Genomic DNA, 71,705 nt, shown 5'->3' on the forward strand with positions numbered 1-71,705 from the left:
AGAGAAAGTTTTATTTATATATGAATATGATATTAGAATATTTTATTTTTGTTTTCCAGTTATCCTTTCAAAGTCAGTATGAAATACTTAACTGTAAATTTAAGTCTCAAATTTGAGAGCAGTGCAAGGTGGTGTATACCTGATATCCAAGGACATCTAGAGTCCTGTGTCATTCTCTGTGGTGGTGTGGTTTCAAAGCCAACTTGAACTGCATGAAACTCTGTCTCAGTAAACAAGGGAGGAGACCTTGGGAAATAGTTCCATGTGTGAAGTCGTTGCTTTTACAAGCATGATGACTTAAGTCAGGAAACCAAGCACATGTGTTAAATGTCTGGCATGGTGGCATGAATCTATCACTAAGGAGCAGAGAAGAAAGAAGTAGACAGATCCCTGGGGTTTGTTAGCCAGCCAGCAGGTTTAATAAGAGACTATGTCTCAAAACATAAGATGACACCTGAAGACATCAGCTTCTGACCTTCACACATGCCGGCATACCACCGCATACATACACACACACACACACACTCACACACACATGCACACTGAATGGTACTCTACAATAGTAAAAATGCTTATTTCTAAATGACTAAGCCATGATTTATGTTTCCTTTTATGTGCTTCTCTGCACTTTTCTAATTTACCATGATAATTATTAATTATTTTTGGAAAGTTAAGCTGCTTGATTCAAGTCTTTGCAAAAGCAAAGACTTGAGGAATTAAAATTTGAATGCAGACCTGCTAAATTTATGGGATATCTAGATGATTTATAGTACTGATTCACAAACTATTACAAGATGCTCTACATTTAAAATTGAGTAATAGTGGCCTTTTCCTATTTGAAAGTTTCATTTATTTTGTTTAATGACTTAGAACAAAATGTAAAACACCAAGTTATCAGCCTGTACACATGCCAATGAATTATTAACATGCCAAACAGGGCCTGGCAGCAATAAAACTTAAGGAGGAAGTTTGAGCCATGAGTTGGACAAGAACATCAAGAAAAATCCCTGCTTTCAGTCCCATCAGAATTCTTATTAATGTAGCATCTTCTAAACTGAAAGAATCATTATATCCATCTAATACAAATTAAAAGTCATAGGTTTCTCATCTATTTAATAATTAACAATACTAGCCAAATAACAACTGTTCTCAAAAGAATGGAGCATTAAGAAAACTTATAAGTGTGATGCTTGACTTAAAAGAATTTGGAGACTTTGGACTGCTATAGTTTGGGTACCTGTTGTCCCCTAACTCAATCTTTAATGTAACAGTATTGGAAAGTGATGAGACCTTTCAGGCAGAGAGCCTGGGGTATTAATCTTGTCTCCCAGGAGTGAGGCATGTATTGGGGGACTGAGTTAGCTTCCTCCAGAATGGGTTGTGTTAAAGTGAATTCATGTGAACACTCACAGCTGGAGCCAGCCCTCCTTGCTCCAAGGTTGTGGGTATGTGTTCTTTCAGTTTCACCTGATAGAATCAGGTAATTTTTAAGTTCTCTCCCTAGTTACTTCAAGGATGCTCTGATCACTCCGTGGCAGATGTTTCTGTGGCAGATGGTTCTGTGTGGATGGTTTGTGGTAGAAGGATGGTTCTGTGGTGGATGGGTCATGTGGATGGTTCTGTGGTGAATGGTTCTGTGGCAGATGGTTCTGTGTGGATGGTTCTGTGGTGGATGGTTCCATGTGGATGATTCTGTGGTGAATGGTTCTGTGTGGATGGTTCTGTGTGATGGTTCTGTGGTGGATGGTTCTGTGTGATGGTTCTGTGGTGAATGGTTCTGTGTGATGGTTCTGTGGTGAATGGTTCTGTGGTGAATGGTTCCATGTGGATGGTTCTGTGGTGAATGGTTCCATGTGGATGGTTCTGTGGTAGATGGCTCCATGTCCTTGTGTTTGTATAGGTTCTGAGTTCTGCTATTGATTTCAATTTCATTCCATTTTTATCTGATAAGGCACAAGAAGTTGTGTAGGGGATGCTGTAGCCAGGGTGGTCAGGGTGATGTAGGGAAGGTTTAAGAGTGAGGGACACTCATGAGGACCCTTCTTTCGCTTTCATCTTTGGCTTGCTGTACTTACTGATGCCCCACCAGCTGGCAAGGTGGCTCTGTAAGTAAGGTTTTTCCCTGTTAAATTCCCTTGTATTTTTACCTGGCTCTGTATTGGTAATTTCCCACATTATCTGGTTGTCCGAAGCAGGATATTGTAAACCTAGGTCCCGTGGGATACGCCTGGGATAAGGTTCTCAAGCCAGGAGAACACCTAGAAGCTTATACCAGAATAGAACAGGGACCTACAGAACAGTCCCAGGACTTCTTACAAAGGTTAACTAGGGCAGTAGAATTACAGGTAACAGTCTGGAAATAAGACAATCAATTATACATACAATAGCTTATGAAAATGCAAACCCAATATGCAAAAGAATACTTTTACCTTTAAAGATTAGATCAGCTACGATAGAAGAATGGGATTTGCGTGCAGCCAACATTGACCATAATGTCAAGATACTGAAGCTTGGGTAGGAGAAGCCATCTCATAAGATTTAAAAGGCAACAGGAGATTAAAAGTTCTAGAGGTGAGGATGCAAGGGCTTGGGAAGGAGAAGCATCTTACAGAGGTCAACATAGGTACCAAGAGGCCAGAGTTTATCATTACTATGAATCAGAACCTCGGGTAGGAAGAGCCTTCCCCAGGAGACCACGAAGGCACCAGGAACCTAGATGTTTCAGCTGTGGTAGAATGGGACATATTAAGAGAAATTGTAGACAAACAAATTGTAAAACTGCCTCATATGGAAGGCCACTGCCTTCTGGATTGTGTATAAGATGTGGTAAGGGCAGACACTGGACCAATGAATGGAGATCGACCAGCGACATGAAAGGAAAGGAACCCTGAGGGGAGACTCAAGAAGGCCCCCACATCGAGAAAGGTCTGGCCATTCCCAGTAGCAGTGGAAGACAATCTCTCACAGGACGAATAGATAGTTCTTTGCCTACTGTGAAAAATAATACTGCTGTAGATGGTATTTTGGCTGTCGACAAAGAGTCAAATGTGACTGGACAAAATGAGAAATGCATATTTTGGCAAACTTTTATTAATGATAAAAGGCCTCAGTTGAAAGTGAGTATTAATAATAAAGTTATTATTGGCTTAGTGGACACTGGGGCAGATGTGACTATTATTACCCAAAAGTCGTGGCCTCAAAAAATGGCGTCTTAGAGAGGATTTTTTTAGGAATTGGAACTCTATCTAGAGTTCGACAGAGTGTTCACTCGGTGGTCTGCATTGGACCAGAAGGACAGAAAGGGAAACTGAAACCATATGTGGCAGATTTAGCTATAAATCACTGGGGTCATGATCTCTTACAGCAATGGAATACTCAGATTAATATTCCTCCAGTGTCGGATACAAATCATGTACAATCTTTAGATAGTAGAAAGGATCTGGTAAGACGCTATGGAAAATGGTTACAAACCATCCAGCCTGTAAAGAAACTAGGTACAAATGATAGACCTTTAGAGGAGCCAAAGGCCCTGCCATTGAAGTGGCTTATGGATGAAACTGTTTGGGTAGGACAATGGCCTATGACCTCTGAGGAGCTAGAGACTTTAGAAAAGTTAGTACAAGAACAGCTTGAGGCTGGACACATAAAGGAATCTACCAGCCCTTGGAATTCTCCTGTATTTGTTATCAAAAAGAAGTCAAGTAAGTGGAGAATGCTGACAGACCTGAGAGCCATCAATAAGGTAATTCAACCAATGGGATCTCTGCAGCCTGAAATGCTGTTGCCTTCCTTGAGATCTAAAGGATGGCCGATCATAGTCATTGATCTGAAAGACTGTTGTTGTTGTTGTTGTTTTTTCACAATACCATTAAAGGAAAATGATAGAAAAAATTGCATTTACTGTACCAACTCTTAATAATTCACAGCCAGTTAGGAAATATCAGTGGAGGATTTTGCCACAAGGAATGCTAAATAGTCCTACTTTGTGTCAGCACTTTGTACAGCAACCTTTGGAAATAATTTGTAAGAAATTTTCACAATCTCTTGTTTATCATTACATGGATGACATTGTTTTATCAGATTCTAATAAACAGACTTTGGAACATATGTTTGAAATGGTGAAGGAAGTTCTGCCTCATTGGGAGTTACAAATTGCCCCAGAAAAGATACAAAGAGGAGATTCTATTAACTATTTAGGTTACAAGATAAACTTACAAGAATCAGACCTCAAAAGGTACAAATTAGTAAGGATTGTTATCAAACTCTTAATAGTCTTCAGACGCTGCTAGGGGAAATTTCTCAATAACAGACAATTATTGGTGTAGAAAGACATGACTTAAAGCATTTAAAAATGGCCCTTAAAGGTGATAAGGACCTAAACAGTCCCAGAATATTATCCACTGAGGCGGAAAAAGAATTACAATGGGTAGAAAACAGAATATTGGATGCACATGTAGATCGGATAAACTTTTACTTAAACTGTATTCTGGTTATCTTGCCATCCAGAGAATACCCTTCTAGGATTCAGATTCAGAGGGAAGACACCATATTGGAGTGGGTATTTCTGCCACATAAACAGAATAAAAAGTTAAAGACATATATAGAAAAGATTTCTGATTTGATTCTAAAGAGCTAATTAAGACTCCATCAACTGACTGGAAAAAGTCCAGAAGAAATTATAGTACCTTTAACTAATGAGGAAATTTCCTTCTTATGGAAGGATAATGAATATTGGCAAATAGCTCTTACTGACTTTTTGGCAATGATTTTTGTATTGTATCAAGAAGCCAATTGATGTAATACAGAATAAGAGAAATTGGGGACTATCTTTGTTTTTTCTTGGCTCTTTCTTTCAAGGTGTACACCCTCTCATAATTGTTCTCCCATGGTTGCCTTTTCTAGTATACATACTTACACAAGCAAACATTTCTCTACTAACATTTATGTTTGAGTCCCACACAGCTAATGAAGACCTGCCTGACAGCAATCCCTGGACACCCCGGAAAGAAAATGGGCCACACCTCCTCAACTGCACTGGATCCAACTTGCTCTGTTTCAACTGACACTCTAACCAGAGCTTTCATCTTCAGCTTGCTGTACTTACTGCTGCCCCACCGGCTGACAGTTTACTCTGTAAGTAAGGCTTTTCCCTATTAAATTCCCTTGTATTTTTACCTGCCTCCATATTGGTAATTTCCCACATTAAAGTTGTTTCAATTTTCTTGTTCTTATTGAGACTTGGTAGACCCTACAAAATGTGAGCTACTTAGAGGAAGTTCATAGGCTGCAGAGAGAAATGTGCATTCCCCAGATGTCAAGTGGAATACTGTACACATGTCTGCTAAGTTCATTTGCTATGAGGTGCCATTTAACTCTGAAGTTTCTTTGTTGCTATTTTAAAAATCTTCTTCATGGATTGTTCTCCTTATTCCTAAGAGTTGCTTTCACTGTATCCAATGGTTAATTTTGGTTTGATGTCCACTCTATTAGACATTCATATAGCCACCCTTTGTTCTCCAATTCTATTCACTTTCTGTATTGAGTTCCATCCTCACATTAAACATATGTAGGTCTTTCATTCATCCATAAAGAAGAATCAAATTCATATTCATTCAAATTAATTCACAGGAAAATGGATAGAACTGAAGGTCAGTAATTAAACAAAATAAGCCAGACTATGAAAGACAAATATCTCATAATTGATCATATATCTAGACTTAAAGGTGTGTGTGTGTGTGTGTGTGTGTGTGTGTGTGTGTGTGTGTGATCACTTACATATGACATATCACCTTCTACAAGGTAGAAGGGGGACAATTTAAGGGAAGAAAAGGAACCTGCAGTAGAGTAGAGGGACCACAGAGGAAAATGGGGAGTCGAACAGAGGAAAATGGGGAGTCGAACATATACAAATTATACTGACACAGAAGTTTGAAATGCCATAATCAAGCCTGGCCTGATAGTTTGCATTGTATTTAAGCAAATTAATTTTTTAAATGACTTCAACCTTCTCAGCTTGTTCTCATGTCACTCCATATAAGGCAATCTCGTCTGCATGCTCTGGCACAGGTTTCACTATGCAGTGTCATTGGCTACACTACATAAACATGCATCACAGTGTCATATGCTGCACTGTGGTACAGAAACAGACCCAGGCCAGAGACAAGCATCATGCTGTTTGGCTAAGACAGCATGACAAGCTGGTAGCATCTACATCCTGCAGAACCCAGATTGACCTTCGCCAGCAGAACCAAAGCTAACAGCGGTATGAGCCCACAGGTCCACACAGTGTGGCTACCTTCCACGGCATCTCTATTAAGCTCAACAAGGCTCCAGGTAATATGCTGGAGTGAAATCATACATTAATCAGTGTGTCTGAGCCTGAAATCAGTAAATGACACAATCTACACACAGTTATGGCAAAATCAGCAAGAAGGGATTACCTAAACAGGTTATTTGCTGGTTGGTTGATCTCGGGGTAAGTATGGCCTCATCTGGGGAGAGGAGCTGATTTTGTGAGATCTAGGCTGTTGGAAAAGTCTAGAAGAGGCTTCTGTGGCCCTTCACAAAATCTTCTCCATAAGGTAGAATGAAGAGACAGACAACCCACATTATAGAAACTGGGATGCTCCTAATCAATTTGAAAGATTAGATCTCCAGGCTGACTAAAAGTTGAACTAAGGCACTGGCTACAGTATGTCTGTAATCTGAACCACTGATAAATGTTAATAAATGGGTGCTGGCAATAAGCAAACAGATGATAGACAGACAGACAGACAGACAGACAGGTAGGCAGTCAGGCAGACAGACAGATAGTTGACATAGAAAAAGAAGTCTGACACAAAAGAACATAAATTTTGTGTATTTTTCCTCATTATGAGGAGTCTTCTGAGCACTTAGTACTGCAACAGAAGCACTGTAAAGCAAGATGAGGGTCTCTTGTTGCACAGGGTAGGCTCATACATGCAGTGTAGCTGGAGATTGTGCTGAATTCCTGATCCTCTCGCCTCTGCCTCTGGAATACTGAGATTATAGGTGTGCACTCTGTGTGCCTGGCTTTAGATGGTTCTGGGGTTGAACCCAGGGCTTTGTGCTCTCTAGGTAACTATCAACTGTGCTTCATACCTGGATCAAAACAATTTTTTTGAGACAGGGTTTCTCTGTGTAGCTTTGGAGCCTATCCTGGTACTCGCTCTGGAGACTAGGCTGGCCTCGAACTCACAGAGATCCGCCTGCCTCTGCCTCCCGAGTGCTGGGATTAAAGGCGTGTGCAGCCAACGCCTGGCCAGATCAAAACAATTTTATCTAAATATACTATACACTTTTACCTTTAGCATTATAGCAAATTAATAATTGTAAGGAAATCTCAAAGCTTTTAAATTTTTCCCCAATGTGAGTCTATACCTAGATTTCACTTATGTATGAAACTATACCTTCTTATGTCCTTGAATAACCTAGAAAATAACATAAAGAAGTCCTTGAAATATTATTAAAAATTCATTTCTTGTTGACTCTTGATGATCCTAAATTCCACACGGTGACTTGCTGTCAGTTCTCATAAATGTTAAATTAATTTTGATACTGAATATTTAGGACAAACTGTAGCAGAATTGCAAGACTAAATACCTTAGGGTGTCAAGGAAAGTGTCAGTGTGAGGCCAGCCAGCAGAATCTGTCTGGGTTTTAAGTATTGTGAAACTCTTGGGTTGCTTCAAATGCTTGCAACTTCCAGGAGAGTAGTCAGTAAATTACTGGTAACTGATAAATTTCAGGCTAGTGCTATAGAGAAATTATGAAGAGTCCCACCCTCCAGCCCTGTGGCAAGCAACCATATATAGTGTCCCTTAAATCACTCAGAGGAGTCAGAGTACTTGATAAAGACTTTTTTTCCAAATGGCAGGTCTGAACACTGTCAAGAGCTCCACAGAAGGGCAGGTAGAGGCTGGAAGCCGTGGTTGTGACTCTCACCACCCTGATTTCATTGCTTAAAGCCCTTCTACCTTTAGCTGGGGATTTTAAGAGACTTTTGAAAAGCTCAATGGCAATGCATGTAGATCAAGATCTAACTTATATGGGATTCCAGGAGTTGGCAACATTTCATTGTGCAGGAAAGAATGAGTGTTTCCATTAGCTTAGCAGAGGGAGCTGATTTCACGGCTTCATAGGCTGAAAGGGTCCCAATAAAGGAGAAATGCAGAATGGGAAACAGATTGCTTCTTTCAGTCATTCACCTTAGAGAACAAAGATGTTTTCTTATACCACTTTTATGGTAATTGACCCTCTTACCATATTTCTCTTCTGTACTTTTGATTGTTTGATTTTAGAGAATTTAAAATATAGTTACATCATTTTCCCCTTTCCATTTCTTCCCTCCAACCCTCCTACCTTCTGTTATCTTCAATTCATGGCCTCTTTTTCTTTGTCAATCTCTCTCTCTCTCTCTCTCTCTCTCTCTCTCTCTCTCTCTCTCTCTCTCTCTGTGTGTGTGTGTGTGTGTGTGTGTCTCCCTCCCTCTCTCTCTCTCTCTCTCTCTCTCTCTCTCTCTCTCTCTCTCACACACACACACACAGAGAGAGAGAGAGAGAGAGAGAGAGAAAGAGAGAGAGAGAGAGAGAACTCCAAATATATAAACACAAGCTGCTGAATGTATATAGTGTTGTTTGTCTGTGTATGATTTTAGGGGCAACTACTTGGAATTGGATAAACAGTTACTGGATCATCCCTAGACTAGACCATTTCTCTTTTTTATCACTTTCTAGTTGCCTGTAGTTTTTTGTCTATGAGGGGAATCATCCCACGTTACCATGTCTGCAGGTGTTGTAAATTTCACAGGCTGTAGCCCAAATTCCAAGTGTTTCTGTAGCCCAGGCTGGACTCAAACTTTCTAAGTACAAGAAGATGACCTTGAGCTCCTGATCCTACTGTTCCACCTTATGTGCTGATATTATAGGCATGTGCCATCAAACCAAACTTGTTTTCTTGTTTGGGTTTTTTGTTGTTGTTGTTTTAAAATGAAAATCATGAAGTTTAATGACCAAATCAGACATGTTTATCATTTGGAAAATTTACATAACACTTCATATATTAAATCAAAAAAATAAGAAGGTGGTTAAGCTAGCAATATGCTTTTATGACAGTCTTAGGATTTCTATTGCTGTGAAGAGACACTATGACCACAGCAACTCTTATAAAGGAAAACATTTAACTGTAGTAGTGGCTTACAGTTTCAGAGGTTCAGCCCACTATTATCAAGGCAGGAAGCATGGTGACTGGGAGTATGGTGGTATGCAGGCAGACACATAGATGGAGAATTCTACATCTTGCAGGCAACTGGAAGTGAACTGGGACACTGGGCACAGCTTAAGCATATATGAGACCTGAAAGCCTGCAGTAATACCACACCTACTCCAATAAGGCCATATCTCCTAATAGGGACACTCCCTTAGGGCCATTTTCTTTCAAACTACCACAATGACTCACACTTTTTAAGAAAAAAAATTATCCTGATCAGTTTAAATTCAATTTTCTAAGGTCCAGAAATTGGTTGAAAAATACATGTGTAAATAAGCAAAAACAGTATTCTGTCTGTAAGTAGTCAAATACATTCAGTTGCTATGGAGTAATCTTGTTGTTCACTGTAATTGTGTATTACTCTAATTGGTTAATAAAAAGCTGATTGGCCTATGTCTAGGCAGGATTTGGGGGGCAGAGAGAATGCTAGGGAAAAGAAGGGTGGGGCCTGAGGAGGCACCATGAGATGTAGAGGGAGCAGGATCGGAAGTCTATGGATGAGGTAAATGAGCCTCAGCCAGCACATAGATTACTCAAAATGGGTTAATTTAAATTTAAGATCTAGCTAAAAGCAAACATAAGCTATTGGCCAAGCATTTATAATTATTATTACGTCTCTGTGTGATTATTTGGGAATGGGCTGGTGGAACAGAAGTCTGCCTATGATTTGAACCATAGGGAAAGCAAACGTGCCTAGAAACAGATGTGTTTCTGGAACCCTTGGTTCCGCCCTGGACGAAAGTCCAAGGGTTGTTTGTAATTTTGGTTTGGGGCACCATTCCTCTGCCTCGAGGTTTGTCCTGTCTGATGTCTGTCTTTATTTGCTGTTTGTAGCTGTCTCCATACTAACCACCCTATCCCTGGATTCCACCTCAACTGTGATTGGCAGATGTGCTCAGAGGATCACAGACTGCTGCTCTGAGGACACCCAGGAGGTACGAACAGAGGTCAATGACACTTGGACCCTTCTCAGTTAGCGTCGATGGTAGCCACCTGGTTCTGCTGCCCATCTTCCTGGCGCCATTGCCTTATAAGCAGGGCAGACACATTGGGTTGGCGTCTGTTATGCCTGGAGGGTTGGAACGGGCTGGGTGACTGAGCAGGTTTGTTATCTGATCTGTTGCAGTCCACGCCCTCACTGCTTGCTTGTGTGTCAGTTTTACTATTTCTGTTAATTTTGTAAATGTAAAGGTCCTATATTAGGATTTACAAGAATTGTTTAGGGTGGAGGTTCAGGCAACAGCCTTCCGAAATCAGTAGGGGAGACTTAGTTTCAGACCAAGTTAATCTCCATGGGGCTAGCCATCTGAAATTCTGAATAGGACCCTAGTCTGTGTTAAACATCTCTTTCTGTCCCTACTTCCCACGCACATGGCATACATGGGTCAGGGGTCTTTTCTTGATGCTCTGAGCACGTGGTGCAGGACAGGACTTTCTCTGCCATGCACCATGGGCTAGGGTTAGAGTGTGCTGCGGCGGAGTCCTCTGAGGCTGCTGCTCTGAACTCTAACCATTGCTGCGGCACTCATAGCTGAGCCTGGCTGACGTAGGTGAGTTTTTCTATCCCCACCTGTGGGGCTGTGAGGCATATAATAGGGAGTCCCTGGCACCTGGCTCTGTAGTGAGGGGCCAGTATTCCTGTAATAGCAACAGATCACAAGTCGGGTTAAAAATCTTTTGAATTTGGCTGGGTGGTAGTGGTGCTCAGCTTTAATCCCAGCACTTGGGAAGAAGGTACATCTCTGTGAGTTCAAGGCCAGCCTGGTCTACAGAGCCAGTTCTAGGAATAGCTAGGGCTGTTACACATAGAAACCCTGCCCCAGCTGCTGTCCTGCCATGGGTCCTGGCTTGCCTCGGGAGTTTCCCTGCTCTGAGGGGAAACCTCGGGGGTCTTTTTCCCACCCCTGCATTGGCTGAGGGTCTGGGGTTACCAGCAGCACTCCCATCCCAGATCTCTTCCCTGTGCACGTGGAGCTCAGGCAGGTGAGCTATCTGGTCTGATTTGGATGTTCAAAAAAAAAAAAAAAAGCCTTAAAGTTATTAAAAACTATGGGGGGGACTTTGCTAAAAAAATTTTATGTTGACTGAGAAATGAGAGAAAATACACTAAACTGATAGAGAGAAAAGAAAAGAAAAATTTGTCTAAGAATGTCTAAAAAAAAAATCAGAGGAGTAAACCAAGGGTATATAGAAAGTTATAGAGGGTTAAAGCAAGTCATCGAAGGTCAGAGAAAAGGTTGTTGAAAGAGAAAAATGTAAACTGTTTGTTATGGTTTCTCATGCCTACAAATAATAAATTTTAAAAAATGATAATATAAGTTAAAATTTTAACCATATTAAGCTAATTCTGTTTAAAAAGTCCTGTTTATTTCTCAAGTAATTTATGTATACTTGTTTTAAAATGTTCTGTTTCCTGGACTAACCTAAGTTCTGTTACAAGCATGTAGCTAAAACAAATGGTGGGGGTCACCGCCATTTTGTAGCTAGCCACATGGCACAAAATGACTGGTAGCCATTTTGCTAAAGTTAAAAAAAGATACTTAAACCGCCATCTTGACTAAATATGACCGCATGGAAATTAGAGGTACCATCTTAGAAACAAGTTTTTCAGTTAAGATTTAAAATGTTAATGCTTCTATATATTACAGAAAGATAAGGGACTTTAAATTTCTTTTTAAAACCAGTTTTTTTAAAATGTTTGTTTTTATTAATGTTTGTACTTAAAGAGTTAAAATTTAGAATTATTTTTAAGCAAAGCCTGACAATGTAAAGTTCTTGTTTTATAAAAGCTGCTAATCTATTATTGTTAGACCCCCGAAAACTCAAGTATCCGGGGTCTCAGGCCAGGTTCGCGGTCACCCCAATCACCAGGCGGATTCGAGAGCTTGCTGCAAACTGCACGAGGCTTTATTGTAATTTAACGAACTAACCCCATGTTAGCTCGGGTCTTTCACCCACCCGCCATGGCTGACGGCTAGAAAAAGACGGCTCCTTGGGTCTCCCAAAAGATCTTATAGGGCAGCGTAAGGGGAGTGTCTAGGGGTACGCACAGGCTCATGATTGGTGTGCCTCCAGGCTTGGAGGGCTTGCCCTGTGTTGATTGGTCAACTGGTTGTTATGGCCCATAGGCCCTCCCAGGGTGGTTGCTATGCTCTCTACGTCATTGTCGTGCGCTTGTCCGTAAAGCACACCCAGGGTCGTAAAGCATAGCGCCACCAGCTAACTTCTGATTGGTTCCTTGTCACAAGACAGGCATCTGACCTCTAAGTGACTAAGGTTCCTTGTCACAAGACAGGCATCTGACCTCTAAGTGACCAAGGCAGGTTTATGGCAAGCACGTGTTCGGCTGTTATGGCTGCCAAAAGGAAGCCGGTTCCTTCATTATAAGATGTTACAGCTTATGTTTTCAGAAGTTAAGTTTAGGGAGTTGGTGGCACACACCTTTAAATTTAGAGTGTTGGTGGCACATGCTTTTAATCCCACCACTTGGAGGCAGAGGCAGGTGGATCTTTGTGAGTTCAAGGCCAGCCTGGTCGGCAGAGCAAATTCCAGGACAGGCTCCAAAGCCACAGAAAAACCCTGTCTCAGAAAGAAGTTTAAACAAAGCAGCTAAAATGTGTACATGTAGCTACTGTTTAAGGACTATAAGGTAACTCTATGCAATTTTAAATTCTGCTGTGCTAAGTTTCAAATATTTTACTAAGTTATAACCAATTACAGTCAGGCTGAAAATTAATTACAGACATAAGACCTTACCTAGCCACCTGTATGCTGCTTGTATGCTTAAGGCAAGTAACTAAGACAGACAGACAGACCTCTAATGCTTCAGAGACCTGCAGAATATGGCATTTAAATTGTTATCTTTAAAGTTTATAATATCAGACAGACTGCCAGATCCTGACAGTGACCCAAAGTCTCCAAAAAAGATTATGAGGCACCCCAGTTCCTGCACCTGGACCAGTGAGGGAGATGCTCAAATGTGATACCTGCCAGGAGCTGGCCGAGACTGTGGACAAAGCTGCTGGACACTGGAAAATTGATTGCACCCCCTTTGCCTAGACAAAACAGGGTCAGTCTTTTCCATGTCCCTCTTCCACAGAGAGGAAAAAAAAACCTCTCACCTTATAGGCCTGGCGAAGATTGCTGTTCTTTAAGACATCTGCCTCCAGCAGTAATGGAGAAACTTGGGTGTGGCTAACTGAATATGGACTGGCTTCTAACTGGCTTCTGTCACTTTTTAGTAGATTCGGATAGAATATACTCTTCTCAGATCTCTTAAGTATTAATGGTTGTCAACTTGGCAGCATCAGACAGTCAGATCCACTATAGATTACAGTCAGCATGTTAGCTGATAAAATAGTGACTATCTACTGTTCAGGCACAAGCTCAAGGTTTTTAGGTTTATTTTGGTTGAAATCTAAGTACAAACTTAAAGGGCTTTTCATCAGGCCAAAGGCACCTCTGTCCAATCCATACCTGGCTCTCTGGACAGAAGAAAAATGTACATGCTTATAGCCCAAATCTGTAGTTTTTGCTAGGACTCAAAGTTATAAATATGTTCCTGCTCTTTGAACAGATATCCAGATATCTGCTTTTTCTGCACTGTGGGCTTCAGTAAATAAGTTCTAACCTCTGTTCCTAGTTTAAACATGTTTTAAACAGGTTTCTGCTTCTGGCAGACATCTGAGTATCAGTTGCTGACTACAGGCTGTTCTAAGTAGACTGTGAGCCCTGGACTTGCTGTGGATATGAACCAGTCCAGCTGATGTGGATACCCCCTGTCTCTGCAACAGAGTCTGCCAAAAGCCCCTGATGGATTCCCCATTGCCTAAATTCCTTTTTTTTTTTTTTTTTTGCTTTTGACTAGCATTTCAACGTTCTGGGGTCCCTAACTTCGCCCCCAAAGTCAGCAGGAAGTAGCATGGGAAAGAATTCGCCACCCAAATTCCCTGGTTAAAATGCTAAGTCAGAAGGAACTCCCTTGCATGTGGATGCTGATATCTCTCACTCCCTGATGGCGCTAGAGAGACAGCAATTACATGATTAGAATTTCCAAAAAAAAAAAAAAAAAAAAAAAATGGGGGAATGAAGGGACCAACCCCCCATTTTGGCAGCCATGACATGTGCTCACTATAACCTTGCCTTGGTCACTAAGAGGTCAGATGCCTGCCTCATGGCAAGGAGCCAATCAGAAGTTAGATGGTGATGCTATGCTTTATGGCTCTGGGTGTGCTTTACGGACAAGTGCACAGCAATGATGCACAGAGCATAGCAACCACCCTGGGAGGGCCTATGGGCCATAACAACCAGTTGACCAATCAACACAGGGCAACCCTCCAAGCCTGGAGGCACACCAATCCTGAGCCTGTGCGTACCCCTAGACACTCCCCTTATGCTGCCCTACAAGATTGCTCAGCAGCCGGTTCAAGGTGTCTTTGCTAGCCATCCGCCATGGCAGGTGGGTGAAAGACCCAAGCTAACATGGGGTTAGGTCGTTAAAAAAACAGTAAAGCCTCATGCAGTTTGCATCAAGCTCTCGAATCTGCCTGGTGATTGGGGTGACCGCAGTCATGGGCTGAGACCCCGGAGGCCTGAGTTTTTCTGGGAGTCTAACAGGCTTGAGACAGTTTCCTTCACTGTTTCAGCTTTTCTTTAATTCCATTTCACAAGTTAGAAGCTCAGCTGAGTATAGTCTTGCCCTGAGGTCACCACTCCCATTATTCCATTTAGCATCAGGCTTTTCTTTAAACTTTTTATCTCCTTGAACACTGGACTTAGCTCCACTATAGTTTCCCATGCTCCTTCTCTCATCAGACTGCACATTTTGTATTTTTTCCTTTGCTTAGCTTGCTCCTTTTCATTATAAATCTGCATAAGAGTTACCTCTAATAACCAGACAATACTAAGGTGTCTTGAACTCTCCTCTGCCAATGCCATTTATCCAAAACTCTTCAATTTAGCCTAGATAGATTTTTGTTTTCAGACAAGGGCAGAAAGCAGCTACATTCTCATTAACAGTCTCTGGGCCACTTACTAGTATTGTTCTCCCCCGAAACCTCTAGAGCCAGCCATCATAATCTGCATCACTCTCCTCTTCCTCACTGTCTTCCCTGCTCTTACTAGTAGGGCTCATTAAGACCAGCTTAGTGTTCAACTTTTCTAGTCTTAAGTCCAAAAGTCCATATTCCATCAACAAGCAGCATGGTCAGTCAGGTACCAGCAATATCCTACTCCTGGTACCAACTTCTGTCTTAGTCAGTGTTCTACTGCTTTGTTAAAAAACATTGGTTATTTGTCCAATGGAAAAATAGCCGCAGTATAAATCAGTGCTACATTACTGAAACTCTGACTCTGTTTTGCATTTGAGTCAAAGGAAAAAATAAGTCTCTTTGACCTGCATTTTTTGAATTAGCACACTAATTCACCACAAATTTTGATTCCTTGTTTATATATTATTCATTAGCAAGCCTGCATCTTTTCACATTTCTATAAATAATACTGACATAAAACAATAAAGTAACATAAAAGAAAGTTTATTCCAAGTTTATTGTGAGTGAGGTGTCTGTGGCCAGGGGCAGGAATTCACCTTGCCTTGAATGACATGTCCACCATAGAGGAGACACCACAGAACAAGGGTTACAGATCAGTCCATTACCATCTACACTGTGGGGGCCTCAGGGACCTGGGCTACAATATGGCTGGGAAACTCCTTCCCTGATTTCCAGATGTTGTATCATTCTTAGCATTAAGATTAGTGGAACCTTGAGTCTTTGGGGCTTAATAGTCTCATCTAAAAAGATTATCTGCTAGAAGATAGTTAGGCCAGATGTCCATCAAAGGCCTCAAATGATTTTGATTCTCAACTTATGTTCCATCTCTCCACAATGCTCTAATCATCCAATGCTATGCTGTTTGCAGAATCTTTAATGTAAACAAAGTTTCATCCAAGAACTGTAGTTCACAGTTGTAATGTATATGTTCATATACATTCACTTTAAATATTCATATTTTTCACTTATATAAGTATATGCCAATTTATTTTGTTTTAAAAAAATTAAGACACATATCCAGCACTTGGAAGATGGAAACTGAGGATCAGTAGTTCAAAGTCATCCTCACATACAAAGTTTAAGGCCAATTTGGGCTATGAGAGAATGTGTCTCAGAGGAAAAACAGAGAAGAAACCATTTAGTAAGCTTTGGATCTTTTATCTCCTTGTTTTAAGTGGCAAAAGGTGACAACAGCTGATAGAACAATTACACAATTAAATTGAAAATTAACTCTGAAAACTCACTTTTGGGACACTCTTCCAATTCGGCAAATAAATATTGCCTTGTCAACACAAGAGGGAGACAATTTTTAATTTTGGCCCAAACGCAAAACAAAGCCGGAGTCTCGTTAAAGTGTCACCGATTTATATGGGAGCTTTTTTCCGTTGGTCAAATGACCAAAGATTTTAACACTTGCTGAGCGATTCAGACACACAGCTGAGTATTTTTCTCAGTGCTAATCGTCCAGTATTGGAGAAAAATAATAAATGCAAGCGAAACAAACACAGAGCGGAGACGAAGGCGGGGCGGCTAGCAAAGCTCAAGAGCAACAGGCGAGCCTGGGTCTTCCGTGTGCAGAGATGGAACGGCCCAGCACGGTACAGCCCAGCACTTGGCGGCATTTTCTCTCCAATTGCACCCCAGGCTTGCGAGCACCCAGGGACCACAGCCAGGCATCTGCGTGACCCCGCATCGGTAGATCCTCGCTTAGGGTCCAGGGAGAACGATAGGACCTGGAGCCAAGGATTGCATGCTCCGGCGTACGGATGGCAATCCGAGGGCCGGAAATCCACTTCTCCGCAGTTTGCAGAGGACTCCGCAGAGACGCTGCGCTGCGCTGCGCCGCTTGGTTGGCTGATCTCCGGGCGTGCGCAGTGGCCGCCCGCGGGGCACACGGGTGTTGGCGGCGCCTGAAGAGGCCCCGGCCGAAAGGGCTCATCACCAGGGTCATGTCGGCCCAGGGCGACTGTGAGTTCCTGGTGCAGCGAGCCCGAGAGCTGGTGCCGCAGGACCTGTGGGCAGCTAAGGCGTGGCTTATCACGGCCCGCAGCCTCTACCCCGCCGACTTCAACATCCAGGTGAGTCAGAGCCGGCGCGTCCCTGTCCCTGTCCCCGTCCCGGTCACCGCGCGCCGAACGGAGCTATGGGCTAAGCTGGGCGGCCCTGGGCGCTGTGCACGGCCGCTCTTGCCTCCCCAAGTCACTCCTATGCTGCTCCGCCTGGCACCGTTGACCAGCCTTCTCCCCAACGGCGGAGACCACACGCTGGTTGAGGCCCAGGCCACTCATTCATTGATCGTGGTGGTAGCCGGCTGCTCAGCGCCTGCTGCTCTGAAACATACTCTCAGTTGATCCCAGAAGCCCCCGGGATGCAGTGAGCCCAGAATCCCACTCCTGAGCTCCTGGCCACCAGGGGATGCTTTGTGCTCAGGCTCTCCTTTCCCTTGCGGGTGTTTTGGGTAAAGACCCAACTCTGAGCGGTGCTGCAGGTGGGCTGGAGCTGGACCAGCAACCACGGTGGAAGGTGGTGTGACCCTGTCTGCCTTGTTTCAGTATGAAATGTACACCATCGAACGGAATGCAGAGAGGACTTCCACAGCGGGGCGGTTGCTGTATGACATGTGAGTTAACTGTTTGGGATCCTCCTGGGACCTTTTGTCGACATCCTAAGAGGGCTCCTCAGATACCGACAATTGACAGGAGTTGGGACTCTGCATCCCTGGTACACACATTCTACAGAGTCAGCTTGTGCTTGTATTTTAAACCCAAAATTGTATCCCGTGGTTTATTTAAGAAACAGTCCTTCTTTACAAGCATTCAGACAGTAATTGGTAGAATAAAGTGTGAAATCCCTTCCAAACCAGACTTAAGTTCTGTATGTTTCTGTGTGTCTCTGTGTAAACACGTGAATACATTGGGGAGCTGACAATGTGAGGGCTTCTACTCCTACTCTGAAGCTTACTTTCATCACCCACTGTGATGGACCCTGCGATGTCTACTTTATAGAGATGGGTGGTGTTCTTCATCCCCATGTAGCGCACTGCTCAGCCTCTCCGTTCTTTGGTTTCCAGTTATTTTAAGTTGTAATGTCAGTAATTCTGTATCCATATTTTGGTGTCTCTGCTTTGTGGTTAAAGGGTATGTACATTTCATCATCTATCAAATTATTCTCTAAAAGGGATAACCTAAATATCCATTTCCACAAATGATATATAAGAATGCCAGTTTTCCACACTCTCACCAACCTTTATATGATCATCTCTATCCTTTTCTTTCTTCCTTTCTCACCCCCCCCTTTTTTTCTCTTTCTCTTGAGCCAAAGGAATCTCATTTTATTGGCCAGGGTGGCTTTGAACCCAAAAGACTCCACCTGCTAGCCTCCTTTGCAGCTGGGACACAGGCTATACCATCACACCAGGCCTGTGTCACGGGGGAGAATCATATCCTACTATGTTGTTTCTTACGTTTGTGCTCTTGGAGCTACCAACAATGTTGAGCATCACTATAACTGTTCTGTTTGGTAGAGTATTACTTACTTTTCCTATTGCTGTGACCTGTAGAAAGCAACTTAGAAAGGAAGGGTGTGTTCTGACTCAGGGTTTAAGGGTACAGTCCATCTCGGTGGGGAAAGCTTAGCGAGGGGGGCTGATGATCGCAATACGCACGGAAAAGATGAATGATGGCTCCCAGCTTGCTCTTGTTTTCTTTTTTTTTTTTTTCTCATGTATCCCAGATTGCTGTGGGCTCAAATTTGTCAAAATAGCTAAAGATGACCTTGAACTTCTGATCCTCTTGCCTTTACCTCCCAAATGACAAGCATTCACTACCACGTGTTGTTTATGGGTCACAGGGATAGAAGCCAGGGCTTTGTATATGACAAGAAAGCACTCTACCCACTGAGCTACAGCCCTAGCTCCTCGTTTATACAAACTTCTAAAGACTTTGAGTATTCCCAATTGTTTTAACTAATAGATTGTTTTTGTATATCTATTTTTGTTTATTCTGAGGTATATAACCATTCATGTAAAGTGATTGTCTCCTAAATGCTGGTATTCTTACTTTTTGGAGTGTGACATCTTACTTTAATACATTCGTTTTAAAAATAGGTTTGTGAATTTCCCAGACCAGCCCGTGGTATGGAGAGAAATCAGTATCATAACATCAGCACTGAGGAACGATTCGCAGGATAAGCAAACCCAGTTTTTAAGGAGTGAGTACAGTAACTAACAGTCGAATAGTTTATAAATGACCACTTCTGGAATGTCATGTCTGTCACAGACATCTCAGCCACACCTGTCATAGTGGTGGGTACCCATTGTGTTTTATTCTAGGAAATGAAAGTCCACTTGGTCCCTTCAGAATTTATTTAGAATACGTGAAGTGTCCTAATGAGATGATTGTCAGTTTGATCATGAGATTGTATTTTGGGCACATTTTACAATGACCAGAAAACATCTATAGAAAAACCAGATCTTTACAAAATAGAAAAATGTCAAACTTTAGCCAGTCAAAGACCTCCAATTCCTAGATAATTAGCAAGCAGATGGTTTTGGTCATTTCAACGTAAGCAAGTTCACACCTTTATCTTAGTATAGCTAGCTCTGTGGTGATGAATCCCACAGGTTATCCTTGGCCTCTGGATCATCAGGCCTCCAAATGTTTCACGATTATTCAGCAAACAGCTTATGCCAAGCAAGTACTCTGAAGTTCAGAAGTCTACTAGTATGCAGGTGAATTCTGATGTTTACGGTTTCATGAATGGGAAATTTCTTATATATTTCTTTGAGGTTAGCATTTTCTTCGTGAAAAAATATTTATGGGTGAAATGTTGTTCACAGGCTTATTTGAAACTCTCCCGGGCCGGGTCCAGTGTGAAATGCTACTGAAGGTGACGGAACAATGCTTCAACACGTTGGAACGATCAGAGATGTTGCTGTTGCTTCTGAGACGCTTCCCTGAGACAGTGGTTCAACATGGGGTAGGAGAGATACTGTCCTTTTCTTTAAGAAAAGACTATAATTGCTTATCAGTTATTCCTTGGCACGCATTACACATTTCTAGAAGTTGTCTTATCAACCTAAAGTTATAGTTCCCGAAATTTTGACAGTGGTATTCAGTAGAAAGTCACCTATTTCCATTGTGTTTGGCAATGTGTTTGGATTTAAGTGAGAGTCAGAGGGCTGGCCAGATGGCTTAGTGGGAAAAAGTATCTGCCACCAAGACCGACAACCTGAACCCCATCCCTGGGTCCCACATAATGGAAGAAGGAATCGGATTACAGCAAGTTGTCCTCTGGCCTCCCCTTGAGTGCCGTGGCATATACTTCTCCCCTCCATGCATAGATAAATTGAAAATAAGTAAGAGTCCTAGTTTATGGTCTTCAAGTGTTCCTGCCCTGCACACCCTGTTGTGCCAACTAATCTGTCAGTTCTCTAAGTGTATGATGACTAGTGAGTGCTGTTGGCAAGTGTTGGTGGGTTGGTATTAGGTACCTAGAGAAACTGAGTTCTCAATGTTTGGTAACTTACTGTGGCCAGCAGGTAGTCGAGATTCAAGTGATTGGCTCTTTTTACTTAAAGTCTATTGCTTACTTCTTCATGTCCTTTTTCTGGTGTCTGGCCTACCTAACTTTTTTCGTACTTTTATTAGTTTTCTATGTCTATCATTACAGAGCACCAGAAGTGGGGTATCTTCCCACAATTTTGAAAACTACAATTCCAAAGTAAGGTGTAGGTATTGGTCTAGGACACATTCCTTTCAGCGGGTATCAGCTAATTGCTGCTTCATTCCAGTTGTTAGCTCTGATGTCACATGGCCCTTTCCTCTGTGTGTCTCTGTCTGTACTTGACATTCTTTATGGACGCCAGTCTCTGCATCTGGCCTACTCTAAAATGACCTCATGTTTTTATCTGCATAGACAAACTCTTCTTTAAAAGGAGAGCTATGCAGTCATGCAGCCCTTAAAGAGATTTTGGTTAATAATGGACTCTGTACATGATAGTAGTCCTATGAGGTTATACTGTCCAGTGACAACATGGCCATCTGGTTTGTGGTCTATACTCTGTGATGAAATTGCCATGTACAGACACATCCAGGTTTTCGGTGGATATGAATTTGGGGGGGCACAATTCAGACCTTACATTTTTTGATTGTTGCAGTGTCTTCTTGTGTGTCATGTGATCTTTTGCACTGTTCCAACGAGACTACGGTGTTGCAGAGACAATAAAGTGAACATGTGGGTGGATTTTGTGCTCTGTCATGACACCAGTGAGGGGAAGGTGGCAAGGAAACTCATACATTTTTGTCCAGTGCTTCCCAAACTGTATGATTGTCTACTGGGGTCTCTTGAGAGTAGGTGTTATCATTCTGTGTCTCTTGACAGTGTAGTGTAGGTTCCCAATTTCTTAGACAGTCTCTCCGACTACCATCATTTGTGTTGTCCCTCCTCTGTCATACTGGAGTTTCTGTAGACATTTTGTTAGCCCTTTAACTTTGCTAGTTCCTAGGAGAATGGGACCAGAGTGGACAGGTAGTCAGTGAACTTGATCTTCCGGGCAATGTCACTGAGGTATTCTGATGTTTCTAGTCTTTAAAGTAGATTTGCTTATTTCTTTAAGAAATCTCTGTGACAAGTAGAAAGAATACTGTTTCTTCCTGTGATTCTTATACTGTGCACGTTAAGTGATTTTTATCTTTAAACAGGTTGGCCTTGGGGAAGCGCTGCTAGAAGCTGAAACCATTGAAGAGCAGGAGTCTCCTGTAAACTGCTTCCGAAAACTATTTGGTAAGAAACACTGTGTTTTGTATTATTTCTTGGGGGTAAGGGAAATATCTGGCAGTGTCATATCAGAGGTAAGGTCATTTGTACACAGCATAGGAACTTTTTATGTTGTGAAATTTAATCATGCTTTTAGCTGTAAAACATCTAAAAAACTCTTAACTGTGTGTTATTTAATGTTTGTTCCCTCTGATAGAACGTGTATATATAGGATGTGTGTACGGATGAAATAATCATGGACACTCCAGCCTCCTCCCAGGCCAGCAGATCTCTAGCCATGGTGTCAGATCCACAGGCGTATTTCCTCTCTGCCTGCCTCCACTGATGTTGTCCTCTTGTACAGCTGGTTTAAACAGTTGTGCCAGAATGATTTCCCCCTAGATATTTTAGATGCTACATTCAGTAAACTGGAAAATGAATTAGTTTCTGTCAGAACCCAAGTGCAAATGGATGAACAGTTTGTTTTCTCCTTTCAACAGTTTGCGATGTCCTTCCTCTAATAATTAACAACCATGATGTTCGATTGCCTGCCAATTTGTTATATAAATACTTGAACAAAGCAGCTGAATTTTACATCAACTATGTCACTCGATCCACACAGTTGGAAAATCAGCATCAAGGTGAGTGGGAGCATCCCACACCTGCTCAGACTGGCTTTGTCCTTTTCTGTATCGATTGTCCTTCTCTGGATGTGTACTAGTTTGATAAGTTTTTGTAAAAGATGCCTGTAGGAGGGGAAAAAAAGTATATAATTAGGAGTTGATATTTTTCTGTAATAAGTTCTACCCCTTGATTGAAATAGTCCAGTTCCTAAACATCATACGGTTATTACCACACAGGTGCCATAGCTCAGATGCCACTTTGAACAGCCAATCATGAATCCTTGGGCAAAGTCAGAACAGTCATCTCGCACATGTGCTGTTAGCGATTTTACTGTATGAATATCATAGGTATACCAAGCTCAATGGTATAGCCCACTTCTTAATGGTATTGCTTAGTACCCACAGGTGTAGCAAGCTTCCTGGATCACCAGCCCCCAAATCATGACACAGAAACTTATTTTTAATTATGAAAGCTCTGCCTTAGCTTAGGCTTTTTTCTAACTAGCTCTTATAACTTAAATAAACCCATTTCTATTAATCTATGTGCTTCTACAACGGCTCGTGGCTTTTACCTCTCCTCCTGCATATCCTGCTTCCTCTCCATCTCAGGTGTCTCTTTAGCACCAAGATACACCTTCTTTTCTCTCTGCCTGGAAATCACGCCTAACCTCTTCCTGCATAACTATTGGCCATTCAGCTCTTTATTAAACCAGCTGGAAATAACCTTGGCAAAGACACATCTTCACAGTGTAAAGGAATATTCCGTATTTCCCCCTTTTTGTCTAAATAAAAAGGATAGGGTTTAACAGTAAAACTGTATACAATAAGAACAATTATCAAAGGTGGGCATTGGTGGCGCATGCTTTTAATCCCAGCCCTTGGGAGACAGTGGCAGGCGGATTTCTGTGAGTTCGAGACCAGCTAAAAAAAGAAAGAAGAAGAAAGAAAGAAAGAAAGAAAGAAAGAAAGAAAGAAAGAAAGAAAGAAAGAAAGAAAAGTTATCAGGTATGGTCCAAATAAAAAGGGAAGGTTTAACTTTAACAAAGTAAAACTGTATACAATAAAAACAATTTTCAAGTAAGAATTACATTAACCGTGTCCAGTCCATATGTAGTTGTAAAATTTTGAGAAATATCATTTTAGACCTTAAAACATTTTCTTAGATATACAATTTAAGCCTTTATGTCTCCCAACCTTTTACAATATCTCTTATGTAAGTTTCTTTTCTGAATTTGGTAACAAAGAAAACTGTAATTATAACTGTGTCATCTTCAATTCTATCAGGGACCCAAAAAAGATAAAATATTCCTAGAGTAAACAGGAAGTACAGAGCAAACAGCTTCCAAAACTAAGAAACGACAGATTTCTGGCTGCCTGGACAGTCACTCCGAGGTTCCTCTGTAACAATGGGGAGTCCATCTTTGGCCTGCAGGTCTAAAATATATGACAGACTTTTCTATGAAGCAGGAATTTTGAAGGACTTTCCTACCTTATCTTGGCAAAGTTTGGCAATGGCTTTCTTTTGTGTCCTGCTTGTCCAGTTTGGACAGCATTCTGTCAGCAGTTGAGGCAAGGGCAGTTTCTTTATCCAGTGGGTAACCTTGCCAGAAATGAAAGTGAACTCTATATGGAGGTTCTTAAATGCCCATCATTCTTTTATGAAGTAGATTGGTGCTGCCAGGAACAAACTTGTCTCACTGTCAGGAAAAGCCTTAGGTTATTAAAGCAACTTAAATATCATATTCTGTAGGTCTCTGAAGTGTTTGAAGACCAACTATCTATCTAAAATATATCTCTGTTTCAACTTGGAAGCATACCTAACATGACTATAAGTTTAATTGTTATAGATGACTACTAACCTGTTTTTATTATTCTGAATAGCTTTAAGAACTAAAACTTTGGGGCTGGAGAGATGGCTCAGAGGTTAAGAGCATTGTCTGCTCTTCCAGAGGTCCTGAGTTCAATTCCCAGCAACCACATGGTGGCTCACAACCATCTGTTATGAGATCTGGTGCCCTCTTCTGGTGTGCAGATATACATGGAAGCAGAATACTGTATGCATAATAAATAAATAAAATCTTTTTTTTAAAAAAAAAGAACTAAAACTTTACATTGCCTTTTTGAATGAGCTGCATAGGCACAATACCTTAAGCAAGAATAGAAACATATATACAGTATAACAAAAATAACCTTAAATTTGTATCAATATACAAAAATCCATGACAATGGAAAATATTTGAGACTAGTGGTTGTTCAAAAGTAGACTCAACAATCCACCCTTTATCCCATCATTTCTATACCAGATCTCCCTCTTTCCCTTCAGAAAGAGATCCCTGAACCTAATCTCCTTTGTTTACCTTTCTCCCTGACCATGACCAGTAACAATTTGTAACCAACACTCCCCACCCCAATGATGACAAACATCCATAACCCATCAAATGACCAAGACCACACACCCCACCTCTTGGGAATATGGGTGGCATATTCTCTAGACTGCTTCCTGTTGTCTGGGGATGATGGCATCTTTAGGAAACCCTGAGGAAAACTGAGATAGTCAAGTCCTGGGAAAACTAGCCATTACATTTTTGGTTTTTTGAGACAGGGTTTCTCAGTGTAGCTTTGGAGCCTGTCCTGGAACTAGCTCTTGTAGTCCAGACTGGCTTTGAACTCACAGAGAATCCGCCTGCCTCTGCCTCCAAAGTGCTGGGATTAAAGGTGTGTGCCACCAACACCCACCATTTTTTTTGTTCAGTCTCTGTATAATGGGAAAGTATAATTTGCTACACTTATGACTAGACTAGACTGTGAGGCTAGACCATCTCAGCCAGCAGCCTTGAAGCTGTTCTGGATGCAGAACTCTGAGGAAACAGATATTCTGTATTGACATGGTTGGGAGTGTTCAGGGGCGGTGGAAGGCTCCATTGTGGACTTACAATTACTGTAGACTCAGCCCACATAAAATTTATTAAAAATTTCTTTCTTTACTAATAAATTACTACTGTAACTTTGAACTTTTTGATATTTTTGAAAACCTTTTTGATTCTTTTTACTTAAAACATGTTGCTTAGCTGGAAAAATAGTTTGTGTCTTTATAATATGTTCTCTAGGAATTTTTTTTTTCATGTTTTAAACTTTAGTTGGAGTGGGGGTTAGGGAAGGAATGTGAAGGGGGAAATGATGTAATTATATTTTAATTAAAATTTTATGAATTATGGAAAATAAAGCCTTCTAACACCAAAAAGAAAAAAGAAAGAGAACCACCCAAAACTATGTCCCTCATTAACCAGCTCTTCTTTAAAAGACAACAAAGGCAGAAATGTACCATGATCTGCACCTGAACTGTCCTGCACCCCCAGGTCCTGTCCTCTTGGGTCTTTACCCCCGGTACCACTGGCCAGATCCTGCCTGAAGGGCCTGCCTGGTGCTTGGGGGACTGTCTCCTTCTCAGGACTGTGCCCTTGGTGCTTTGCTGGGTTATTTTTTTAATCTCTGATTTACCTCTAAACATTTCTTGAACTCTGTTCTAATGAGGGAAACTCTGTTTCCAAACTTTGTGGGGGGCCGTTGAGGCTTCTACGGCCTTCACTGTGAACTGTCCTGGGGTTCTTTACAGTTTCATCTTTTTCTGTAGCTCTTTGTTCCTGGGTGATAGGAGCTTTGCAGTTCCCACGTGACCTTATAGGCCCCAGTTGTGTGAGCAGTTGCATCACTGAGGGGACCCCTTTGAGGGCTCTGTGTAACTAATGTGCCAGTCAGTACTTGGTCTCTTGAGTGAGGATTTAGATGTTTGTTTCCTCTATCTAGTGCCACAGATATAAGTAGTAAAAATTGTAGCTTGAAGCATTGTTTTGGGTTTATTTATTTATTTATTTATTTTAAGATATACTCCTATGAGCTTTTTTTCTCCTATTGTGATGTATTAGGTCAGTACTTTTGTCTTTTGAATGAAGTTTTTTTTCCTCTGTCAAGTACCATATAAATAAGTAGTGATATTAATGGTAGGTTCCTTTTTCTCACATCTCAGGTGCACAAGATACATCTGATTTAATGTCGCCCAGCAAACGTAACTCTCAGAAGTACATAATAGAAGGACTGACTGAGAAATCATCCCAGATTGTAGACCCTTGGGAAAGGTTGTTTAAGATTCTCAATGTTGTTGGAATGAGATGCGAATGGCAGGTGGATAAAGGGAGACGGTAATGAATAGTTTATTTCCAGAATTGCTTATGAAATCCTTGGTTGTGTCATCTCAGAATCCCTGTAGAAAACAAACCATTTAAAAAAAGAAAATCAGTATCATGCACAGATTCACTTCTTTGGGGAATGGGGATTTTGTTATAGTCACCGTTCATGCAAGAGAAGAAGGTACTTTTTCATCTTAGGCAAAGATTCCTAGTGAAGGGTAAACTCCTAAAATGGTATTGAGTGGGGCTAGGGAGAGTGCTCAGGGATAAAGTGTGAGGGACAAGACTAAAGCTGAGCAGTTGTGACAGCTGCCCATGATCCCAGCACTGGGAGGCAGAGATGGGATTCTTGGGGCAAGCTTGTCACGTAGACAAGCTTGAATCGACTTGTTCTGGGTTCATTGAGAGCTCTTTTCTCAATAAGTAATGGTGAAAGTGATCAAGATTGGCTTCATATGCACATACACTTACATGATTCTAGTACCACCCAGATACTGTACCACACCTCAGCAAACACAAGTGTACATATCCATGCTCCCCAAATAAGTATCTGGTATTCCTTTATTTGGGCATCCATGGACTTCCCTAATCCACCCTCATTTTGTACCCAACAGGAAGTCCACGAATACCTGAATAAAGAATAACAGGTATTTATTTGGGGAACACTCATACAAGAAAGGTAAATAGGATAGTGCAATGCAGGATGCTCAGACCACCACCCAAGAGAGAGAGAGAGCCAGACTCCTCCTCTTCCTTGTAGGGGATCATGTCTGCACACCGAAGTCTGCTGGCAGAACAAGTTGCCACTACAAATCACACACACACACATTCAAATAAGTCAGACAGTGCTGAGTGTGGTGGTGCACACGTTTAATCCCAGCACTGGGGAAACAGAGACAAGTGGATCTCTGAGTTCAATAGCCAGGGCTTTACAGAGTACTTTTGTCTTCAAAAACAAAACAAAAAATCAAACAAGCAAAAAACCCAAAACAGTAAAAAATAAATAAAATCAAATGATGTTGAGAGCATGATCCTATCTTGTTTGTGCAAAGAAAAGAGAAGTTAACTTGACATGCTTCTGTCATGAGGTTGTCTTTGTTCATAGCTCCAGGTCAGAAGGGGAAATTTACCAATCGTGCAAACAACAAAGAATAACTTTAATATGAATAAACATGTCTCAGAAGAACTTAAGTGGCTAGCACAATGAAGAAAAGATGAGAAGCAATAAATCCTTGGGATGGAGAAAAACTAACACTGAACTGTTGATAGGAGTGTAAATTAGTTCAGCTATTATGCAAAATAGTGTGTAGGTTCCACAAAATCTGACAGTAGATCCACCTTATAATCCATCATATCCAAGAGACGTCTGTATGTTTATGTTGGTTAATATGCTGTCTGCAGTAGCTGTGATCCAGAATCAATCTAGATGCCCACGAATGGATAATGGAACTGTGGGTGATATGGATAACAATACTATTCAGCCACAAAGTATCGTATTACATCATTTTTGGCAAAATTGATGGGCCTAGAAGACATCAGTCAAGTTAGCCACACACAGGCAAGTTCACCATGGTGCCTCTCACATGGAGGTTAATAATGCCATTTACAGTGTAGAATGGTGACTGATTGTGCCTGTGAGTGGTGGTGGGGAGGGAAGTAGCATTAACCAACATACTCCAATACAACTGTTAAAGAAAAATAACTCCTGATGTTCTGTAGATTGGAAGGTGGTCCACAATAACTTACCTTGTGTGTGGTGCTTCGGCTTGACCGCACATTGTTGCTTACGCCAGGCAAATTCTCTAATGCTAAACAGCAGCCACAGCCCTATAATAGCTTATTGTATACTTAATTTACATAATTTGAACTCAAGGAGGTTGAAGTTTCCAGACTAATGGTGTGAAGGCAGAAGATTACCTAAGGGCCAGGCCTGGTGGCACACACCTGTAATCCTAGCACCCAGAACACGTAGATCTCTGTGAGTTCAAGGCCAAGTTGGTCTACATAGTGTATTCCAGACCAGCCAGGGCTATAATAGTAAACCCTGCCTCAAAAAGAAACCTAATTGCCTGATTTGATCTGCATATGGCACACCTGTATTAAAACGTTGCACTGAGCGTTTGTGAATTTATGTCATTTTTAATGTGTAAAGAGCTAGAAATGTTAATATACCAATTTTATAATATACTGTATTAGATTGCCACAACACACATGAATTTGTGCATTCAAAATAATTTTTAAGGGGCTGGAGAGATGGCCCAGCAGTTAAGAGCACTGGCTGATCTTCCAGAGGACCTGAGTTCAATTCCCAGCATCCACACGAGAGCTCACATGTCTATAATGCCAGCTCTGGGGGATTCGACCCCTTCACACACATACATGTAGGCAAAACACCAATGCACATAAAATAATTTTTTAAAGCTTCCTTCTTTCTTAAAACCACAGAAGTTTACATGCCCAGACACCTACAGGTGCCTGGTGAGTGCAGCGTTCCTCCCAGGGCTTGTCTTTCACCCTCCCACTGACGGGCAGTAAGGAGTTCTGTTCCCTCCCCATCAGAAGCTGCAGTGACATACTGCACCGGATGAAGGAGCTCTGCAGGTACATGAGCAGCTTCGACAGTGAGGCTCACGCCAACTATAAAAACCAAGTGCTGTACTCCACGATGCTGGTCTTCTTCAAGAGTGCGTTCCAGTACATCAGCAGCATACAGCCATCTCTCTTCCAAGGTTAGCTCACACGTTCCTGTGTCAAACCCAAAATACTAGCTGAGCGCAGATAAGAAGGAGATGAAAGTAGTTTACAATAGTCTACTTTCACCGTTGCTGTGGGAGTATAAATGTGTAGAGTACAGTGCTCTTTGTCATCAATAATTTGGTTTGGATTAAGCTTTTATGTAAATATTGCTCACTAGGAATTCCTGTATTAAAACCTGTTGTGGTCATATAAAACTAAATAGGGTTACTGAATGCCTCTGTTTGAAAAGGAAATCAACACTTTTGGAGGATGAGGAGTTCAAGGGCAGCCTTGGCTACCAAGTTTGAGGCCAGGCCTGGGATATACCTAAGACCCTCTCTCAAAAAATCAAAAACACAAAATCAAGAAAAAAAAACCTTAAAATGTAGATTTTTATGAAGACAATACAGTAGCCAAAAGATTTAAGTAAGCTATTTGACCTAAGGCTTTTCATATGTTGTGTTTTTATTTGAAGCATGTAGTTATGATATACTGTAGTGTTCATGATCGTCTTATACTTCATGGTCATTGTTTAAACATAGATGCGGAAGAACAAATGCAAAGCAGGAACAGTCATTCATTTTCAACACTTACAAACGATTTGGTATAAATTCACGTGCCCTTTCTTGCCATGTATGTATATATTCTTGTTGACCTAGTCAGGGTCACACTGGGTGTGTTTTTTATGAGCTTATTTTCATGTGGCACTTGACTTACTTGCTGCTCATATTCACTACTCTTTCTTACTTCTTTTCTAATGTCTGTGTGTCCTCCTTTGTGTAGGTCCTAACGCCCCGAGCCAGGTCCCACTGGTTCTTCTGGAAGATGTGGCCAATGTGTATGGTGATGTAGAAGTTGATCGCAGTAAGCACATACACAAGAAGAGGAAACTAGCTGAGGGGAGAGAAAAAACCATGGTAACCCTTTCACTTAATTACTAACAGATTGTGTGTCATTTGCCAGAGAGAAGCTTTGTAAAATGTGGTTTTGGAGCTAAAATGGTAAAACTTATTAAATGATGTTATAATTAAGTGTAAGTTAGTTGCCTTCAGAGCAGGGACTTTTGCGCCCCTTCTCTTGCTGGTTCATTTGACAATGGTTGGAGACAGTTTTGATTGTCAAAGCCGTGGTTCTGTGAGGAGAGATTGATAGTTGCCCTCTGGTGAGTAGAGGCCAGGGATAGGGCCAAACATCTTAAACCAGAAAGAATAGCCCAGCGGCCCGAGAGTGTCTAGGTCTACAAACCCTGTTTTGAGTTACTTAACTTTGTTTTGGCTGATGAGTATTGAATAAATTTACAAAACCACCTGGGAACTGTTGGCTGGAGTAGGATGCTGTGATGGATGTTGGCCTCAGGGTGGGAAGGGCAGCCTGCTCAGCCCCATAAGATACAGGAAGGGGTCTCCACTCAGCCTCACTGTTGAGCTCCTATCGTGTGCCTGGGAACTCTCCCTCTGGGCACACACCTGTGTGTTCCCTTCAGTTCTGACTGTTGCATCAGAGCCCCCTGTCTGAGCTTCAATGGCCACATGTATTTCAAGATGGACCCCTCAAACTTTTGCAAGCTGTTTGGAATGCCATACTGTCTTCCCCCAAAATTGAGGTTCTTCAATAAGTGTCTGACCTAATTAGGAAGCAGAACTGTCTTTCATAGGTTGAAACACTACTGAACCCACTGTTTACAATAGTAAACAGGTTCCTAGTTCACTACTGCTTGGTATGGAACAGAACTCTGATGAAACAGGATGTCCAGTGGATTGCGCGTGCGCCATTCCTGAGGCGGACGTGTATGGTAGGGTAGATTCTCCAGGTACAAGAGGCAGCAGGAGGACACTGCAGTCTGAAGGCAGGCAGGCAGGCAGGAAGGCTGTTAGAAGGGAGGTGACTGAAGAGACAGCTCAGTGGTTAAGAGCACTTCCAGAGGACCCGAGATCAGTTCCCACCACCCACATCAGGCCAGTCATCACTGCCTCACCGTAGCCATCTGAGAGCACCTGCACGCACTAGCACATACTCACATGCAGAATGCACTCACACAGAATCAAAAAAAAATGAAAATCAATCTTGATGAAAGGTGGCAGCCAAGGCAGAATGTCTTCTGTGAGGTAAGCTGGGGGATGAAGTGCTTCACTGAAACCTCTGTCTATACTGTGAGGACTTCAATGTGCTGAAAGCAAGGGCCAATTTACCTGGGCCTGTGGAATGGCAAAGTGAGTTGGGTAGAATAACTGACTGAAGAGATTTTTGACAGTATGAAGCTCAGTGACCTGTTTCACCTTGACTCTTTTGGCAGCATCTCTAGACATGCCCAGTGACATTTATGGCATTGGCCTTTTCTGCATCTCTCTTGCTTCTTTGACTTTGTATGACATGAAATGAAGAGTAGAAGTCTTTACTGTATAACACAGAGGGCATCCCAGACTCACACCCACCTCAGCAGCAGAGCTGACAGTGGTATGAGTGTGGCTGTGGGCACTCATGGACTGCTGCTTCTGTGTCTTAGGGAACCCAGACTTCTGTTTATTCTACTGTGTGGCAGTAACATATTAAGGCAATGAGAAACTAAAGTGAGTGCCACTCACACATCTCTCAGTGTAAGAATCTGTTTTAGTTTTCTTTGATTAAAACGTTGTGTTTTGAACTTGCAAGAAATCAACCAACTTCATTTTAAAGATACAACTTGACAGCATGAGAACGTCAAGATGAAAATCATATATCGATCCTTGGAGCTCAGTGTTAAATCAGAAAAGCTGTGCACATGTAATGTTGTTTGACACAAAAGCCATAGAGGGCAGCGTGCAGGGCAATGACTAAATATTGTTTCAGCCTGTGATGGCATTCATGACTGTCAGTGAACCATGCTCTTCCCGTCTCACAAGCAGAGCTCAGATGATGAAGACTGTTCAGCAAAAGGAAGAAACCGGCACATTATTGTCAGTAAAGCTGAGCTCAGCAACTCCATCGAAGTGCTGGAGAGCTTCAAACTGGCCAGGGAGAGCTGGGAGCTGCTCTACTCCCTGGAATTCCTCGACAAAGGTGAGCGTGTGCTTGTCATTGACACCATTTATTCATATAAAATCAACTCTAAAAGATCATTGTGGCATTTGAAATGTCAGCTCTCAGAGCTTATTGAAGCAGGTCTAGGCATTCACTCGTTTTATAGGATTCTTTTTTTTTTTTTTTTTGATCAGGAAATCTGTTCAATTAACCATTCATCTCTGAGTTCCTCCTAGACCATCAGGGCTGGACAGAGTGGGAAGGACAGCATTTGGTGTTTGTCCCTGTGTTTGTATCACTCCTTCTTGTTCATGATCTATTCCTCTTCTGCCTCAAGCTGCCTGTGTTCTGCAGTACAGAAGGCAATGTGGCCTTTGTCTGCCATCAGCTTGGAAATGGAGAAAGTCTGTTTTCTTTTTTGAAACAGGATCTCAATATGTAGCTCTGGCTGGCCTGGAACTTCCTGTATAGACTAGACTGGCCTAGAACTCAGATCCTCCTGAGTCTGCCTCCCAAGTCCTGGGATCAGAAGTATGCGCCACCTCACATTTTGAATGAAGACATTAACGATTCGTGTGCCTGCTTTCTAGGACTCAACCTCCTCTTTGCTAACCAATCATGTTTGCTTTCCTGTGAAATCAGGGCCCATTAATTTCTTGTTAGGCAGTGAGCATGCATCCTTTGGGCTCCTATCACATAGCCAGACAGCCCCTTGTCAGATGTGTTATCTTTTCTAAGGGAATATAGCCTGTTTCTTTTGTTATTGTGTGTGTGTGTGTGTGTGTGTGTGTGTGTGTGTGTGTGTGACTATTTTGGAAGAAATTTTCTTTAGTCCTAAATCAAACTTTTTAAAAAAAATAAATGGACAGCTGGGACTACATAAGACCTTGTCTTTAAAAAAAAAAAAAAATACAAAATGCATGGGGTAATGCCTGAAAAGTGTAGTCCTTGGCATATGATGCATGCTTACAAATGTTGGTGTATAAAATCCTTCCTGTGGGTTGGTGAGATGGCCCAGTGAGTAAACGCACTTGCCAACAGGCCTGATGACTTGGAAGCCATATATGGGAGGAGAGAACCGACTCCTGCTAGTTGTACTGTGACTCCACAACTGTGCCATGGTGCACATGCATACCTGAAATAAATAACACGTGAAAAAGAATCCTTGCATATCAGCGAAGAGTGTCCCTGGCCTTACTGCCTACCAGAAATTCTGGAGCATCGGTGAAAGGAACCATTCAGCTTTATTAGTTTGTGCGTTTTTCTCTCTGTTGCCTCTGTTCACCAGTTTGGGGTGAATTTGCTTTCAAATTCTCACACAGAATTTACAAGAATTTGTTTGGCTTGGAAGACTGACACCTGGCTGTGGCTAAGAATCTTCCTCACAGATATGATCATCTACCAGGTAGAGTGACAGGCATTTCCGGCTGCTGGGTCTGTGCAGGGTGGGGTCTTGGCAAACTGATCTGAGGTGTGTGGTGCTCCCTGGGGGCTGGTCCACTGCCTGTCCACATCTTATTCTGTGGCTGTGAGATTACTTACAGTCCACTTTCATCCCCAGGTGTCTCACTTTCTAGGTGACTTTCGTTGTGTCTAGTCTTGTTCTTCTCTCCCCTGTGTATAGAAGCGAGACACCACACAGCCATATTTATCTCTGCCCTCTTGTACATTAAAGGTAGCATAAATGCTTCTCAGTTTTCTTAACGTTTTTCCATCTTAAATTACCATACAAAGTGTCAGGTTTCCTTACGGCATCTAAACCAAGTTTGCTTTTGTTGATCCCGCACCATCCACCTGCCTGCTTTGTGCTCTTCTACCTCCAGCAGCCTCTTTCTCTGTCCCCATAAAAGTTCTATTACCCTTCTTCCCTCCCTCCCTCCCTCCCTCCCTCCCTCCCTCCCTCCCTTCCTCCCATCTCTCCTTTCCTCACTTGTGTTCCCCTTTCTAGTCTCATGACCTCTGTCTACACTATACCCACATATCAACATTCATAGCTGGTATCACATAGGAGAGAGAGAATGTACTGTTTGTCTGTCTGAGTAGGGGTTACCTAAAAAAGCAGCATTACTTGAGTAGAAGATGGCCTTCTCGAGCCCTTCTTTCCTCTGCTCTGCTGCCATCCAGGCTGGTACACTGTTCTGTAGCTACCAGACAGGGAGAATAGATAATTGCTAACCAGATGCTCATCCTATAGAAATGGTATATATAAAATGTTGTACGTCAGAGATTCTGTTCTCTGTGTGTATGTTAATGTCAAAGTTTTTTCTCTTTGCCTTTGTGTCTTTCCAAGGGTCAATATAAGAAGGCGATAGCCAGTCTGCATCACTTAGCAGCTCTCCAAGGATCCCTTTCACAGCCACAGATCTCAGGACAGGGGACTTTAGAACACCAGAGGGCACTCATCCAGCTGGCCACCTGTCACTTTGCACTGGGGGAGTACAGAGTGAGTACCGGGAGGCTCCATGGCACCTGAGGTATCTTCTGTGTAGTGTTTTTTCAGGTCAATGCATGCTTCCTTGATTGACCTTCCCACTGAGAATCTGTTACTTAATTTGCTGCTGAAAAGCACAACAATCTTGTTTTACTTTACGTTTCTACATTGTGACTTCCCTGAAATTGGGCTTCAGTACTGTTTGCTTATTCCTCTCTTCTTGAGACAAGGTCTCATGTATCCCAGACTGTCTTTGAACTTGCTGTATGGTTTAGAGATAGGCACCATATATACTTATTAGTATGTGCAAATTTGTGGGATTCCTAACAGTGAAGAACAGGTTTTTGTTCCCGCTGTCTCCTAGTCTTAATCTGACTGTGTTCACTGTTGAGTGTTCATCGAGACTTCCGTGCGCACACGCCGTTTGCTTCTGTGCTGTAAATGGCTGCCATTCATCACTGCCCTGTCAGTTAGTATCTATGGTCTTGTCTCCTGTAGATGACATGTGAGAAAGTCCTGGACCTGATGTGCTACATGGTACTACCCATACAGGATGGGGGGAAACCACAAGAAGAGCCCTCCAAAGTGAAGCCCAAGTTTAGAAAAGGTACAGTGGAGTGTCCTTCTTTGTCACAGTTGTTTTAGGACCATGGCTACGATGTTCCTAGTGAGGTCACACCACTGTGTGCTGTGGAAAACATCCCTCCTGGCTGTGTTCATTAGCAGCTTTCCAAGCCCTGAATTCCACTTGATGAGATTGTTACCTCTGAGGAACGCCTTCCCTGTTTTGCCTAGCACTAGGGAAACGAGACTAATCAGTAGGTCCCTCTGTCACCATATTCCTCTGGGGTCATTTTGAGCCTTATCTGATTCCACATTGCTTGAAAAAACTCATGCATAGCTAATAATCTAAATTTCCACCTAAGATTTGGAAATAGATAACGCAATTAAATATGAAGACAGTAGAAGAGGGGAATAGTAATAATTAGAACAGAATCAACACAATAGGGAAAATGAATAAAATCAAAGGTTATTTCTGTGAAAGTCTGCATAAAATTGATAAAATCCTAACGAGCTTCATGCAAAAGACAGTGGCCACAAATATGCAATATCAGGAATGAAAAGGCAGTACCACAACAAATCCTGGTTACGTCAAAAGGACAGTAAGAGAACACTCATGCCAAGAAATTTCAAACAGTGGATGCAGTGGGAAGCTTCTTGATAAACACAACTTACAAAAATGTCAGGAAATAGGAAAGACATCTCAGAAGGAAATGAAATGCACAACTGTCCAGCACTGGTCCTGAGTGCTCACAAAGGAGCACACCATTCCTGTGCTTCTGATAGTGAAGTTGGCATTGCCAGGAAGAGCACCCCATTTCCCAGCTGTACCTCATCTAGCCACTACCTTTCCAAACTGGGCCTTTACCCACCAGGTCCTGAGTTCTAAACAGAAATGTTATTTTTTGATGGAATAGAATACTTTGTACTTTAGGTACAAAGTATAAATACTGAAAATAAATGAACATCATTTTAGATATATAATGTGTTAAGGAGAATCCATATGTATAAAAAGGCATTTATTTCTTGCTACTTCTTGCCTCAAAGAAAGATTTAAGATATAAAGAGCACGGGCCATAAATTACAACAGTGACACCATTTAACATAGTAAACTGAAAGCATGCCAGGGTTTTTGTGTGTTGTCTGTAAATACAAACACCTGTGGCAGAGGCTTGCAGATTGCCTATGAGGTTGAGCATGTAGTCTGCATCGGAGTAACTGTCACCACACTCAGAATCGTGTTTACCCTGGGGCAGGAGAAGAGGATGACATCAAGACACTATAAGAAGCTTTGACTGGTTTTCTGATGATTTACATTAAAATCTTTCCAAATTAAAGCTAGATGTTAGCATTTTATAAAACCAACAGATGAGAGGCAGGGCCTGGAGAGATGGCACAGTGGTTAAGAGCACATGATGCTCTTTCAGATGACCTGTGTTAGGTTATAATCATCTGTAACTCCAACTCCAGGGGATCCAAGACCCTCTTCTGACCTCTACACACACTGCACATATGTAGTGCACATATATCCATACAGGCTAGATATTTATACACACACAGAAACTGACAAGCACATTGGGTTTGTGAGATTCCCTCTATGTAATACTCTACAGATTTGAAAGTTTTTGTAATGATTATTTAGCAGGTTGGAAAGAACATTGAGAAATGAAATCCAGAGACCAAAAATCAGTATCACCATCACATCCATGTCTGCTGTGTCTCGAGTTCTGTGACTGTTACCTTATTGAGGGAGTATGTGGAACATTTGCTTGTCAAAGCTATTCTCTTTGATATTCACTAACAGTCTGGCCTTCTGTTAGGTTTGGATCTGAAGCTTCTGCCCTGTACCAGTAAGGCTCTTATGCCGTACTGCCTGCACTTGATGCTAGCGTGCTTTAAGGTGAGTTTAAAATGGGAGTAGCAGGAAACACATTCCCTTTGAAATGTGTCCTGACGAGCGAGCACGACTTAACAGCTTTGTTCACAACTGTTTTGTACTTTACCGGGCAGGAGGGAAAATTTTGTGGGCTAGGAATTAACAAGTGCTCTTTTGTTTTTTTGTTTGTTTGTTTTTTAGTTCCACAGCACTAGACAAAGGTGAATAGGAAATGAGCCCCATCCTTGGGAAGGGTATGGGTAGTGAGTAGTAGGACAGACAGACAAATTCCCTTGCCTGTTATGGTTGGCATACAGTAAAAACATTTTTGACATTGTGTTAGAATGTATTAGCTACAGAAGAAGCCAATATAAATATTGGGGTCATAGCTGTATGAGAAGTTAATTCTTTTAGACATAAGGCTCAGCACCAGGGAAGGCCCAGTAGCACTGAGAAGCTTCCAAGTCTCTTGAAGAAGCCACAAGCCTTGGCTGCAGTGGAATAGAGCCTTGGGGTGGGGTTGTTGCTGTTTCAGTAGGCTTGTGTGCAAAAGGTAACAGTACTGGTTGCTGCTGTATGCAGTAGTCCCACACTAACCTGAGTGCTAGAGCTGCTTGGATCAAAGAAGCCATCTCAAGCGTGGTTTTCTGCAGCTGTCCATTTCAAACCAAACCTTTGGCCTTTTCTGCAGTTCACACCGCATTACTTGCTGTCTTTCTTCCTTCCTGGCACCAAATTCCCAAGGCCTTCTGTTAGGTCTTCTTGCCCATCTTTCCACTTAACAGTTGTTCCCTGAAAGATACCTCTTAAGGTTGAGGAGATGGATTAATTGGTAGGGTGCTTGCCCAGCATCCACAAGCCCTGGGTTCAATTCCCAGCACAGCTTAAATTGGGTGTGGTGAGCCATTCCTCTAATCCTAGCATTTGGGAAGTAGAGGCAGGAAGATCAGAAGGTCAGGAGTATCTAACAAATGTTAGGGCCAACCTTTGATTCATAAGACCCTATGTTAAATAAATAGAATAGGGAAAACAGTAACGGAAAGTCCTGTTTATTCTCATCACTGTGTAGGAAACTCAACTCTCTATCCCTGATTCTCAAACTCAAAAACTCCCAGTTCACCTGTTCACGTCCAACGCTGGTCTAAAGACTTAGCCTCATGTGCCGAGCTCTCAGGGAGCCTGGGACTTCCCTAGAATCCACTCTTCTTAGAAGGGTGTGATGTTCACCACCAGTTTTATTGTCTTCATAGTCATGATTTGTAGCGTATACTGACCTCTAGGGCCCCTTTTAGGAAGTAATATTTGGTGTGCCCTAGATTTCTTTCTTGTATATAACATTCTGTCTTACAGCTGAGAGCTTTTACAGACAACAGAGATGACATGGCATTGGGCCATGTGATTGTACTGCTCCAGCAGGAGTGGCCACGGGGAGAGAACCTTTTCCTGAAAGCCATCAGTAAGATTTGCCAGCAAGGAAACTTCCAGTATGAGAACTTCTTCAGCTATGTGACAAGTATCCTTCTGAATGTTTAGCACAAGTGTATCATACAGTGTGACCCATTTCATAGAGATACTGCTTTTACTGTTTGTGGGAAGAGGAGGAGTGACGGTTAGAACTGGAGCCGTGGCAGTTGCTTTGTGAAAGTCAGGGATGTTTCAGTGATAGAATTCAAGGAACCAGGACCACCGTTCACTTCTAGGTGACCTCCAAGAAGGCAGCCAAGATGCTTACAAGTTCTTGGCAAGCCCACAGCAGTTGATTTAACATAGACTGAAATAGTTCCTTGGCCTTTGTCTATGGAAAAAGTGTCCCCTGTGGTCTCTCCTTGGGCAGAGGCTGCCCCTGGGATCAGTTCTTAGTACTGAGCCTGCGCCATCACAGCTGCCAAAGTTATGCTAATGAAGCAGAGTTGTTTTGTCAGATGGGCAGCTCGTGACTTCACGTGTTTGTAAGGGGAAGACCACCTTAGAATTGAGGATACACCCCAGTTTGCTTGCTTTCATTTCATTGCTTCCCATAATACATTCTGCCAATTTGCAGAATATGTGTAGGATATATGTCCCAGTGCCTAAGCAATGGTTTAAAAAAAAAATAATCAAAGTTATATAACTTTTCCCCAGAAGACTGCATCATCTATTATTTCATATGGAGTGTTCTGGCTTCTCAGATACTTCCTTTTTTGGAGCATCTGAAAGACCTTGTCTGCTGGGTCTGAAGAAATCCTATCAGCCAGACCATCTTCCCCTCTCCTGCTGTCTCTGATTTCTAACTAAGAAATTTCTCTTAGGGCCATGTAGAATCTGTTTAATTGCCTCCACAGGAAAACAAGGTGCTAGTGCCTCTCGGCCTGTGGGTCTGGAGATTGATGGCACTTAGTCACGCAGCCAGGCCTGCCTGGCAGAACTTTGCAAATAATACTTTTCATGAGGCAATTTGGTTGATGTAAGAATCAGAACTGACTGTGGTTATTAGTTGGAGGGCAATAGGCAGGCCCTTCGTGGGCTGAGCACCTGTTTCCTCACCTGGGAGAACAGGGCCATGTGTTACTTGTTGGTTGACCTGAACGTGGCCGAAGACATTGACATGCTGGAGGAATTTGCTTACTTGCGAACCCAGGAAGGAGGGAAGATCCATCTGGAATTACTCCCAAACCAAGGCATGCTCATCAAGTAAGCAGACAATCTTTGTTCTTTGAAGCTCTGTGCTCCCCCTTCATGTGCTTGCATGACGCACTTGTAAATTTCTGTACCTGTCAGAAATTTAATGGAAAGGAATCCAAACCTGGTCTCTGGTTTTGAGGGGCCACTTGATTCTGGGTGTCTTTTAAAGACTTAAATTTCTTAGCTACATTTCTGGAAAAAAGAACATTGCTTAAATTGGGATATTTTTGTTACTTTTGAAATTTTCTATTTGTCCTTTCCTTTCCAAAATGTAGTATTTATTTCTGGTTAGACATGTATTGGATTGTGGAGGGGGGTATCTACAGGATTTATTTATAACTGTGTCTTAAGCCCGTCTAAGCTTCATCGTGGCTTACATACCACAAAGTGAATTAGCTGGTTCTAGTGCCTCTAAAACACACTTGCCCCCCCCCCCAATGATTATGGGAGTGCTGGATCCCAGGTGTGCCCCTAGCCCATAGGATACTATGGAAATCCAAGTTAGTGACCATCCATGATTTTTAAATAGCTCATAAATCTCGCTTCTATCCTCAGTCTTCATTGCAGTTTGGCTGATAGATCCCCTTTGCTGTTAGCACCATGTCAGTGTATACTTCCTTCTTGCTTCCTGCATATCCAGTGTGTCTGTTAAGTCAGTGCCAGGTATACCAAGAGCTTGAACCCAGAGCAGGAAGAAAACATTGCTGAGACTAGAAACCTTCTCGTTCATCCCTCAGCTTTGGCAGAAGCAAGTCTTTTAGTTATCCAGAGCTATAGTCCTTACTTTGCTCTGTCTTTGTAGAGTCATAGGGGTGTTGAAGGAGCGAGGTAAGAAATGCTTCTGTTGGATTTCTGTAACTCAGGACTTTGGCCCATGGTGAGCATTCCTTCCTTACTATGCCTTTGCAAGAGTAGGGCCCAGTAGAATCTGTCCTATAAAACAGAAGAGCCCCACCCATCTTATAAGTGAGTGCATGTCTTCAACATTTCCAGTAAGGAACTGAGATGATATTTAGGAGCATACGAGGCCCTTTGTAGAGTGCGTAACCAGGATGTCCTAGACATTGTCCTCTCCCCTTCTCCATTGACTACTTTGACTATGAACCAAAGTCATGGGGAGTAGTAACTATATGGTTGCAAGTGTCATTAACCATTGTGAGAACGGATTGCTTCTATATATGGAAGCCCAGATAAACAGTTTTCTCTAGGGACTTCTGGGTTCCAAACTTGACTTTACAAATGCATCTTTAAGAAAGCTTTTCAGTTCGTCAAAAACTCACCAGTCAAATTGTCATTCTATATATGGTCTTGGAGTCCCACTCTTCCTATGAGGGGTCAGTCTGCAGAGGATTGCCACATGACTTAGAGAACACTCAGCTGCCCATGGCAGTATGAAGGAATGGATCTACAGTCCTCAGCAGGTGAACCTCAGGTTCACTGGGCCTTCCTGCCTTGCAATATTTTCTTGACTTGAGCAATATTAGCCTGCACTTAGTTCCTGTGACATGGAATTTAAAGTGAGGATCTATCAGTTGCCCAGATAATGGCACCAGAAGAGGTTGCTTGTCCAAGGAGGCATCCGTCCTGCTTCCCAGGACCCTCCCGCCTTGATCAACCTAACTAACTTTCTAGAACTTACTGCAGAAGTCAAGCCTCCTAAAAACCCATGCTTGATTCGGCTTGCAAAAAGGACTAGGGATTGTTAACTAGTGGCCTGACCTTGTAGGAATGTTCTCTGTGAGGTTCTCAACATGGATTTGAAATCTGTATTTCAGATAACCTATATCTAAATGACGCCAAGAGAATCAAACTTCGTAAGACAGCTTTGACTGACTGAGGTGTGATTAGACTCTTGAATAAAACTATCTATATTCCTTTTCCCTTTGGGTTCCAAACAAATTCTCTGAAGCCATTGCAGACCTTTTGGGTGGTCCCTCCAGATGAGTGGCAGAGATGTTGTGAGCAGTGTACCTCTCCTCCCCTTGGGGTAAGGTTGTGAGTCCGTCCTAGTTGTAGCATCTCGGATGCAAGCAGGTACAGTACAAACACTGGGCACCTGGTGCCAGGCCAAAAGGAGGCATAAGTTCTTCATTTGTTATATAGATATGTTGTTCTGACATGTGTTAAATTAGAGAAATGTTTCTAAGCGCATACCCGCAGTACTATGGCTGCATTAGACTGGATCAAAATGGGAAAAATCTCTGGGTGATGACCGGCTTATGTGCTAAATCTTCCTTACAGAATTCTGCAAAACCGTGGCTCCCAGCCCTGTTTCCCCCCAAATCTCAAACACCCTTTCTTTATTGAAAACATTGCCAGTCCTTCTGAGTCCTCTTTGAAGGACCTCTCAGTTTGGGGCTTCAGTCCTGCTAAGGTGGCTAGCCAGCGTCTCCAGGTGTATGTCTGGGACGGGTATGGGCTTGAGAAGAGGGAGTGAGTGAGGAGGCTGGGTTTTCAATCATGTCTTCTCAGATCTTACCCTCCCTCCCACTACCATCTCGCCTCTCTCTTCCTCACTGATGCCCTTATACTCCAAATAACAAGTGGGAAGAGCTCTGGGACCAGGAGCCAAGATGCCTCTAGACTGGCACCAGCAGCGGGTGCGGTGGGGCCCTCAGCTTCTCCCAGTCCCCCTGAAGACACAGCCCGGCCAGGGGCTTGTGGAGGTTTAAGTTTCTGTACAGTCCGCTTTCCAGTCTTGTGTATCCTCTCCGGAGTGTTGTTTTTGCAGTGCAGGGTGAGCTGGTGTGGGTGTTTGAATGCTGCTGTTTGCTGTTTTTTAAAGGCCTTCTAGCCCTCCCATGGGGTTACTGCAGCAGGAATTCTTACCTGTGCTTCAGCCCAGCATACAGACTGCTGACAGGTACCAAGTGGAAAACACCTGCTCATAGTGTGCTGTTTGTCAACATGTTTTCCCGCCCATGGTTTCAGCTCTTTGTCCCTCGGTGCTCTTTTTCATGCTTTATTTATTTGTTTTTTATTTGTTTTCTGCATTCCTTGGCAAACCATCTGGTTGTAAATATTGTAACATTTTTTAATTTTTTTTTCCATGAGTTGCCAGTGTGTTTGTGTTGGATTTAAAAATCATTATGGATCTGGGGGAGGAAAACAAGTTTGCTAAAACTGCAATAGATTAAGTGACTATTAGAGGAAGTGCTAAGCTGTGATTCTGTTTTGATAAAATTCAAGATTTGGGTCATGACTATTTAAATACGTTGACATACATGTACCACAAGTAAACTTTTATTGTGGATTTCCATCTTAACGATCAGCACTTTTTGCTCTAAATAGACATTCACACAGCTTCCTCTGCCTTAAAGCAGGCTGCTTTGTTTTAGACCTTAGCTTTCTGAATTGACAATATTTAATAAGTGAAAATGATACCATCTTCATTAGCTAGATTCTCCTGTTCTTAAACTGTAAGCTGTCTATAGTCATGTGCCACTTAACACTAGGGATACACCTGTCACGCACTGTGCTATTGCATGGACATCATAGTGTGTGTGCATTTACTCAAACCTAGCTGCTGGGTACCCAGGCTATCGGGGACTAATGCGGTCCCTCATTTGAGGGAGGGGGGTGGGCATGACTGTAATTGGCATCCTCCAGACTTGCATAGAGGCTCTGGAGCATATGCAGTTGAGTTGTACATCTGTTAATGTATAGAAACAATCCTCTGACAAGCAGTGTCAAGACATTTAGTTGTGTCTTTGGTAGTATTAGGGGAGAATTTGTTCTCTGAACTATGGCCTCCAGTTGCACATCATTTGTACTTGGTCCAGTTTTGGGGACCCAGAATAGAAGTATCTCAAGGCAACAGGATCCAGACCCTCAGCCTCACTGACTCCTGACTGAGTTAAGTGACGGTGCAGAACCGTGTTTCCTCATGCCCCTGCTGTCTTCCTATAAAGCCCTTTTAAGTGGCTGTGGGCTGTTGCAGTGTTGAGTTTTCACTAGTCTAAACAGAACATTGTTTACTGCTGCACTGCACTGTTGTGACTCCTGATTGCTTTCTACACAAGCATGTGTTTTAAAAACAGAAGCATTTAGGGTGATAGCCACGGCCTCTGTTTTCTCACTACATAAAAACCTTGTGACTTGGAGGAGAGTTAGGAGATTTGGGGAGGGGAACAGAGGTGCATTTTGTTTGTCTAAAACTGTTACACGACCAAACTAGCAGCCAAAACCCCTCTGTTTGTGGTTGAGTCCACTGAGTTTTGCTGGACTTTTCTTTTCCTCTGTTCATTTTGTTGTCCTTACTTTATGGGATTCTGTTTGTCCTTTCCCATCCTAACGCACGGCTCTTGGGGCACAGTTAGATACCTCTTGGCTTTTGCTCCCACTAACCCACCCACAGACAAGCAAGCACCTAGAGAACTCTACTCTTCGTAGAACCTCACAGACAGTGATTGTACCTTTGCAGCCTGTGACACAGTTCTATCTCAGGGTCCCAGGCAGGTCCCCCTGCTTTCTCTACAGTAGTCTAGCTGAGAGCTGGACATAGCTCTCAAGGATCTGCTCTGTACTGGCTCCATGGGGATAGGCCTGACTCAGGACTCCAGCAGCTGTGTTGAAGCCTGAGCTTTTCTGGAGCAAGGGCCTGGCAGAGAGCTCCTTGGTGGCTAGGACATGCTGGGTCCCTCTTGTTACCATGGCCTTTCTGGGGTCTGTGGCCTGGTCTCCAGTCTGGTGAGCACCCCAAGGCACTGAATTGTGTGAGCTTCAGGAGTTCAGAGGTGAAGCAGGTAACATCTCACTGACCATTGGCTGTGTAAAATGACCCAGTCTAGGGCAGGAAAGATGTCTGCCTAGTATTGAGACGGAGAAGATTGGGCAGGAGTGGTTATCTGCTTGCAGCTTTTCTTTTTAAATTTGGTTTAAATGTGTGACTACACCTAGTTGTGAGGCAGGTTGATTCCTACCCAGGTAACACTAGCCTATGCTGCAACTTCTAACCGTGGTCTCCTTCTGTTTCCCTGTTGCTGACCTCAGGCACCACACAGTCACTCGAGGCATCACCAAAGGTGTGAAGGAGGACTTCCGCCTGGCCATGGAACGCCAGGTCTCCCGCTGTGGAGAGAACCTGATGGTGGTACTGCATCGCTTCTGCATTAATGAGAAGATCTTGCTACTTCAGACCCTGACCTGATAGAACTTTGGCTGCCCTCAGCTCAGCTGTGTGACTAGGGAAGATGTAGCTGTGACAAGTGCTATCTACCAGGACTGATGATAAAGGAAAACACCAAGTTCTAACTACCTTGGTTGCTTGACAGTTGATCCCAAGAGTATGGGAAGTTATTTCTATTTTTAAGAGTAAAGATTTTTTTAATTTGTATAAAGCAAGACTCAATCCATTTTGTAAATAAAAATCTTAAAATTTCAAGTTTAAAAAACTCTTTTTTAGCTCAAGTAGGGTACATTTGTCTCCCTATTTTTCTAAGCATACAGCAAGGGGGCAAAAATCCAATACAACTGAATGGAGGGATGAATTTTACATGATGGAATATGTTTTCTGGGACCTTGGGTGTGTTCCCATTGATACACTGAGGTAAGTATTACATGTCAAGATAAAATTTGACCTTTCATTTTATGAGACATTGAACTTGAGCCTGTCCTGTCCCTGTTGAGAGTCCAACTAAAGGCACTTTGCTCCAGAGTCTCCGAAAAGCTAGGACAGAATACAGCAAAGGGCAGAGCTCTGCAGAGGCCTTAGGAAATCAGTGTGGCCTGGGGCTCTCTTGTCCCTTTGGAGCCAAACAACACTTGATGGGGAATATTTTTCTGTGTATATGTTTGTCTTATTGGTTGATGAATAAAACACTGATTGTCCAGGCAGGATGATAGGTAGGACTAGAAGACAAGGAGCATTCTGGGAAGTGTAGGCAGAGAGGAGTCGTCATGTGATCCCAGGAAGTGATGTAGCTGGGCAGAATCAGAATATAAGCAGGGACAAACAGGAAACTGCTCTCTTCTCTTTTCTGCAGAGATGCTGAGTCAGTCACCACGTAGGATGAGAGAGGAGTAACATGTCCAGACTTTCTCCAGTAAGATAAGAACACATGGAAACTCATGGATTCATAGTTATGGGTTAAAAGTTAAGACAGCAGCTTTATAATTAATACAGCTGTCTGTGTGCTTCTTTGGGGCAGAGAAGGGCGGCAGGACCTGCCGGGGCCAAGAAAACTCAGGTTACAAACACTGCTTGGCAGCACTCCTGCCCTGCCCTGGATTTGTGTATATGACCATGCACTTGTGCAAAGACAAGTAGACAGACAGACAGACAGACACACACACACACACACACACACACACACACACACACACACACACACACACACATATACACGGTAACCAGAATTACATTCCCTGGGTGCTGCATACTGTCACAGACTAGGTTGTTTTGCAGGTGTTTTCTAAAAAGCACAGGTATTCTTATTTCCTCCCAAGGTCATTCTGTGTGTCCTTTGTGTCTATAACATAGCCTACTGAGGCATAGACCGTAGGTGTAAGGGATTTTCTTGCTCAATCAACTGTCAAGGTTTGAATAGTGTCTCCCAAAGGTCATTCTGTTCAAACTGGTCCTAATTCCGTGTTAATTTAGTGTTTCATAGAAAGTGATTGCCCATAGACTCTCAGTAGAGGTTTCTATTTCTTGTTTTATTTCATTTAACTATTTCTTGTTGAGTAGTCCTTATGGGTCCCAGTGAGTACCTTTAAAATACAGTGCTGGAGAATGCAATGGTAGTCTGGGAGAAAATATAAAGTGATTTCATGATTTGAGTATATTGTTCACATTCCATTAGTAAAAAGAATAAAAAGGAATGAAGACAATTACAAAAGGACCACAGTCACACAGTAGTTTGTATTTAAAGTTACATTCCTAACGGGATGCCAAGTTAAGATCTGAGTAACATTGCAAGGTCATCTTAAGCACAGTGGAGAATCTGTCCTTTTGTGTAGGGGCAACCTTCTGGTAAGTTACCCCTAAGAAAACTGACCGATGTAGAAAGATATGATGGTTCTTTAATCAAAACTCAAAGTCAACCAGCCAGCTGCCCAGAGACTTGCTTGTCAAGGGAGGCAGTGCCATACCTCCAAGAGCCTCATTAACTTTCTAGGGGAGTCAGTAGCTACATGTTGTTGCCCAGTGTCTGTCCTGGGGTTCTGTTGCCTTTTGCCTGGGATACACTTCTGTCACTCAGGATGCTGTGGAGTGACTCTTTTCTGAGAACCGGATATCTCAGGTAAGGGTCATGCTGGAGCTTCACCACAAATCAGGTGAATATTAACTTGGACAGGCCAAGCTGGAGAAGCAGCTGTTAGCATTTCAAATGTCTCAGATTCTCATTGGTCAGTTATTAATTTAATTGTAATAAAATAATACTAACATTTGCTAGCTCTATTCCAGGCCTTATGCCATGTATTTCACATGTATTTTCTCATGTCAACCCAGTGAGGTGGTTTTAGTAAGTGGGTGGGGACCTGAGACTTGGGTTCTGTCTCTGCGCTGAGGTCACAGGACTTGTGACCTGTGCTTGATTAATGTTCTGGTGTTGGAATGAGACCTGGGCATGTTGAATTCTCTGAGAGCTCCCCTTTCTGGTGTTGTGTTGTACTTTGGGAATAGCTATCCAGGAGAGAAGAGGAGAGACTGAGGGCGTTGCTTCCTACCTATAGAACTTGACAAGTAGGAGACCACCATGAGATCCTTGTATACTATAAGCCTGAGTCAATGATGTTAGACATTTAGAGACGAAACACAAAAGAAGGGAGGGGATGTAGGTGAGGCCTTCTAGGGACATGAGGCTTATAATGAATGAGAGCTGGAAAGATGAAGTCAATTCTGTTAGATTGATAAGCATCAGATCCCATTGTATGCTTATTGGAAGAAGGAATTTAGGCACCTAGAGGTATAATAAACATAAACACACAAAGGGCAGGGGATATAACTTAGTGGTAGAAGCTTGCTTAGTATGTTCAAAAAAAGCCCTGGCTTTGATTCCTAGCACTAGGAAAAAGTGAGTGTGATCAATGCAAATTATATGCCTTTAGTTGCTCTGTTAATGCATGCTAATGAAGTAACTGCTTAGGAACACAGACAGACACCATTCCTACATGCACTGAGTTGACAGCTCATGAGCATTGCATCTATGTGGGTTCAGACGTCTAATCTTGGCCCCTCCCAAGCCCCTTTTCTTTCTCTTTTAGACATCTGTAGTGGCCCAGAGCTCCTCCGCCTGTCAGAGGAAACCAGTAGCTGACTCACAGCTTCATGAAAGCGGCTTCATTTCTGCCTCCCCAAAGATGCTTGACCATCTGCTTCAAATGGTGAAATTCCAAGTGCCCTGATGGGGAGTTTTCTAAACAGATGGCAGATCCGTGTGTCTGCTGTAGTCATGCCGAATAGACTGAATTCAGCAGAATGGAACTTACCCACGTTTAATCTCCCTTTTTATCCCATCCTCGAAAATGGTTTTTTGTTTTTTTTTTAACTTCACATATTGCTCAAGCGATTTTTTTTTTAAATCATTTCTGTACACATTGCTCATACCATGGGTATTTGCATCCTAGGGTACTATAAGATACAAACTGGGTGTCAAAGACAGAAGTCTGTTGTTTCACAGTTGTCAAGGTACATTTCCAATCTCAGGGTTGCCACAGCCATGTTCTCCTGTTAGTCAGAGTTGAGTCCTTTGCTTTTGGTGAGCATCTGGTGACCAGCAATCACTGTCTTTCCTAGCCCCAGTCTCTTCCTGTCTCCTGCCATTTTGTCTTCCAGAAGAACATCAGGCCCACACCGTTATGACCTCACCTGTGAGATTTCCACAGGCATTTTGAGAAGATGCAATAATATCCCAGGAGCCACATAGCCACATGCTGGTCTTCATTGATATTTGTTGATATAATCTTCAGGACTGTATTAGTTATGTTCCTCATTGCTGTGACAAAATTTCTGATAAAAGCAACCTAAGGTTTATTTTGACTTAAAAGTTTGAGGGGATACAGTCGTTTGTGACAGGGAAGCCAGGGCAGCAGGAATGTGAAACATAGTAAACCGGAAGTGGGGCCTGGCTTGAAGCCCTCACTTCCTCTGAGAGACTCACTCCTGAGGCTCAACAACCTTCCCTAGCAGCACCACCAGCTGGGGACCAGAGTTCAAGCAACTTGAACCTATGGGAGAAATTTCATATTCAAACTACAGAGAATGTAAGTTCCCCTAAGCCTCACAAAGACAATTGCACTTTTTAGCACTGTCTACTACATTCTGTAAGTTTTCACATAAGACAGGCTGCACAAAGTAGAGGCAAGTGCTTGCATTTAGAGAATTTATGAGTTGAATATTTCTCTTGAATAGACAACTTTAGGTCCCATCTTCCACGTTAGACCGACATATATAAACTCACCAGGGTGGGAGGATGCAAATTTAGACTGACATGTTAATCACTTTCTCTCAAGGCTACCTCTTAGAAGCAAAGACAAAGGTAATGAAGTATTTCTAGCTCATGATTAAAAATCAAACCATTATTGCTATCTAGGGAGAGATGTTCTCCTTTTAAAATAATTGCTACCTTTGTTTCTTTGGGAAACTAAAAGCTGTTTCAGTGAGATAAGGGAAAGAATATGATGATTTCAATTGGTTTTTCTTTGCCTTATAAATGAAGCTTATACTTAAACACCTTGTTCAACTCTGTTTATTTGTTAGCAGCTAAGGGGACACAATTCTAATGGTCAAATGAACTTGTTAGAAATATTGGCACTGGGTATGTAGTGATTAGTGGGAGAACTGAACATTGAGAGATTTTTTTAATCATTTACTTGGGGTTGGGGATTGTTGGGAAGGGGCCAGTGAGCAAGAAATGCTTTTTAGTTTCCAAGTGGCGTTGAACACTTCTTCAGCCTATGTCCTCTGTGGATGGAGAGGCTATGTTGTGGCACTGGGATGTGAAGGTAGGACGGACCCAAATGAAACATTCCAAGTTCAATCCGCCATCTCCTCAAACAACTTCCTCAGCCCTAGGCAGCCTGTTCCCTGATTCTGAGATTGTCTTCTTATTATATACCTCTAGGACCTGCAAGACTTGACCTCCCATAGATCCGATACTACCTTAGAAAGGAATGAGGACACACATAAGTGGAAGCTGTATTGGTGTCCACCAATGTCCCCACCATGTTTCTTCAACAAAGGGGACGGGAAGTTTTTAGCATTACTCATTACTCCAAAACACCGCAGTGTGGTAACTGAAGAACTAATTTGGAACTTTCACATCACTTCAGGAGGGAGAGGGCCTATTGATTAAGAGTCTCATTCAAATTCCCAGTTCCTTGTCACTCATCAGAAAAACAAAGAAGGCACAGCATTTGGGGTCAGAGATGATGTGAGTGTCCTGGGAACAATGACAAGCCATTCCTTTCAAGTTTTCTTACCCATAAGGTAAATAGAGCTATTACATTTTAGAATGTATAATGCAAAACATTTATCATGCTATCTCATAGAAGCTTTATAATGAGTATTTTAGAAATTGTAGATGTAATCTTATAGTTGCTAAAAAAGGTAATTGAATGATCACAACTAATTATGTAAGTGGTCAGAATTATATATTTGGCAATTGTTGCTGTTTTTATTTTATGTATCGATAAATATTTGAGGCACAAGATTAACTCCTTTTTTAAATTAATCATATTAGGTGGTGGTGCATGCCAGTAATGCCAGCACTCAGGAGACAGAGGCTGTGAGTTCAAGACCAGTCTGGTTTGCATGACAAATGCCAAAACAGCCAAGACAACACAGTGAAACCCTCAAAACAAAATATTTTAAATTGTATTTATTTATGTGTGTGGGTGCACACATGCCTCTGCATACATGTTGGGGAAAGGACAACTTGCTGGAGTTGGTTCTGTCCTTCTACCATGTGGGTCCTGGGGACTGAACTCAAGTTGGTGGGCTTGGTGGCAGACATTTTCACCTGCTGAGCCTCCTCATCCGCCCAAGATAAATTTCTAACTGGCCTTTCTAAAACTTTAACCTCCTCTTTGAATGAGTAGTTGGATCCTAGTTCATGAACTAGATGATGAAGTAAAACTATTCTTTCTTTGCTTTCGAAGAAGTCGATGTATATAGTTGAAACTAAAGAGCAAAATTGCAAAGACTTTGGAACAGTTGAGCAATAAACAACCTCAGAAAACAAAACACCTCCCGACCCCTGCCACCACCAATTAAACCTAATACTTGCCGATGAAACTGAAGAAAACTGGAACCCTGTGCTCTCCTGTGTGTTTTACTCTTGGGGCCCTTCCCTCTGGCTCTCATGTTTAAGCCTACATTAAAATTATTTAATTAAATCCCAACTCTACTATGTTATAAGGGGGAAGGTGTTGTTGGGCCCAAGGGGAGGACCAACTTCGGGAGATGCACCAGCAGAGTCACTCACAGGATGCAAGTTCGATGCAAAAGGATTTTATTCCAACACATTGGGGTCTTTCTCTGAGAAGAGAATGACCCCGAGTTTCTAAAGCAAACAGTTTTTTATATCTTTTTGGTCACTAGGCAGGAATGTGACTGCATATTGATTGGCTATAACATACATGAGTCATTTATTGATTGGTTGGGAACCGAACAATTTTGCCAACGAGGGATTTGGGACGTTATTTTGGTTTTTACACATGCAAGGCCATGGGACAACTAGTGGTTTTTTGGGGAACAGAGTGACTGTAGGGAGCCGTTCCTGCATTCTCCATTACAATGATGGTGCCTGCAGACACCGAATGTAAATTATTTCGCAGGCGCTGGGTAATTTCCATTCCTTTGATCTCTGCCTATCCCGTGGCTCATTTGGCCTGAGGAGCTAAAGCCATTCATAGGGTAACACATCCCAGGAGGGCTGCCAGCCTTTATTAAGGAACGGGATTCTTGGGCCGGGGTCTCCGCTCTGGTAAGCTTATGCTCTCCCACTCTCAAGATGCATTAAAGCTTTCCTGCAGAAGGATCCGAGTGTCCTGTGTGTATGTTTCTTGCCGGCGAGAACATATAGCGCGCGGGACATCTGGTGCTGAAACCCGGGAACTTGTTAACATCTCCGGCATTGCGGAGACCCCTCTAACGGGGCGGATTCAGAACTGCAGGGTGGTAAGTTCGGAGAGGTATGCCTTATTCTGACACCTTCTTTTTTGACTTTGCTTTTAATTTGTCACCACTATGGGATGGAAAAGCCTTAATTCTAGTCTTTATTCTAATTTTGTTCACATTGGTCTTATATTATGCCCACCGTGGCTGGTGTTCCAGTTCGAGACCAAGCTTACCCCAGGTAGCCTCCAGCATAATGGGCTCTTCAAAACAGAGAGACCTAATTAAAAACTGTCTAGAGATTGAGGCTTGCCGTCCCATGGTAGCAGAGAGTCAAAAAACGCTTAAAGAGGTACAGGATAATATATCAGAAACCGAACGAGATGAGAGAATAGGAGCTCAAAAAAGGAAGGACATGTCTAAGGAAAAAGGCCCTCCCCAGGATATAAAAAAAGGGGGAGAGAAAATAGGGAATAACCGGTCACACCCCGGTAAATTTAAGAGAAATAAAGACTCAAAACCTAGCCTCTGCCCTACAATGAAACTAGAGGCCTTGGAGCTGAGCAGCTCAGACTCTGAGATTTTAGACTCTAGCAAGGAAGCAGAGCTAGAGGAGGAGGCAGCACGATATAAAGAGGACAGATACCACCCCAATAGATATCGGCTGCCAAAAGTGAAAGCAAATATGAGGCCATCGCCTGTTAATCCAGCGGGTGTACTTCCATCAGCACCCCCATTATTTGGTACTGACTCTTTTTTACCATTAGAGGAGCGAAGGAAATTGCAGATGGCTTTCCCAGTCTTTGAAAATGAGGGGGCAAGAGTACATGCTCCCGTAGACTATAATCAGATTAAAGAATTGGCTGAATCAGTCCGGAAGTATGGGGTCAATGCCAATTTTACAACAATACAAGTAGAAAGACTAGCAAACTATGCTATGACACCCACTGATTGGGAGACAACAGTAAAGGCAGTGCTCCCCAATATGGGACAATATATGGAGTGGAAGGCTCTTTGGTATGATGCAGCCCAGGCACAGGCAAAGGCCAATGTCACAGCAGAAAATGAAAATCAGAGACAATGGACCTTTGAAATGCTGACAGGACAGGGGCCACATGCCCTCAATCAAACTAATTACATTTGGGGCGTATATGCCCAGATATCAGCTGCCGCCATTAAAGCATGGAAGGCATTGACAAAAAGGGATGAATCAGGTGGACATCTTACAAAGATAGTCCAGGGGCCCCAGGAGCCATTCTCAGACTTTGTGGCCAGAATGACAGAGGCCGCTAGCCGGATATTCGGTGATGCAGAACAAGCCATGCCTCTGATTGAACAATTAGTCTTTGAACAAGCAACTCAAGAATGCCGAGCAGCCATAGCCCCCCGGAAAAGTAAAGGTTTACAGGACTGGTTAAAGATCTGCAGAGAACTCGGAGGGCCACTTACTAATGCAGGCTTGGCCGCAGCCATCTTACAAACCCAAAGGCGCCGAAATATGTCTGCCTGCTTTAACTGTGGAAAAACAGGGCACCTTAAAAAGGACTGTAGAGCCCCTGAAAGGACTAGAGAAGTGGAGTTGTGCAGGCGCTGTGGAAAAGGTTATCATAGGGCCAGCGAATGCAAATCTGTGCGGGACATAAAAGGTAGGCTTTTACCCCCTAGGGAGGAACCTAAATCGTCCCAACCAAAAAACGGGCCTCGGGGCCCATGGTCCCAGGGCCCTCAGAAATATGGGAACCAGTTCCGGAAAAGCAACTCAGAGAAGGAAGGGACTCCCGAGGACACTCCGGAGTGGACCTGTGTGCCGCCTCCGACTTCTTATTAATGCCCCAAATGAATGTTCAGCCGGTCCCAATCCAGTCTCCGGGGCCTTTACCCCCCGCTACCATTGGGCTTATTTTGGGCCGAGGTTCCTTGACCTTACAAGGACTCATTGTGTATCCTGGAATCGTAGATCCATATCATAAGGAAGAATTCCAGGTCCTCTGCTCCAGCCCTCGGGGCGTGTTCTCCATAAAGCAGGGAGATAAGATCGCACAATTAGTGCTATTGCCCTCCCCTGGGGATAGAGAGAATTGCACCTCCCGAAAAAGAGCCTTGGGCTCTACCGGTAATGATTCAGCATATCTGGCCATACCCCTAGATGAGAGACCAACTATGAAATTATTGGTTAATGGAAAAGAATTTGAGGGGATTACAGATACAGGGGCGGACAAAAGCATCATTTCATTGCATTGGTGGCCGAAATCCTGGCCTACTGTGATTTCATCTCATTCTCTTCAAGGCCTTGGATATCAATCCTCTCCAGCTGTTAGTGCTGCCGCCTTGGTCTGGCGGAGCACTGAGGGCAGGCAGGGACGCTTTACCCCTTATGTTTTGCCCCTCCCAGTAAATCTGTGGGGGCGAGATGTGTTACAAGCCATGGGCATGACCCTGACCAATGAGTATTCCCCTCAGGCATCAGCTATAATGACAAAAATGGGCTATGTACCAGGAAGGGGCCTGGGCAGAAGGGAGCAAGGTAGAATAGAGCCCATTGAACAAAAAGGGAATCAAAGTAGAAAAGGACTGGGTTTTATTTAGGGGCCGTTGAGGCTTCACGACCCATACCATGGAATACAGAGGACCCGGTATGGGTCTCTCAATGGCCATTATCCTCTGAAAAGCTGGAAGCAGTCACAAGACTTATACAGGAGCAAGAACAGTTGGGGCATTTAGAAAGTTCTACTTCTCCCTGGAACACCCCAATTTTCATTATCAAAAAGAAATCTGGAAAATGGAGGTTGCTCCATGACCTGCGGGCTATTAATAACCAAATGCGCCCTCTGGGCCCTGTCCAGAGAGGCCTCCCTTTGCTTTCTGCGCTACCCCAAAATTGGAAGCTTATTATTATAGATATTAAGGACTGTTTTTTCTCCATCCCCCTCTTTCCTCGGGACCGGCAAAGGTTTGCCTTTACTGTTCCCTCACTCAATCACATGGAGCCAGACAAGAGGTACCAATGGAGAGTGCTGCCACAGGGCATGGCCAATAGTCCAACTATATGCCAATTGTATGTCCAAAAGGCATTGGAACCTGTTAGGAAGCAGTTTACATCCATGATTATGATTCACTATATGGATGATATTCTTATCTGCCATAGGAAGATAGAGGTCCTGCAACAAGCCTTCCCCATGCTGGTAGCTGAGTTAAAACAATGGGGACTGGAGATAGCATCAGAGAAGGTCCAGGTCTCAGATACCGGTCTCTTCCTGGGCTCAGTAATTACCCCAACAAAAATAATCCCACAAAAAATAGAAATACGCAAGGATCATCTGAGAACCTTAAATGACTTCCAGAAACTCTTGGGGGATATAAATTGGCTGAGACCCTTTTTAAAGATCCCCTCTGCAGATTTAAAACCCCTTTTTGACATCCTGGAAGGTGAACCTCATATTTCTTCCCCCAGAAGCTTTACTCCGGCTGCTTGTCAAGCCCTACAAAAAGTGGAAAAGGCCTTGCAGGATGCACAATTGCATCGCATAGATGAGACATTGCCATTCAGCCTATGTGTCTTTAAAACGGCTAAGTTACCGACCGCCGTCTTATGGCAGCATGGGCCGTTGCTTTGGATTCACCCAAATGCTTCCCCCGCTAAGATCATTGATTGGTATCCGGATGCTGTCGCGCAGCTCGCACTTCGGGGAATAAAAGCAGCTGTCGCTCATTTTGGCAGGGACCCTCATCTCTTGGTTGTACCTTACACTGCTGCACAAATTCAGACTCTGACAGCTACATCTAATGACTGGGCGGTGTTGGTTACCTCCTTTTCAGGGAAAATTGATAATCATTTCCCAAAACATCCAATCCTACAATTTACACAAAATCAGGCTATAGTGTTTCCACAGATGACAGCAAAGCATCCAATCCCGAATGGGACGGTGGTTTATACTGATGGTTCCAAAACCGGTGTAGGGGCTTATGTTATAGGGAATAAGATAGTTTCTAAACAATTCAATGAAACCTCACCCCAGATCGTTGAATGCCAAGTGGTACTGGAAGTCCTTGAGGCCTTTCCGGGGCCACTTAATATTGTATCAGATTCCTCCTATGTGGTTAATGCAGTCAACCTCCTTGAAACTGCTGGTATAATACGACCCTCCAGCAGAGTTGCAGGTATCTTTCAAAAAATACAAATTACCCTATCAAACAGGAGGTTCCCTGTTTTTGTCACCCATGTTCGAGCACATTCGGGGCTCCCAGGACCTATGTCCTCTGGGAATGATTTGGCAGACCGGGCCACAAAGCTGATGGCTGCCGCCTTGTCCACCCAGATACAAGCTGCACAAGAATTTCATCAGCGCTTTCATGTGACGGCTGAAACCTTGCGCCGTCGATTTGCTTTGACAAAGCAGGAGGCTAGACAAATTGTTACTCAATGTAAAAACTGCTGTGAATTTTTACCTGCACCTCATGTAGGAATAAATCCGCGCGGCATTAGGCTGCTGCAGATGTGGCAAATGGATGTTACACATGTTGCCTCCTTTGGAAAACTCCAATATGTTCATGTCTCAGTGGACACCTGCTCAGGCATAATTTGTGCCACGCCTTTGACAGGGGAAAAGGCCGCGCATGTGATTCAACACTGTTTAGAGGCCTGGGGTGCCTGGGGAAAACCTCATATCCTAAAAACAGATAATGGGCCGGCTTATACCTCTCAAAAGTTCCAGCACTTCTGCAGACAGATGGAAGTTACCCATCTGACTGGCCTACCTTATAACCCTCAAGGACAAGGCATTGTGGAACGTGCCCATCGCACACTTAAGTCTTATTTAATCAAACAAAAGGAGGGAATGGGAGCATCCTTACCCTCGGTGCCAAGAGTTGCAATATCCATGGCACTCTTTACCCTTAATTTTCTAAACATTGACGCTCAGGGCCATACCACGGCCAAGCGTCATACCTCAGAACCTGAGAGGTCAAAGGAAATGGTAAAATGGAAAGATATCATAACTGGTCTTTGGAGAGGCCCGGATCCTATTCTCATAAGATCCAGGGGAGCGATATGTGTTTTTCCACAGGATGAAGAAAATCCTCTGTGGATCCCAGAAAGACTCACCCGAAGAGCCCCTTCGGACCTTCAAAAGTCGGAACTCCACTCTCTTCCCGGGAGTTGAGAGCCGCTATTATTATCCAGATTAACTCCTGTCCTTGACGGAGAGAAAGGGGTGGGGGTGGGATTGTTTGGTGCAGCCGTTTGCTGCGGATTGGTGTTACTTCTCTGGCTGGTCTGTAAGCTCAAGGCTCAAACTAAGAGAGGCAAGATGGTTATAGCCCAAGCGCCTGTAGTTTTAAAACAAGGGGCTTCCACTGATATTTGGCTAACTATGCTTAAGCAATAGGCCGCAGGCCAGACAGCTCTTGCACACCCGGAGCCTAGGCTCATTGCACAGGGTAGAGTGTCTGGTTTGAGCAGCCCATGAGGGATGTCGAACAGAGCTTCACACAGAGAAGTTGCCCAGTATGCAGGCTTCTCTGGGAGGCATGTTGTCCTGCATAAGGGTTGCCTGCCCCAGCCTCCCTTTCCCAGAAAAACGGCAGAGGACAGGTCGAGAGTGCTTCGGGTCAAGCTAACAGCCTAGTCGCGACTCTCGTACACAGTCTTATTGTTTGATTTGGGAAGGTACAACCTCTGCCTCTATCCCTCAACATATGGGTGACCTATTTGCTTGTAATAATATAAAGCCTTATCATTAATTAATAAAAAAGGGGGATATGTAGGGAGCCGTTCCTGCATTCTCCATTACAATGATGGTGCCTGCAGACACCGAATGTAAATTATTTCGCAGGCGCTGGGTAATTTCCATTCCTTTGATCTCTGCCTATCCCGTGGCTCATTTGGCCTGAGGAGCTAAAGCCATTCATAGGGTAACACATCCCAGGAGGGCTGCCAGCCTTTATTAAGGAACGGGATTCTTGGGCCGGGGTCTCCGCTCTGGTAAGCTTATGCTCTCCCACTCTCAAGATGCATTAAAGCTTTCCTGCAGAAGGATCCGAGTGTCCTGTGTGTATGTTTCTTGCCAGCGAGAACATATAGCGCGCGGGACAAGTGACTTGTACTTATTTTCAAAACTTGGGTGCTCTGGAGCAGGGTAACTTATAACAATTTTTAGAAACCAGACAGTTGTTGAGGATAATAACATTCCTTGGAAACTAGTAATAATAACAATTTCCAGAGACTCGTCATCATGACAGACCATTTCATGTGTTCTTTTTCCCAGAGCTGTGTGTGCGGCCAGAGTGATTTTCAAATACATGCTGGTGGGTATCAGGCTGGATTTGAATTGGGGTCTTTCATTGTAAGAGGTTAGATGTAAGCAAAAAAAAAAAAGGCAGCAGTAATTGGAATGTTAATGGGTTAATGTTGTCCTCCTTCTGCTGATAACTGAAGAAAGCCATTTGCCAGGCTCTCCTGAGGATTTTAAAGTGGATGCTGTAACTCTGGGAGACATAAAGTCCTTAATTACAAGGTGTGCCAGCCTACTGCCTATCTGTGAGCATATAAAGTAGTTTTTGCAGCTTACACATTCAGTTCCTTTTGCAGGAAAGATTGCATCATTACAGCTATGGTAAGAGTTTCTATGAAAACATTGGGTGTTCCAGCTACTATGATGGCTTTCTGTTGGTGGTGGTGGGTTTTTTTTTTCTCCATTTTCTTTGAATTAGAAACAAGATTGTTTTACATGTCAATCCCAGTTCCCTCTCTTTCCCCTCCTTCTCTACTCCTCCCCAACTAACACCTACCTATCCCATACCCTTTCTGCTCCCCAAGGAGGGTGAGGCCTTCCATAGGGGGTCTTCAGAGCTGTCATATCCTTTGGGATAGGGCCTAGGTCCACCCCCATGTGTCTAAACTGAGAGAGTATCCCTCTATGTGGAATGGGCTCCCAAAGTCCATTCCTATACTAGGGATAAATACTGATCCACTACAAGAGGCCCCATAGATTTCCAAGGTCTCTTCATTGACACCCACATTCATGGGATCTGGATCAGTCCCATGCTGGTTTCCCAGCTATCAGTCTGGGGACCAAGAGCTCCCCCTTGTTCAAGTCAGCTGTTTCTGTGGGTTTTACCACCCTGGTCATGACCCCTTTGCTCATCACTCCCTCTTCTCTGCAGTTCAGTGTTTAGCTGTGAGTGTCGGCTTCTACTTCCACCAGCTGCTGGATGAAGGCTATAATAAGTTAGTCATCAATCTCATTATCGGAGAAGGGCATTTAAGGTAGCCTCTCCTCTGTTGCTTAGATTGTTAGTTGGTGAAATATTTGTAGATCTCCAGACATTTCCCTAGTACCTGATTTCTCTTTAAACCTATAATGGCTTCCTCTATTGTGGTATCTCTTATCTTGCTCTTCTCTATTCTTCCCCCAACTAAACCTTCCTTCTCCCTCATGTCTCCTCATCCCCCCTCCTCCCCTTCTCATTCTCCTAGCTCCCTCCCCACTCCCACCATGCTCCCAATTTGCTCAGGAGATCTTGTCCCTTTCCCCTTTCCCCCGAGGGACCAGTCCTAGGACTCTCTTAGAGTCCTCCTTGTTTCCTAGCTTCTCTGATGGTGTGGATTCTCTGATGTGTGGGCTGGTAATCCTTTGCTCTATGTCTAAAATCCATATATGAGTGAGTACATACCATGTTTGTCTTTTTGTGACTGGGTTACCTCACTCAAAATGGTTTCTTCTAATTCCATCCATTTGCCTGCACATTTCAAAATTCCATTGTTTTTTCCCCACTGGGTAGTACTCCATTGTGTAAATGTACCACATTTTCTCTATCCATTCTTCGGTTGAGGGGCATCTAGGTTGTTTCCAGGTTCTGGCTATTACAAATAATGCTGCTATGAACATCGTTGAACACATATCCTTGTTGTACGAATGTGCTTCTTTTGGCTATATGCCTAAGAGTGGAATTGCTGGATCTTGTGGTAGACTGATTCCTATTTTCCTGAGGAGTTGCCATACTGATTTCCAAAGTGACTGTTCAAGCTGGCACTCCCACCGGCAGTGGAGGAGTGTTCCCCTTTCTCCACATCCATTCCAGCATAAACTGTCATTGGTGTTTTTGATTTTAGCCATTCTGACAGGAGTAAGATGGTATCTCAGAGTTGTTTTGATTTGCATTTCCCTGATGGCTAAGGATGTTGAACACTTTCTTATGTGTCTTTCAGCCATTTTAGATTCCTCCATTGAGAATTGTCTATTTAGTTCTGTAGCCCACTTTTTAATTGGATTATTTGGTGTTTTTGAGACTAGCTTCTTGAGGTCTTTATAGATTTTGGAAATCAGCCCTCTGTCAGATGTGAGGTTGAATATCTTTTCCCATTCTGTGGGCTGCCATTTTGTCTTGCTGACTGTGTCCTTTGCCTTACAGAAGTATCTCAGTTTCAGGAGGTCCCATTTATTAATTGTCAATGTCAGTGTCTGTGCTACTGGTTTAATATTCAGGAAGCGGTCTCCTGTACCAATTTGTTCAAGGCTATTTCCCACTTTCTCTTCTAATAGGTTCAGTGTAGCTGGATTTATGTTGAGGTCTTTGATCCATTTGGACTTAAGTTCTGTGCATGGTGATAGACATGGATCTATCTGTAGTCTTCTACATGCCAGTGTCCAGTTATGCCAGCACCATTTGTTGAGGATGCTTTTTTTATTCCACTGTATAACTCTAGCTTCTTTGTAAAAAATCAGGTGTTCGTAGGTATGTGGGTTAATATCAGGGTTTTCAACTCAATTCCATTGGTCTACCTGTCTATTTGTGCCAACACCAAGCTGTTTTGAGGACTATCTATAATAGACCTTGAAGTCAGGGATGGTGATGACTCCGGAAGTTCCTTTATTGTACAGGGTTGTTTTGGTTATCCTGGGTCTTTTGTTTCTCCATATAAAGTTGAGAATTGTTCTTGCAAGATCTGTAAAGATCAACTGGCTTGTTTCAAACCCACAGTTTGAAACAGTTCTCACTGTGAACACACAGACTAGTTCTACCTTCCTGAATTACCGATCTGCATTTTGCCTTGTAGTATCGCTCATATTGCACATTTGAAAATGTTTCTTACATACATACCTAGGTGATAAATCTTTGGGGCTCCTTTGGCCCATGTTTCAGCTTTTGCTTTATTTATTGCACTCTATTGCCATTAGAGTGCAAAGGTGAGGCAGAAAACATGTAAATTCCACGTGGAAATTATCCTTCTTTGTTTATCTGTAAGAAGTGTGTTCTCATTTCAATATTCTCAAAGCTTCTTCAGGTCTTACAAGGTACAGTTTATCTTGAACAAAAGAAGCAATTACCCGTTAGGCGTTTGGTCATTCTGCTTTAAAACCCTATTTCTATTCATCATTTTGTGATGGCTACTGAGCTTTACAAAAGAAATAATTCCCCAGGCACTATTCTAGGAAGCCTATTTTTCAGTACTTGTTAAAAATAGGAAGACAGATTTTATTCAAGACTATTGCAGTATGGAAGAGATTGAATTCAAGTGGAGATTTTGTAGCCAGTGGGCAAGTGAGGGTGCTATGAAACTGAGAGGAGCTTGGGCTAGGTATAAAGTTTGAGGTAAAGCAAAGCCTACTGATTACATGTTAACTGGGTTGGGGGCCCGCAGAGAGTGGAGGTGGGGTTAATTAGTTACTGGGGCTGGGGTCGAGTTTAGAAACTGTCTTAGTGAAATTAATTTCAGAAATTGGATTCAGCAGACTAAGTCAGAGGCCTACTGGAGACAACAGGGCCCAAGGGACACTGACTAAAGTGTGGCCAAGAAATGAACACAACTGGTTCTTGCTAATTAACATGATTATTGAGTAACACATTGTTTTTGAACCATGTGTTACGTTTGTGTCACTGTGACGCAATGTCTGACAGGAGCAACTTAAGGGAAGAAAGATACATCCTGGCTCATGGCTTCAGAGGACCCTGTGTGTCTTGATGAAAGCTTGGAGGAGAGGCTCCAATCACTCTTGGCAGAACCGGAAGCAGCCAGGGATAACACATTCCCAAGGGCTTTATAAAAAATTAGGTGGTTGTAATTGTGGTTGATTATGGGGTCTTGGGTCTATTCCATTTGTCTATGGGTCTGTTTTTGTGCCATTACCATACTGGTTTTGCTACTATGGTTCCATGATAAAATTTGAGTTCGGGTTTGTGATACCTTTTCTCTTTATGTAAGATTTGCTTTAGCTTCAGGACTTCTGTACTTCCCTATGAATTTTAGGGTGTTTTTCCTAGGTCTATGATTTTAATGAAGATTACACTGAATCTGCAGATTGCTTTCAGTAATATAGCTATTTCCACAATATTAATTATGTCTATCCATGAGACTGGGAAGTCTTTCCATCTAATGGTGACGTCAACTTCTTTCATAAGTGTTATGAAGTTTTCACTGTAGAGGTTTATTCCTAGGTATTTTATTATTTCTTTAAGCTACTAAGAAAAGGAATTTTTCCCTGATTCTTTTTATCTGAGTTCATTATTGTTATATAGAAAAGCTACTTAATGATTTTTATGTATGAATTTTGTGTTCTACTAGTTTAGTGGGGGGGGCGGTTATCACATTTAAGGGTCTTCTGGGAAAAGAGAAAAAAAAGCCAGTCAGTAGTGGCACATACCTTTAATCCCAGCACTCAGGAGGCAGAAGCAGGTGGATCTCTGAGTTCAAGGCCAGCCTGGCCTACAGAGAGAGTTCCAGAACAGCCAGGGCTACACAGAGAAACTCTGTCTAGAAAAAAAATTTCCTGCCAGAAGTTAAACGTTTTAACTATGAGATCCTGTCATCTAAAACGGTAATGTGACTTTGTTCTTTCCTATTCTTATCTTTTATTCTTCCTCTTACTCTAGATTTGAACATTATGTTGATTTTTTTTTGAGACAGGGTTTCTCTGTGTCTTTGGAGGCTGTCCTGGAACTAGCTCTTGTAGACCAGGCTGGTCTCGAACTCACAGAGATCCACCTGCCTCTGCCTCCCGAGTGCTGGGATTAAAGGCATGCGCCACCAATGCCTGGCGAACATTATGTTGAATAAGAGCAGAGGGAGGAGGAAAACCCTCGTATTCCAAATTTTAGAAGAAACACTGTTTTCTCCCCCATTTACTGTACTGTTGGCTATAGATTTGTATGCTGTATATATTCTTTACTGTGAGGAGTTATGTGCACTCTGTTCCTAGTTTCTTCAGGACTTTCCTGATTGGGTTGTGGAGGGGGGATTAAATTCGTTGGAGACTTTCTGCATCAGTCTAGATGACAGCATGGTTGCTGTAGAAAATGTGGTACACACACACAGTGGAATTTTATGCAACTCTAGGGGTATCATGACATGTGCAAGAAAAAGGCTGCCCCCGGAAATCACTGTTGAGCAAAATAAGCCAGCCTCAAAAAGACAAAATAAGCCAGCATTTGTTCTTTTATGTTCAGAACCTATCTGTAAAATTCTGTGCTCCTGGTTATAGGTATGTAGCCATCTTTGCATGTTTAAGGAAGGTGGGAAGTGGAGAGGATGATGGATGGAGACATGTAAAAGAAAACAGACGGGGGGGGGGGCTCACAGGGAGAGAAAGGAGCCTGACGAAGGGGGCGATGGTGAAAGAGGACATCAGGAAGGAGGAGTGAATAAAGACAAAGTATAATGACACACATGCAGGACTTGGTATGCTGATACAAAAAGTTAATTTATGAAAAAAAGGGATTACATGAATCTTCCTACTGCATCACTGGGCCATCCAAGCCTCTTTTATCTGCCTGCCACATGTCAGAGAGTGATGGGTTTGTTTCTGGAGACACTGGGTGGTCAAGAGAATAGACAGGGTCATTCAGACTTAGGAGTTCTCCAGTGAAAACCCCTGTGAGTGGTTGATCAAAAGCAGGCTAATCCTTTTCCAAAATGATACATGAGAACAGCCAAAAGAGGGCATACAGGATTTCCATGTGGAAACAATGAGATATGGAGAAGAGGAAAAAAGTAGAATGGTGTCATTATGTGTCACCGCTTATTTGCAGTTTTTAAATGCACTCCTGTTTTATTTTTAGTTTTCAACTTATTTTTCAAAGAGGAACTTCAAGAAGTCGCATGATAGCCTGGAGGTGGCACTGTCCTCCTCTCAGAGCGGGAGCAGGCTGGCTCTTCTCAGCCACTTGGGGTCCGGGTGTAGTGTTTTTCTTTGGGAACTAGAAGCTCAAGTGGATTGATCTTTAGCAAGAAAATTGTTTATTTCTGCAGAGTCTACAGAACCACAGATAGCTCCATACTGGCCCCCCACTAAACTGAAATCATCAAATTTTCTGACATGGTCCATTTCTCTTGGGCATTTGTTTGTAAAGCAGAGGTGAACTCATTAAATTGTTCTCGTTTCCTGACATCCGCAGGGCGGCCCCGAGCACTTTCACAGAGATCCTCCTGCCTGCAAGGCGGCCAAGCATATCTCCACCGAGCCTGCTCATTCATTTACTGACTTTTGAGAGCTTGTTTAAAAGTACAACATTTTGAAAACACAAAGGCTGCTGGTTATGAGAGCAGAAGACACACTGATTCTAGGCAGGAGAAAAGGACTGAGTGGGTTTGCCGCTCCCACCTGCATCCGTTTTTGTTTACTTGCGTGTGTGCATGTGGTTTTTGTGTGTACGTGCACAAGCATGTGGAAGCCACAGGTGGATATCAGGTATCTTCCTCAATGTAACTCCACCTGATTTTTATTTCTGAGACAAAGTATCTTGTTAAACCTGGAGCTTGCTGATTGGACTACACTGGCTGGCCAGAAAGCCCCAGAGCTCCTCCTGCCCTTGCCTTCTGAGCACTGGGGGTGCAGGCACACCCAGCTTTTAGGTGGGTGCTGGGGATCAAACTCAGGAACAACTAAACCATCTCCTCCTCCCTTTTGAGTTTGGCTCTTGCAGCAACAAAAGGAATTAGTTTGTGCATAGTGTTTTCTAAATGTTATTCACCCACAATGGCCTTATCAATTCCTGTTTGGTCCCTGAAGTCTGCTCTCTCTCCCTTGCCCTGTGCCCACACTTACTCTTCCAGTCTTAGCATTTCTGTGCTTCAGTAGCCTGTCAGCCCATCTTCCCACCCACCTGACAGCGTTGGAACATTAGCTCCCATGCTCCTACTCACATCAGTTTCTTTGTCTCGCCCACTCTAACTTCAGTTAGCAAACCGTTTTTCCCAGATGGTATATTTCTGCAGGAATCCCTCTGCTGTCTTTTTCTTCCAGCCCATTCTTTCCTCTATGTGGGAAACTGTGTGTCTTGGTCTTGTTCTATGGAGTAGGAACTGAGTGAGGAATTCCTGTATGCTTTCTGTTGGTGAGCTCTCCAAACTACTGCATTCATTCTCTTCATCATTTGACAGTTTCTGGGGTTTAGTGGCAACATTTCACCTCCCACAGAGCGAGAGAGACAGAGCATACAGTAGAACACTGAAAATAGGGAAGAGTTAGGTGGGTGAAAGTTACATCGATATAAGTGCACACCAGACATTTGATGAGTATAGAAACTAGTTTTTATTTTCTCATTTTAAACAATGGGGCATTAGTCAATGACAGAGGTCTTCCTGCTCTCATTAGGAGTGAGATGTGTACGTGACAAGTCCTGGCTCTCATTATAAGTCTGGGCTGAAAAAGCACCAGCAAGAGGAGAGACATATGAGACTAAGGACTCCCTGCCTCACCTTAAGCTCAATTTCTCTCTATATAAAAGAGTCACCATAATATCCATCTTAGAGCCCTGGTGCTAAACAGGGTTCCTTGTCCATTTTTAAGGTCTCTAGTTTTATCAAAAGGCTCTTACAGTTTAACCAGTGTCTGGCATGAAAGGGACTCAATACGGCATTTGCTCAGTGATTGGCAGGTTACGGTAGAGAAACTTAAGGGTGTTGTTTGCACCAATAGAATGGATTTGAGGGGCCCATAACATGGCAGGAAAGAAGGGGACTGACCCATAGGATTGTTGGGAATTCAATTATGCACTTTCTCCTGTCACGACTGGTGGGATGACTAAGCCATTCCTTAGCAAAGATACATTTACTCATGCTACAAAATAAAACAATGCATGTAGTGGGCTGGTGAGATGGCCTGGTGGATAAAAGTACCTGCTGTGCCTTATTGCTTGTGTCTGATAGAAGGAACCACAGTGGAAGGACAAAAACCAACTCCTGCTGGCTGTCCTCTATGGCACATAGGTGCACTGCCCCCCTCCCCACACTAATAATAAATGTCCAGGTACTTTGCTCACCTTCTTTTCTTGATTCATGAGACAGAGAGGGGTTTAACACACTACTACCAATTTGAAACCTTGAAAACTGGAGGTGGAGTGGGGAGCGGTTTCTAACCCTGAGATCTAACAGAGCACATTGCTCCAGCCAGGTCATCCCAGCTAGTATTGACATTTCCTTCTTTCTTTCCCTCAACATAATGAAATGTTTTGGGTAAAACTTGTCTTGGTAATACCAACATTGTGTATTACAGGGTTAAAGTAAAATTGTCATATATCCATTCTTCAACATACTCACTGAGCATCTACTCTATGTTGTATGTCAGGAATACAGACCCAAGCAGAACCTTATAAAGTGGGGAGGGCAGATAATCAATTGATTGGCTGATTAGTCGTCAATAAGCATACTAATGAGCAGAAATGCAGATAGTGTGAGTTACCAGACATGGAGGTATATTATATCTGTAGGTGTTTAAAAATACACTTCCAGCTAAGACCTGAATGAGAAGAGGAATCTTACTGAAGGTGGAGGAAAGCACACTCTGGGGGAACTGAATTAGTGGCACAGATGCTCTCATGCCCAGTCAGACCTACAGCTTCAGACAAACTTGAGCCTTGAGTGAATTCACAAAAGGGGAGAGATGCAGGAGAAAATGGCAGGGAGCAGACGGAGGTGTGCCTGTGTATGGCTTACTTACTGGAGCCACTGTTGAGTTTCTTTGATGTTGGTAGTTTTGAAGTCAATTACATGTGTAGACAAAACTGAATACATCACAAATGTTCCCTAGCAACGTAAGGAGCATCCTGAGTTCTGAGTGGTTAAAACATAAAAAGGGTAGGACTTTGACGTAGTGAATTGCCATACTTCGGTGTTGAGTTACTTATGGAATGCTTTGGGTCATTTCACTGGAGCTTCATCTTTTGTGAAGTGTCTGTCTCCTCCTTGTTTTCCCTTGTTGTAAATCTAGGTACTTGGAATGAAAGCTCCAATATGCTGAGAATTCTTGCCCAGTGCATCCAATAGATTAAAAGTAATTAGATCACAAAACCCAAGTCTGAACCCTTGGAACTGAAAAAAGAAATGAAGAAAAAAGAGATGCTCAGAGGCTGGCATGTCACAGTGAAGCCAATCCTGTCGCAGGGACTTTGTGGAATCCTTGTTAGTTGTGTAAGGTTAGCTGTTCAGACGTAAGATGTCTGTAGCTATGAGAAATAGTAAACGTATTTCTTTAAGAAATACATGTAGATCAGAATGACTGTACAGAGCAGGGGACAAGATGTTAGCAAGAAGTCTGGAGACAGGGTTGCTTTGCTAGTTCAGTGCCTATTGGATGAGGCAGAGCGAAAATATACATGCATGTTCCCAAATCAGGAAAAGCAAAAATATTTTTAAAATCAACTGCAGAGAGATTCCAAGCTTGAAAAGATCAGCTGTCTCAACCTCTTGCAGATCATTTCATAGTTAATTCCTAGCAACTCTGAGCTACAGGGTGTTTTACTTTGTTTTGCTGACATTAGCTCCACGTGCTCAGGGGATTAGAATCAACAGAGAGGATAGAAGTGGCCTTGTAGTTTTGTTTGGCATGTAAGCTCAAACTGTGAGTAGAATTCAGAAAGCCACTGAGAACCAGGGGGGTTCTTGATTTAACACTGTTTGACCAGCAAGGTGGCAGCTCTAGAAGGGGCAGGGAGAGGCTGTGGGCTGGCTATGAGACCTCCGCTGTTATTCCCACTCTGTCAGGCACTCCTGCCTCCATTGAGACACCTTTTCCTCCCCAAGCCTCATGTGTGACACTGAGAGATTGACATTTTCTAATAACCATATTTAATCATAAATGCTCATTCATCTCCTTGGCTTGCTTTTGCTTTCAGCCACAACTTTCTAGAATTCCCTGTATAAGCTCAGACTCATTTTGTAGGACTTGCTTTTTTGTTTTTGTTTTTGTTTTTCAGGACAGGGTTTCTCTGTATTGCTTTGCAGGTTTCCTTGGTCTTGCTCTGTAGACCAGGCTGGCCTGGAACTCACAGAGATCGACCTGCCTCTGCCTCCCGAGTGCTGGGTTTAAAGGCGTGCGCCACCAATGCCAGGCTTAGGACTTGATTTCTTACCAGAGGACTTCTTATGCCTTTCTGCCCTTGCCATAAGCCTACTCTAGCCCACTTTGGACCTTCTTAGAATAAGCCACAAGTTCGAACAGCCTTTGTATGTGCCAACGCTCTCTAGAGGAAGGGAACTCTATATTAAAAGATGATTTATTAGATTCACTTATTCAGTATGGTCAGGGTGATCTAACCAGCAGCTTTCTTTATACTGAGGAGCTGAAAATGGTAACTGCTCAGTCCATGGTGCTGGGTGCCTCAGCAGCCCCAGTCTGGTGTCAAAATCCTAGAGGATTCCTTTACCACATTGAGAGGCTGAATGTGGGTTCTAATGTCATCAAGGGATGGCAATGACAACAACAGGGTAGATAAACTCAGGAACAGGGCAGATGAACTTCCCAGGAAGCCAGTAGTCCAAAAGGGAAAGTTGTTCTCTGACCTCCTTATATCTGTCTGCCTCCACAACCATCCCTTGCCCCTCACTGCCGGAAGGTACCATCACATGCAAGATGGGCCTTCCCATTTCAGTTAACATCATCAAGAAAATCCCTCACAGGCATGCCCAGAGATTAATCTATACCAGTGTTTTGCCACCTGTGGGTCATGATCCCTTTGGAGGTTGAACGAACCTGTCATGGGGGTTGCATATCAAATATCATGCATATTATTTGTTTACATTAAGATTAATAATAGTAGCAAAATTACAGTTATGAAATAGTAATGAAATAATTTCATGGTTGGGGGTCACTACAACATGAGGAGTTGTATTAAAGCTTTAGGAAGGTTGAGAAGCACTGCTCTCAATAATGTCCCCAAGTGTCTCCAGAGGCATGCACCACCAGTGATACTAGATCCTGCCAAGCTGACAATATTAACTATCACAGCCTTGAAATGCCGATAATTTCGAGCTCCCAAGAAGGGCATTTGGAGGCAGAACTAGGTCAAGGAAGTAAGTAGGTGGATGCTGTGGCCTGGGGGTGGGGGAAGAGAGATGATTCTTGGTATTGTCAGGGAATCCTAGGAAGACACAGAAGTGAGCTCTCATTAGTCCAGTCATAGTGTCACGTCGGCCACTCCTACTCTGGCTTTCCACGTTCCCTCTTCTCTTTGCACTCCCTCACTCCGACTTCCCCAGGCCCCTTCCTGTATTAGATTTTATTGCCGCATAATAAATCCAACTTGCCACCAGACCTTTATAACCTATAATAAAACTTATCGCTGCCCCTTAAGTCAGAGGTCAGGTGGCACTGACTGAACTCTGCAACCCAGACAGGCCTTAAATTTGTAATATTCTGCCCTCGGTCTCCCAAATATGAGCATACAGCATTTGGGCAGGCAAGTGCTTGCAACTCAACTGTCAGCTCAGGTTCTTTACAGTTTTTAGAAGCCATCCCCAGGATTTTTTAAAAAATCATTTTTAAAGTTAGAATATAAGTTAATGTGCTTTTCATATGCTCTATGTGTGTATGAATCCTGATATGTATATGAAACAATGTACTCCGTAATTGCTCATCCTCTCCCCAACTGCCATCTCTGCCCATAGTGCCCCACCCCAACCACTAGCCCCTTTTCTGGTCACCTTTCTGCTGGCAAACAGCCCCTCCTTCCTTTTACCATCAGGTACCACTCATTCACTAATCATTCCCACCCACTATACACAGTTCTTTCCCTCCTAACTCTCTTTTTTCAAAGCCCGTGTGAAAGTCTCTCAACACTTGTGTTTGTGTAACATCTCCTTCTGCCAAGCGCTAGAGAAAACTTTCTACTATTAAAGGGCTTGTGTAATTAGATTAAACTGATTTGAGTAATCCTGCTCTTTGGATTAAACCCAACTGACTTTTCCCTCCCCTTCTACAGTGTTATGGAGTCACATAATCTCAGCCATGCTTCCCTGTCATATTTAACCCCACAGGTCAGGGTGGGGCATCTTGGGGTATCATCTTCAAATTCTAGCTTCACCCATCTCCCAGCTACCCTTCTTAAACTCAAATCCTTCCCGCTGTCTCTGCTATCAGCAAAACTCAAAGTAAGATATCTCATGAATGTAACAAATAGCTGCTTTAAAAGACTTAGTTAAGGGGCTAGAGAGCAAGCAGGATGGCTATGAGCACTGACTACACTTGCAGAGAACTTCACTTCAATTCCCAGCATCCCTGTTGGGCAGCTCACAACTGCCTATAACTCCAGGTCCAGGGGAACCAGACACTTGTGCCTCCTCAACAAATACTAGCACTCACAAACACATACCTAGACATAGATACACACATATAATAAAATATTTTAATTATCTAGTTGAGATTTCTAACACAATCAAAGGTTTTAGAGGGGTTTCCTGACTTGTTCTTTTCATGGCTTGGAACTTACAAGAGAAATAAGGATTAAAAATACAATTTCTTTGGGTGTATGTTTATAATTTTGTTTTTAATTTTACAACCCAGTCACAGTTTCCCCTCTCTCCTCTTCTCCTAGTCCCTCCCCCACACCCTTCTGTCCCCACAGGATGACAACTCTTAGCCTATTGATCTGATTTTTACAGTTTACCCACTGCATGCTTTATATTCTTGCTTTTGCCCTTAAACACAGTAGGTTTGCCACACTTAGTTCATTTATTTGTTACACGATGCCTGAGAGATTTTATTGCCCCGATTTTATGGGGAGGACTCAGTTTTAGAAATGTCTGCAACAATAACAAAGTTGTTTGAAAATCCAGAGCTGTCAGAGGCCAGCAGGAAGCAGAGTGAGAGAAGACCTGACATTGAATTACAGGTACGTGGTCTCAGAGCCACGCATCTTCTTTCCTCTGATCTCTATACCCAGGTGAGACCAATGCACAGGGCTTCGATGTGGCTCCTTTTGTTTTGATTTTGGTTTTTTTTGTGTGTGTGTTTTGTTTGAGACAGTGTCACATCATGTAACCCTGACTAGTTTGGAACTCTCTTTGTAGATCAGGCTGACGTTGAGCTCATAGGGTTCTGCCTGCTTGTGGCTTAAGCTTTTTGTCCTGGCTGGTCCCACGGCCCTTGAGCCCCAAGTAAACACATGGATGCTATATTAATTATGAAACTTTTGGCTGGTGGCCAGGGCTTCTTATTTTGGCTTGCTCTGTCTTAATTATTAACCCACAACTACTAATCTATGTATTTCCA

General features: G+C 42.9%; 2 protein-coding genes across 9 annotated transcripts; both read left to right on the top strand.

The window, feature by feature from the left end:
• The first annotated feature begins 17,204 nt into the window (after positions 1-17,204).
• Ints10 (integrator complex subunit 10) lies at positions 17,205-45,546 on the top strand. 8 transcript variants are annotated; one of them, XM_027388884.2, is made up of 19 exons: positions 17,206-17,416; positions 17,891-17,958; positions 19,444-19,547; positions 20,176-20,315; positions 22,040-22,121; positions 22,595-22,735; positions 26,742-26,913; positions 29,461-29,630; positions 30,421-30,554; positions 32,520-32,673; positions 33,957-34,039; positions 34,925-35,077; positions 35,564-35,672; positions 37,447-37,526; positions 38,853-39,015; positions 40,079-40,172; positions 42,073-42,150; positions 42,949-43,026; positions 45,156-45,546. In XM_027388884.2, the coding sequence occupies exons 1-19, from the start codon at positions 17,288-17,290 to the stop codon at positions 45,310-45,312; spliced, it is 2,289 nt and encodes a 762-aa protein (XP_027244685.1). In that variant the 5' UTR covers positions 17,206-17,287; the 3' UTR covers positions 45,313-45,546. The 8 variants fall into 8 exon arrangements, with proteins under 8 accessions (XP_035306896.1, XP_035306897.1, XP_027244685.1 ...); XM_035451005.1 differs by lacking the exon at positions 42,949-43,026 and having other exon boundaries at positions 17,205-17,416; positions 32,517-32,673; positions 42,051-42,150; XM_035451006.1 differs by lacking the exon at positions 45,156-45,546 and having other exon boundaries at positions 17,205-17,416; positions 32,517-32,673; positions 42,949-45,120.
• A 4,785-nt stretch (positions 45,547-50,331) lies between these two features.
• On the top strand, positions 50,332-54,087 carry LOC113832502 (igE-binding protein-like). Its single transcript, XM_027388882.2, has 2 exons — positions 50,332-50,398; positions 52,953-54,087. Exons 1-2 carry the CDS (start codon positions 50,332-50,334, stop codon positions 54,050-54,052), a joined length of 1,167 nt encoding a protein of 388 aa, XP_027244683.2. The 3' UTR covers positions 54,053-54,087.
• Positions 54,088-71,705: the final 17,618 nt, after the last annotated feature.

Source organism: Cricetulus griseus (genome assembly GCF_003668045.3).
Source record: "Cricetulus griseus strain 17A/GY chromosome 1 unlocalized genomic scaffold, alternate assembly CriGri-PICRH-1.0 chr1_0, whole genome shotgun sequence".
Classification (NCBI taxonomy): domain Eukaryota; kingdom Metazoa; phylum Chordata; class Mammalia; order Rodentia; family Cricetidae; genus Cricetulus; species Cricetulus griseus.

Coding starts and splice junctions, on each gene's coding strand:
- Ints10 (XM_027388884.2), top strand. CDS start 17,288: ATGTCGGCCCAGGGCGACTGTGAGTTCCTGGTGCAGCGAGCCCGAGAG. Junction 34,040..34,924: donor CAGATATGATCATCTACCAG/GTAGAGTGACAG, acceptor TGTCTTTCCAAG/GGTCAATATAAGAAGGCGAT. Junction 42,151..42,948: donor GTACCTCTCCTCCCCTTGGG/GTAAGGTTGTGA, acceptor TGTTTTTTAAAG/GCCTTCTAGCCCTCCCATGG.
- LOC113832502 (XM_027388882.2), top strand. CDS start 50,332: ATGTTTCTTCAACAAAGGGGACGGGAAGTTTTTAGCATTACTCATTAC. Junction 50,399..52,952: donor CTCCAAAACACCGCAGTGTG/GTAACTGAAGAA, acceptor TACTTCCATCAG/CACCCCCATTATTTGGTACT.